General features: G+C 44.7%; 2 protein-coding genes across 2 annotated transcripts in view; both read left to right on the top strand.

Moving 5' to 3' along the window:
• Nucleotides 1-25,104: 25,104 nt before the first annotated feature.
• On the top strand, nucleotides 25,105-50,691 carry LOC119453510 (WW domain-binding protein 11). The gene is made up of 12 exons (XM_037715555.2): nucleotides 25,105-25,308; nucleotides 25,738-25,769; nucleotides 28,850-28,943; nucleotides 29,918-30,015; nucleotides 33,093-33,180; nucleotides 35,409-35,483; nucleotides 35,901-35,961; nucleotides 37,442-37,524; nucleotides 41,494-41,544; nucleotides 44,595-44,689; nucleotides 46,730-47,117; nucleotides 50,553-50,691. The coding sequence occupies exons 1-12, from the start codon at nucleotides 25,245-25,247 to the stop codon at nucleotides 50,645-50,647; spliced, it is 1,224 nt and encodes a 407-aa protein (XP_037571483.1). The 5' UTR covers nucleotides 25,105-25,244; the 3' UTR covers nucleotides 50,648-50,691.
• Nucleotides 50,692-57,055: 6,364 nt separating this feature from the next.
• LOC119453509 (serine/threonine-protein kinase SMG1-like) overlaps nucleotides 57,056-72,089 on the top strand; it is a 143,147-nt gene continuing 128,113 nt past the window's right edge. Inside the window, 5 exon segments of the mRNA XM_049668204.1 lie at nucleotides 57,056-57,581; nucleotides 64,416-64,647; nucleotides 66,113-66,194; nucleotides 69,445-69,486; nucleotides 70,625-70,933. Of these exon segments, the coding sequence (XP_049524161.1) occupies nucleotides 57,194-57,581; nucleotides 64,416-64,647; nucleotides 66,113-66,194; nucleotides 69,445-69,486; nucleotides 70,625-70,933 (1,053 nt within the window). The 5' untranslated portion in view covers nucleotides 57,056-57,193.

Below are 72,089 nucleotides of genomic sequence, written 5' to 3'. Positions count from 1 at the left end.
AAGAAGCGCCTGTCCGTGTAGAAACCATGCAGTTCGTCGTGAGACAGGTTGCAGTTCCAGCATCACGTCCAACAAAGCTACTGACAAGCCACCGGCAGTTGCAGCAGCCATATTTTTCCTTGCATGCGTGTGGTCAGGCGCATCGGGGGGTCACGTGTGTTTTAATGTATGTAGCTTTCTTGGGGGGGGGGGGGGGGGGGAACTGCCCGGATGTTGCGTACCCCGGCGCACGAATCACTCCAGGAATGGTTTGAGAATGTTTCTATTTCCAAAAGTTCCTAAACGAAGAATTATCTCAATTGAAAGAGAGACAAGTGGCAACCTACGCATTGTTAGTACATAAGTGTTGAATTCGGCATGCCTTTCCAGGCACGTGTTAAGTTTTTCCGGAAACTTAAATGTACTTTTTTCTTGATTGCTGCATCTTGCTTCTAGTAATCTTTATTGGAACTCGCGCACGCGCAGCCGATGGTTTCCTAGCTAAGCTTTTTTTTTTTTTTCATTGCTATCCCGTTTGGGCCTGTTCAGAGCCTGCAGTGCGTAATAAAAGAATAGCATATGTTTTAACGGCCAATTATAGTTAGGGCTGAATCCTACTGCCTGGACGGCATTGTCTGTTTTAGTTGCACTTGCAACTAAATTATGTCCCTGTGTAAAACGTGAGAAGCGTGTGCGTGCGGCTCGCTAGTTTCAGGTACATCTTTTAGTGCACTCCGATACTTATTATTTCCGTTAGAAATAACACCGCATTTTCGTCTGTAAAGCAAGTAAGCTGAAATATCCGAGTTAACCGTTGATTTAGACCCCCGAAATTTTCTTTGTTTTGTTTTACCCTACACAGTCTAAACTCTTTGGTCGCAGAAGTTTATTTTTGATTGGTATAGCCCTTTGGTGGCCGTAATCTCATCATTTATTTCTTTAAGAGCCGGATGACGCGTCGAATTTCTAGAAGTGTTTATTTGCCATGGATTGAATTAAATGTACTAGCAATTAAAATACACGCTGCTTCAAGAAGTGCACAAGGACTTGAAAAAGAAAGTTCAGAATCTCGAAAACAGCTCGACAACTTTTGGGAATACAGCCAAGTATCTAAACGAAGACCAAATACAAGCCCTGTCAAGAAATAGCAACCACGGCTTTGTAAAAATATGTCAAATTACGGTTCAAATTGAATTTCTTTGTACATGATCGTGTACTGACCAGTTGCATTTCAAGAAATGGTGCAATGTGACAGGTCCGTCACCAAATCACTTGCGCTGTGACTGCCGTATTTCTTTTCTCAAATGTTTGATAAGCATTTCTGTATTCCTGATACAAACCCGTCATCTTAGCCCAGTGCCTACGCGCTGCGCTGCTCACGCCGCGGGTTTGATCCCGTCCACTACGGGCGGTATTTAATTGGTGCGAAATGCAAAAACGCTCGTGCACTGAGATTAAGGTGCGCGATGAGGAACCCTACGAGGTGGTAATCAATTCCGAGTCGCCTAACACGGCGTACTTTATAATCAGTTCGTGGTTTTGGTAAGTAAACCCGATACTTTTTTTCGTGACACTAAGTAGCGCAGTAAGATCATTTGCGGCATCAAAGTGTCATTATTTAAGCGAAGTGTTCTCTTAAAAAGGCTCCAACCCTTAATGTATAACAATACAAAACCAAAAAGTTCCACCACGGCAAAAGGCAGTAAAATGATTATGCAGTGTGAAAAACACTATCGAGTGCAAAAGAAAAAAAAACGTTACAGCTGTTTCTTTTCAATTATATGAAATAGTAAAATGGCCAGCAATGGAATCACCTTAACAGCCAACGCTTGATGTGCATTTCGTTCGCGTTACTTCATGCGCCAAATGTTTTTATTTCCCTCAAAAATATTTTTATAACCGCGCGCCGCCGGGGAGTGGGCACTGACGTGGCGGACGCCGTAGCAGACGACGGGGTTGTCGTCACCCTGCAAGGAGCGTCCGGTGAGGACATCGAGGCACCCTAGACTTGAAAAATAGCGAGCGCCCTCTACCGCGCAGCGGCCGAACTACAATATGTGTGGTGCTATTCTCTAAATCGGTGATTTTCCGCCATATTGTCAAATTCGTCATCTGGACAGCTCTGATTATCCCAGAGGGCTGGTACTGCCTCTCTGGTTAGCTCAAAATGTCGCGATTACGGAATTCGACAAATTGCCAAAATTTGCCGTCGTCCAGAAAAGCACCCCTGGTAAGAAAACAAATCATATCTACGCTTCTCGCGATATTTGACTGTTTTTTGCCCAGCTGAGTTCGGCTGAGTCACTTCCGTTCTCACGAAATAATAATTACGCGGCCTAGAATGCGCTTTCTTCACTAGTGGACTGTCACTTAAGGAAAAAAAGAAACGCTGGCGCCATGCTATGACGACGCATTCCGTTTATTACACAACGGTAGAGCGTCCACAAAAGCACCTTTGATTGGACAATGCTTTATTTTGTGCGCGTACTGAATACGTTTTGCAAATCGTTTATTGTCACATCTGCCAATGTCGCTCAAGGAGCACTGTCGCTCAAGTGACGGCTTCTGGCAGAATAGATGATGAGCGCAGCCGGGCCGCCCTCCCCCATCTTTCAGTATCGTAGAGATGTTTTCGCGCAGATTGGGGGAGAGGAAATAGGGCGACGAAGTCCTACTGAGCGGCCGAAATTAAAAGGAAGCAAAACTGAGTTGATTATCTCTTTTCGTGGCACATACATCGCTTGCGTCTAAATTCTTCAGCCACGCTCGCACTCCTAACAATATCAAACCTTTTACTCTCGGACTAAATAAGATCCCTTACATTGTAGGGTTCTACGTGTCTAAACCATCTAAACCATAGTGACTGAGGCGAACCGTAGTGGGGCTCTCCGGATTAATTTTCACCACTTAGGATTCTTCAAGTTGCACCTAACTCCAAGTACACGAAAGTTTTTGCAATTTTCTCCCATCTAAATTGGCTACCACGACCGGGGTCAAATCTGTGACTTTGAGCTCAGCAGCTCGACGCCATAGCCATTAAGCTACCGCGGCGGGAGACTGACTGCAAGTCATATTTTCGACTGAATTCCCATTCCCATTCCAGGTTGTCTGCCAAAAAGATAAAGAAAATTTAAAATGTCGTTATGGAACGGTAATTCCGCTAAATTAGAGAATGCTTATAGCCCGGATGCCTTGTTTCCGACGTACATAGGTATTTTGAAGTGTCGATGTCCAATCGACTATACATTAATTGGTGCACAATTCTGAAACAGACAAGCTTGGCTCTATTTTGCCGAAAAGAACTCTACGTCGTCCAATAATTTCGTGGGAGAATCTACTCGTGTGTGTTCGATATACTATTTGTCTTAGTGACTTTATATCCTTGATGTGTAACTTAGTGTACAGAAACCAAACTGCCTTAGCCTACCACAGAGACCTGACGAGTGGTTTATGTTGCAAGTATTTTGTTTGATTCGGCGCCTAAGCTTAAGGCGCGTGTTTAATAATAAAGAAAAAGTTGGTAGTTTCGACCGACAGGCCAGCCACCCATAGCGATAACAATCTTCGGCAAGTTACTCCAAGTATGGTCCGCACATTTGCATGCCTACGCAGCCCCTTCCTCCGCAGAATCTCCGGAGGCGCCGTCGTTGAGGCAGGGCCTAGCCTCCTACGCCCGGGTGGCACCGAGATTACCGAGATGGATAGCAGGCTCACCCTCCCGCTCAGACCATGTCGGCGAAAGGGACGCTTAGTGTTTGTTTTTGCTGCTGTTGTGGCGGGTTGTTGCTGTTGCTGCGCAGATCCATTGTTTCGGACGTGGTGGATTGGTGGTGTAAACTCTTGGGATAACTCGATGCTATGGCTGCGATTGTTGTTGCTGTGCGTGTAACAGCTGCAGCAGCTGTTGCGTTTGTTGGAAGAGCAGCGCCAATTGTGGCGCTTGCTGTGTTAGCTGCGCTGGGCGAGCTTAGAACCATGTGGGCGGTGACTAGGGGCTCGATGGTTTTCGTTGCTGAGGGTCAAGCTGTGTGTGCGTGTCTACAGGTCAAGTATTACTTCTACTTTAGCGTCCCTTCGATTCTGGCAAGTAATAAGTAATCATCAACGTAAAAGTGCTGATTCTCTCTCTCTCTCTCTCTCACCTGTAAGTTTATCTGGTTTTTGATGCTGCCAATCTTATTGAATTTAGAGTCTCGCGGCATTTCCTAATTTATCAGCGGAAAGTACATGTATTTCGCGCGTTTATTCATCAAACTTACATCGACATCTTTCTTTTTTTTTTTACGCAGGTTTACTGCTGGAACAGACAATATGGATGTGAAGTCGTCTTGGCTGTCTCTGAAGTCTGCAAGCATTTTCGAAGTGAATGCGTACACCACTCTACATTTTGTCCAAAATGTTCCGAGACTGTTCTGTGCAGCTCACTGTGCGCACACATCAGGTCGGACTGCAGTACTCTAGTGGTAGCGAGTACTTCCGTGAGCCCACAAGAGTTGAGCGCGAGAGACGAAATGATCACGACAAGAGCAACCAAAGTACTTCTGGAAAAACCTGTGGTCGAAATCAAAGCCACGTTGCACAGCATTCTGAGCGAAAACAACGCGCAAAGCAATGCACTAAACGACCTCTGTCAGAAAATGAACATCGTGATGGAGGCCCTTACGCGAGAGTCGCGAGCGTCTGCTAGACAAACCAGCCAATGTTTCGCAGGAAGTGCTGCTCAGTGCAGTGGCATTGACGAATCAGTGGGACGGCGCCTTCGGGACGTCGAGCAGTAGTTTAGCAGAAATTTGTGAAAATCTTAGTGGGATAAGAGAGGCGATAACAAAAGTGGAACTCGCAACAAACCGCCAGCGTGATACGGTGGCAGAAGCAGCCGCGGACGTTGGCGCAACAAAATTCGAAGTGACTGAAAGTAGTAGAAAACTATTGCACGAAACAGAGAAAGTGCTTGCTCAACACTCACTCCTGCTTGGGTCTTGCGATTTCCTTGTGCAAGGTATCAACTCGCTAAAGCGCGCTGCAACCTTTGAGGGCAAGGCTCAGTTTTACTGCAGTAAGATTTATTTGCGCGGCTATTGCATGTCGCCAGGAGTGTGCTTACTGAAACAGGGACAGTCAGTCTCGCTGCATGTCCTGATCTTTCTTCACAAGGGCGCAATCGATGACTTCATAGAGTGGCCGTTTCAGAGAGCAATAAAGCTCAGCGTAATACATCCGATTTCCAGTCTGCAGCGCGATATTCGCTGTGAATTCCCTAAGAATAGCTCAATATTTCGGCAGAAACCGGTGGAATCCAGTAACGAAGAAGGATTTTCCCAAAAACCCTCGCTCTGCTTGAACGATCTGGAGCGTGAAGGATACATGCTGAACAACCAGCTACAATGCAGATGGGAACTTCCTGTGAAATTCAGCGCAGTGGTAAGAAGGGTCTCAAAACTGTTGCGCACAAGGTGCATGCTGATGAGAACGTGCTCCTTCCGAAATTCGAACGATTTCGAATGCTGTTTTATAGAGTTGAAAATGCGCGATTGTCGCATCTGTTTTGTGTGTCGACGTCATGTGCCTGACTTGTATAAAATTGTTTAATCTGCGATTACCTTTATCGTCAGTGTACTGTACAACCTGTATACGCATGCGTGGCAGTAAGAGATATTGCAAATGCATGGTTACCTGGCAACACTAGCCACGTCCGCCATCTTTTCTACGACGCGGTTTCGACGCGGCCTTACGTTGGGAGGCTCGGCGATCGTCAGCGTGCGGCTCTTCTGTACTAAAAGGGCAACAATCGCCTTCATCGTAACATCATAAACGGCAACGTCAATGCGCTGCCACGAAGCAACCAAACTACGCCAGCGGGTTCCTTGTACCCTTGAATATCCGCCCTGACCAGGGCGGATATTCAAGGGTATACAAGGGTACCTGACCAGGGCGGATATTCAGCGCGAACATTGTGGCGCAAACATTTCGGCGCGAACATTGCGAACTCGGGCTGAAGTTCGCGGCAACGCCCATGCACCTGGAGTCACATAGAACGCAAGGAAGCCCCATTGGAGATTGTTGTGGAAAGGGGTGAAAAGTTGGGTTAAGTGCAACGCGATAACTGTCTCTCAATAGCAAGGAGCCCCATCTGAGCACAGTTTAAAGGGCGTTTCGATGGCGAGCGCGCTCGTCGCGGCTTCTCGCGGCGGCCGCGGAATCGGCGGAGCGCATGGATTTCAATTCCGAAACTTTATGGGTATAAAGTTCCCATAAACTTTTGACGCGAAAGGTGCACTGACAGTTCCAAAGTCGTGCTGTGGATTTTCAATTCCGGAACTTTATGGGTTTAATGTTCTTAAACTTTTGACGCCAAAGTTGCGTAGACTTTAGAACTAAAGTTGTACATCGGACCATGCAACGAGACAAGCCAAATCAACACACTATCAGACAAGTTGACAAACCGCACAGTTAGGTCCGATGATACGAAGCGTTGCGGTGATTCATTTGTGCCGTAATGTCACAGAAAAGAATATCACCATTTTTTCACCTACGCCAAGGTGTCCATGTCAAGACACTAAAGCCAGCAAAGGTAACTACGTTCTTTATTTTTTATACTTGCACTTCTATTCGCGAGGACACATTGAGCCTCTTCAATTTTCTTGTTCTCGCTACCCGCGGGCTGCCAGAGCCAACCAGAGCGCATGCATTTTTCTCTGGGCGAGTGGATTTTGGCCTGGCAGCGTTTTGTACGCTTTCTGGTAGGCAGACGAGAAAAATAAACAATAGTCGCGCACCGCCATCACTGTGGGGATTCGACGGATTGCAACGCGTTAGATTCAGGGCATCACCTTCACTTCAATGGTATCGCAATCTCTCCGGAAAGTCTTTTGTCTCGCCGGTGTAGAATACCGAGCAGTATGCGTATCGTTCTCTGTGGACGAAGAACCATTTAGAAGGTTAAACCCAGTAATGCCTCGTATTTAAGCCTATATTTACAAAACCAAATTATACAAATTTGTAGTGAAATTATCAAAGAAAGCCTAGTTGCAAAAGTAAACGCTGCAGGCTGCTTCTCCGTACTTGCTGATGAAACGACGGATATTGCTGGAGTCGAACAGCTTACCGTTTTTGTAAGGTACCTAAACAAGGATGCCCACGACATCGAAAAAGTGTTTTTAGGTTTTCCGCCAATTCAGGATCAAACTAGCAGGGCCCTCGCCGACACCATTATAAAATTTCTGCAATACTTTGGAATTAACATGCATAATCTTCTCGGCCAAGGTTATGATGGTGCCACCTCGATGGCTAGTAAAACGAATGGTGTGCAAGCAGCCGTTCGCGAGAAATATCCAGCCGCACTATGCACACATTGCGCCAGCCACTCCCTCAACCTAGTTCGCTGTGTGGTGTGCTCCATCACAGATATCCTAAATTGTCTTGGAACGCTAAAGGCAACGTCGAACTTTTTCCGCAAATCTCCTAACCGCTCACACGTTTTGAGCGTTGCATCAGAAATGCTAGGAATATTTCCAGAGAACTGTCTTCACTCCATTCATGGATCACGCATTAACACAGTTACACCAATGGTTCGAAAATCACAGCGCAATCTTAGACTCTGCTGTAATTGTACCATCCCTGACGGCATTCCCAAGGAGACATACTATGGTTTGAAACTAAATTGTAGGCGGAGACTCTTTTCGCGGTGATGTTCGCTTTGAACTAAGTTCCTTGGAAATTGTTCATCCGCTCTCCAATATTTCCCTCAAGCCTGCAATACTATGCACTAGATTTGGTGCGTCAGCAAGGAAGTGCGCGGCATGTCAGTCACGAAATTGCATCTTTGGCGCGGCTTTTCGTTCCTTAATGAAGCACTACTTTCACTGAGAAAAAAAAATTCGGCGCACATGCAGAAAACGGGAACTGAGGCAAAGACGACACCACAGCGCTGAGCATTTCCGAGAATAACTTCCAGCAAAATCGTATCTCGCAATTTTTGCAAACGAATATGAACCGGCTTCCCTACAATGATTACCTTTACTGAACAGTTCAATGAAGTCGCAGAATGTTTAGAGTTCATTCTTCTGGCGAACTCAGTGCTATTTATGTAGGTGCAAAAGACATTTACTAGTCGCTGCCACCGGACAGCTTGTTCAGTAGCGTAGAAAAAATGTCTAGAATGAAATGTTAGCAGTTTCTTAGAGCTTTTAGCGTTTTATCTAAGGTCGACGTTTATAAAATAAACCGAGAAGCCTTTCTGCAAAATCGGGGCGCCTGTGTAGACTGTTTCTGCTTCGGTTTTAAGCGACATGTTTAACGAATCTAGACAATGTACTTTGTAGCCGCCTTGTGAAGACTTCTCTTTTCAAAGTTATTTAGGTTCATTGAAGAATACGTGGTTGTTTTTAATCCCGGTCACCAGTAGATTCTAATGTTGCTAACATACTAATGACGGTACGTTACTGCTTCTACCCGCTAGAAATAACACACGAGCTTCCGGTTTCTCCAAACCTTACTTCCTTGACATCGATCATGTGTGATTTTAATAGTGACAACTGCCGCTGACGGTAGGCGTCCTAGAGGTAATAATTTACTGCTGCCGTATCATTCGACGCATTCTATGTTAGTCAAATAGTGTGGCGAACCTGTGTTTTAAGATCCCTCTGTCAAATTCGTTTCCGCATTGAATGAGTGAATACATTCCGTACCAATGAAACGACTATGAAATACAGAGAGAGAGAGAGAAAATGATAAATTAGAGGCAATGAGGCTAACCAGGACTGAGCCCGGCTTGCTACCCTACACTGGGGGAAGGGAAAAGATGAGGGAAAGATTAGGAGAAGAGGAAGTCCACTGTGGATATCGTTGACGTGGTAACAGTTTTCTGTCAATCAATGTTCTATCCTGCGTTAGTCAAACGGCTGTTACACTGTACAATTCGGAAATGAGATTGCTAAGCGTATAATGGGACTACACTGCCTTCGGCTGACTGGTGCCCTTTGTGTGTTTTATGCATTTGCGCATGCGTATGTTTGTGTATATATAGGATGCCCTGCTTTCAGAATAAACAGTTGTGCGTGTAGCTCTCGTCTTTCCTTTCCTCTCGCCCCTCACTGTTGTCTTTTATTTCAAGTTTTGCGCTACTAAGTATCATGTTCATAAGGTGTATCACTACTCTGCTTCAATGCTAATTGCATTAAAGTCGACATTTGTCGTGAGATGGCTACTGCCGGATTATTTTTTAATACAGGCATATTTAAGAATGTGAGTTAAATTTCGCGATAATAAGGGAACAATGAAGTGGCAAGAAAGTCGACTTGCTGCCGGTACAAGCCGTGCCCACAACCCGGTCACGTAGACAACGACGCCATACGAAATGAGCTCTGGCTACAGCTGTCCGTCCGTCCACTTCCTTTGGTGTTTCTGTGACCGCGATAAACCTAACGCTCAGCACGGTAAACACAGGTGTCGAAACACTGCACTTTCTGTCGACTAAATTCTAAAGAAGTCTTACAAGATGCAGATTAACCCGTGCGGCAGAAACATTTGTTATATAGCTGCTGGATGAAGCTGTTGTATACGTGAACAATATACAACGAAGGTTTATTGGAAATTGATGTGGAGTCCATCTTATAAAGAATGTGCCGATTTTGTGGCATGTATTTCCTGTATTTCCTACAAAATTTATTTCCTGTGGTTGCTTAGAGGCTATGGTGTTGGGCTGCTATGCACGAGGTCGCGGGATCGAATCCCGGCCATGGCGGCCGCATTTCGATGGGGGCGAAATGCGAAAACACCCGTGTACTTAGATTTACGTGCACGTTAAAGAACCCCAGGTGGTCCAAATTTTCGGAGTCCCCCCACTACGGCGTGCGTCATAATCAGATCGTGGTTTTGGCACGTAAAACCCCATAATTTACTTTTTTTTTAATTTTCGGTGGTACTTCGTCCGCCGAGTACACTGGCCAATGTGTCTACGAGTACATTCGTTAACACAACCGTATGCGTAAATAGCTATAGACAGTCTCCCCGATACCTTGCTACGCATTGCGTTAGATGCGATTGTACATTGTCGATTTTCTGAACAGGCTTTTGTTCTAGGAGGGCGAGATTAACCACTATGACTTATATAGGGTGCATATGGTCACACTTGTCAGCGCGCCTCGTCTAGCGCTCAACGACCATAAAAAAAACGTTTCTTTGTCATGCTCCATGTCTTCAGTGAACTTAATTGCTTCTTATTCTTTTTGTTAGATAAGCATAAAAGGGTTCTTAAATTGCGCATCATGCTGTCTGTCTGATATCTCACAGCTTAGTAACTTTGCTACTTGTGTGACGCGTTCAGAGGCTCTTTCATATTCCACATGAGGCGGCGTTTCGGTATCATTGCTATTTTGTAAATTTCCTTGCAGGTGAACGGGTACACATCTTTGTGACAATCACAAATGCGGGATTGGCCAAGCACACCGTAAACATTTGTATATGTGTCGACTCCGACGCTGCTTGGCAAGCGATCATCTTCCTCAACGTTCATAATTTCCACACTCACCGCAAGTAGCAGCTGGAGTGGAACAAATAAGGCAGTTCCATCAATATATCTCGTGCCACGAAGAGTTCCAACCCATTCTCCCGCCCTTCCTGGAAGAACAGCGCAGACAATTGGCAGACTCAACCATGGTAGACGTCTGCGTAATGCGAAACATTCATTTTTTATACACAACGGTTGTATGAATAATGTAACTTGTTTAGTGAACGTTTATGTAGCAATTATAGGCTGTAGTGTGTATAATTATAAAAAGTCCCAGCAGCACGTGCCCAGCAGAACATACCACGTGGCCCCGGCGAACATACCCAGTGCATTTATCCAGACGCACCCCTGTGGCACATAATTTTAGACTGCACTATCACTAGGATCGGCCCATGAAAACGGCGTAGTAGGCTCTCCCGGAAACAAGCGGCTGGACTCGGAGAAAAATAATGCTTAGCATTAAAATCATGTGCATCTGTGCGTGCGCAAGGTGTGCGATAGAGGAGAGCTGCACGTTTTGACCAACGCTATTCATCGCTTCATTTACCGAGGCAATCATACTGTGCAGCCGCTGCAGCGCTATCCTTGTCACCAACGCCGTTGTGCCGTCTGACACCCTTAACGAAACGCATGTCGACCAACGCGTTCGGCAACTGTTGAAAAACGTGTTCTCCAGTGTAATAGGCAAGATGGTTTTATACTGAGATAATAAACGGTCGGTGTTGGAAGACGAGCTTGTTGAAGGCCTCTTCTGCTATGCGCGCACCCGTCACGCACTCTGACGTCTGCGCGTTGACTTAAAGGAGGGCTGACAGGAGTCACAAGACAGTTTCGACTTTTCGTTTTTTTGCTTTAAATTGAGGTCATCGACGTCGTAATTCTAGAAAAAAATAATGGCAGACCTCAGAGTGCCATAAACAACAGCAGTTATAAAAACCAGTTTAGGCGTCGCTTCCCATAAGTCTATCTTTCGTGACGTTATCAAACAGACGGTGGTCATGGAGTAGCATGAATAGCGACCTTTTTGCACTCGCTTTGTCTGTCTGCGTCGTCTGTTACGCTGCTTCATCAAATCGCGCAATTACTTACAATGCATAGTGCAGAGGGCTGATTACTTCAGCGTATGGTAAGTACGACTCGCTCGAGACCTGCGTCCACTGGCACATTTCCTTTTCGATAGGAATTCGGTGACCAAATTAGTTGCCAGTCGAGATTCCTGTCATCAGTGTATCAGTTCGAATTTTGTCCTGACGCGTATGGAACCAAATGCATGGTGTTCCTCCAAGGTAAAGAATGTCATTGGCAAGTACTTTGAAAGAGTGTCTTCCGTTAGTAGTTCTCACGCACTCGTACATGGCCAGCTGGTCCTCGTCATCAAGACCATACACACCAGAGAACGTGCCAGGATAACGGGAATGGGTCACCATGGCGAACGAGGTAGACGATGCTACGTGGTCGCCGACGGGTTGTCTCCACCATCAGGTATGATCTAAAGAGCGGAGTTGCTGCTCAAGACCTCCGTGATGATGACCGAGGTCGGAGCGCTCCACAATCAATGTTATTTAGGTATAAAGGTGCACACAAGTGGCTAAACACGCTTCATAAATGCTCGAATATGTGGTGGCTGGGAAAAAGTGACAGCCTATTGTTGTTGTCGCCTCAATGGCAACATAATTTAAGTCCTTGCTTTTCGTTAACTTAGTGATGCGTACTACACTATATTTAAATAATGATTATAAATTCTACAAAATATTGCATCAGCCTTTGGTTCTTCGTCCTTCTTCATTCACAGAAACAACGTTCTTTTTGACATTAGGGACACCAAGTGTCTTAATAGCAATATTCAAGAAACAGCCCCCCCCCCCCCCAATAGTCGCAGTTTCGACCGAAAGGCGAAGCATAACTTGCGATAGCAAATTAGTAGAGAGCTATGTGGGGTAAGGATAGTAGTTCTATCAGCTGTATAAACTTGGACACAGTTGGTTTACTAATTGAATACCAAGCATGGTGTCAGCGCACACAATCAAACATGAATAGATGAAACTTGATGACCGCATACAAGCGCTGTCAAAACGCTGGCGTGAGCAAGCGCGGTGGCAGCAGCGAGCGAAGGATAGTGCGGTCTATCGCTTCAACGGAAACTGTGCGGCGAAAGCACAGCACATAGAAAGGTAGGAGCCGTGGGCTAATCGCTTTCAAGATACGGTGCGCGCAACCGCCCGAAGCCGTGCAAAGTACAAGTACGCAGTTGCTGTCGGAGCAGAAGCCTGCACCCCCTCCCTCCCGCGCTGACTTCACGCTTTCCTCCTTTCGCGTGCGAGAGTGAGTCGCCAGTTCCCTTGCGCCCTGGTCGCAAGATACGCATTTGGTGCCGCAGCACAACGTCGCCCCCCCCTCCCTCCCTCCTATCCCCCAAGGCCTTTTGCGCGACGGAATAGGTCGCGTTTGCGCTCCGCCGTGCTTTCGCTATCCGTGAAAACCACCCATTTTTGGCCGATCCCTCACGGTGGGTATGTACCATTTGTGCCGAGGAACAACAACAACAGCAGCCATTGGTGCTGGAATGTATCTTTTTAGTGCACAACATCAACGATTAGTGCAACAGCTGTCCGAGTTCACCATGAATGACACCTACGTCAAGGTACGTATGTGCTATGCAGAACCGTTTGAGCAAGCTACATGTAACGCCTAACTTCCATTGTTCTTTAGGTTATCAAGTATTCTTTTATAAGGTTAAAATCGCCGCGGTAACCCAATATCTAGGCCGTGGCGCTGCGGAGCCTGAAATCGCGGTGAAAAGTACCGAGGAAAGTACTGAGGAAAGCACTGAAGAAAGTGTGCCGGATCTGGAGATAGTGCAGTCTAACAAAGCGCCTCAGAGCGCGAGCTGTCGCAAGAAAAAAAAAGGGCCAGAAAGTGGCACGGGGCACGCGCGCCAGTCTTTTCAAATAACTGGCTGGAATGAGAGAAGTACCAGTGCGATCTCTACGCTCGCTTCTCCTCTGCGGCGAAAAGTTGCTTGACCATTTCGTCATTAACCGTCCAAGTCCGGCCTAAAACAGCCTGCTGTAAACTGAGCTTTAAACAGTAAGTATGCTCTTTTAGAAAGAAAAAACACGTTTGATTCATGAATGTACGCCTGCCGTAACAGTTTCTTTTTATCTTTGAAGTAACAATAATGCACAAGATACCGACATCAGCGATTGCGCTCGCTGACCCCGTCGTCTATCTACAAGATCGCTTTGCTAACACCTGCACGACCATGCTATATCATCTCAAAAGCTGTCGTACGATTTCATTTTGGCAGTTCATTGCACAGCCAACTTGTAAGAATTAGGTGTGCAAAGTGTCATTGAAAAATCTTTATTAGAAATATAACTATGCTTGTTGACGAACGAAAGAAACACGAAAAGGGGGTTCTGAGAAAGTCAGCAAAAAAGAATTGAAACACCTGTAGCGCCCACAAAAAGACATTAAAGCAGCTAAAGTTTAGCAAATTCGTAGCTTGTCTCCGGATTCTTGTTTCTGTCTAATCTTCCCCATATAGCATCTCACTTATTTTTCTAGGTTATTTTGAAGCATGAACACCGCATCGAGAGGCCTTCACATTGAGCGGCATTGAGTGTATTGCTAGAAAAGCTTTCTATGGGTAACGGCCGTGTTCTATTCTAACTGGTTTCAACATGTCAAATCTGTTGTTCTCGACAATAATGAAATTACATACCGTCAGATACTACAAATTTAAGAATCGGAGGGTTCTAATAGGTGTCATGCGTTGCCATCTGCCAAGTAGTACTATTGACACCCTTATTCAAATGCATGGGCGCAGCACCTTTGCATAATATATATATATATATATATATATATATATATATATATATATATATAACATGTTGTTTCCACAATTCATACACTTGAAGTCACTGCACAAAAAATAGGAAGTACCAGTTTGTTTATTGTTGTCAGCCTACTATGATGTTTTGATTGAGAAATACATTCAAATTGTTCTGTGAGGCTCGTAATAATTGTTGTGCCATATTATTTTATTGCACAACACTGGGCATGGTAGCCAATCATTATTGAACCTCAGAAGAAATTATTAGCACAGTGCACATGATCAGGCAAATAGGGTTTATGGCACTTAATTGATGCCTTAAGAATTGTCACACAGTGTGACAAATTGTGACGAAGTTAGCAAAAAGCAGCTCGGCCGTGTGGCGCAGTTAGTTTCGCGTGTACTGAATCTTACTAGGACAAGTTCGTGACGCTTTCTCTGACCCCCGACATTATTGTAATTATTTCGTTAGCTTTTGGGACACTTTTGAGGCACGCTCGCCGCGCCTGGCGTTGTGATGCAGTTAGCGAAAAGCAGCTCGGCCGAGATGACAAATTAGCTCGGCGTGTACTGAATTGTAGTGGGACAAGTTTGCGACGCTTTTTATGGCCCCGCAACACCTTATATCTTCTTTCGGCGCTCACGCGCTTGTCAAAAACGCGCCGAGCGATTGCCAGGAATGGTAACACGAGAGTGTGTTGCTTGCGCCGTCAGAACGAGCTAAAGATAACGCCCAGGAGGCTCAAAAACCAGGAACTCGTAACTCAAAAATTCCGTATTCTGAACGACTGAAAAGAGGCTTGGCACCCACGCATTTGTCTTGAGTGCGAGTCTGTTGTGGCCATCTCTGTACGCAGCGTACCATCGCGTCGGCTGAGGCCAAGTTGTTTTAGAAACGCGCAGTCGCCTGTGTATTTGTGCTGTTAAAGTGCAGGAAATAAGGCCGGGGAATGCTAGGGAATCAGATGGTCTCTTCGTAATTTATGTTATTGTTTGGGATGAGTCGGTATTTTTTGTACGCTATGTATGTAAAAGCGAAGTACTTTTGTTCGTAATGCAGCGCATTCGCCACTTGTCTAAATACCAAAATGACATGCTTGTAATTTACTTCTTTCAGCTGATGCCGTCCGGTGGAGCTTCGTACGGAAACTACTGCTGCTTACCTGGTGCCACAACGTTGTATGAATGCAGAAGAAGTCCGGAACGAGCATTATATATAGCAAAATAAACATTTCTTCCTTTCACAAGGCGCCTTGCGACTACTTTATCAAATTGCTCGTGGCACATATTCGATGGATGCTTGTAAAGATCGTTCGCAATTATTTTTATTAAATAATAAAACAATTCCGCACCAAGACCGTGTGCGGTTGAGCTGTAGAAGCAAGAAAATGCCGCGCCGATCGACGCAGCCGGCATAACGCGTGCCATTTAGCGTTCAAAACGTGCGCGCCCAAAACCGGAAGTGTGGTTCAGGTAATAATGCCGACGCCTTGGTGCGCTGCAGTCACCGCAGTCACTTCGGCCACTGGGCTCTATGAGAGTGTCCGCTCTTGTTGAATTTCTTTATGACAACACTGTCTTTCAGGAACACTGACGCGCGCGTCATGCCTCCAAAGAACTCGGACGATCGTTGGTGTCTGCGCCTTCGCATCGGAGGCCACTTTCAGGCGTAGCAGCCAAACGCTTCGCGGCCTCTGATTGGTGAAACGCCGATCTTCTATATAGCATCGAGTGTCAGCCAAATCTCTTCGCGTGAGGACGCGTGCAGGCTGTTCGACGCTTTTGACGCATTTGGCTGCGTACCGAAGCGTGCCGAAGCGTGCCAATGGTTGGGCCTTCAACTCTGCTAAATTCTTCCTCGCTTAGTGCAGTATATGATACTTCTGATACGATAGAAGCTTTTGGCCATTAAATGGATTTGTTTCTTTCTGTTTGATATACGTAACTCACATACAACCGTTTTTCTTGCGATTTTAACACACAAACAGTATTTTTAAGGTTGGATGATATACAACTTTATTTAAATTGCATTTTAGAAAATATTGACCTACCCTTTGATACCGCAAGTCTGATGGGGACCCACAATGTGGTTATTTAGTAGTGTTCTCTGTAAGATAAACTGCGTATGTGCCATGCAAATACACTGCAGATTTTCAGTTTTAGGAGTTATTTATGGATTTGTTTGAAAGGATTTATTGAAGTCACTGTGCTTAAGCTGAAGTGATGTCACAGTGCAAGTTGCAATGCTTGCAACAGCATTTATTCGCACACAGCCTCAACAATGTCAAACGTAGGAGCAAAATTGCTTCCTATCGACGCGTTTTGGTTACCATCAGACAAGCGGTAATAATAATAATAATAATAATAATAATAATAATAATAATAATAATAATAATAATAATAATAATAATAATAATAATAATTGTATGGTAAAGCTTTATTGAGATAGGAATGGCTCATCGGTCTATTAAGGGTAACGGAGTTGGGGAATTGGGAGATGAGGACAGGGCCAGCCAACGAGGAATGCGTCCTCGCATTGTTACCCCATGAATATAATAATAAAGTATTACTTTTGAGCACGCTTGCAGAAACTAAGGAAAGCAGAAAATTTGCCACGTTCTACTGCTATGGAGGAGTAAGAGAACGCACATTAGCCAGAAGTAGAGAAAGCTGCACGTGCGCGACTGACTTGACCGTGCAGCTTCTCTGCTGCGGACAAAAACAAAAAAAAGATGATCGCATATCCACGAAGTGAATGATGATGAGTGGGCGAAGCACCGGGGGATCATTCGGGTAACCGTGAATCCCCCGTACATTGCCCACTTGAACATGCAAATGAGTGACAACACATGTGTACAGTATATGCAATGTTGTTTTATTGGTCGTATATGGTATTGAGGTGCGGACTTCGTTTTTTCTCCATTAAGACTGCGTTGTGATCAGTGCAGCAGCACGGCGACGCCGGCAAGCGGACCCAGAGGCGGCGAGAGCGCGGGAAGCGGCGGCAAAACGCTGGAAGCGTTCTCTACCTGAGGTTGGTGGCGCCGATGCTCGGTTCAAGCGCGAGCTTCGCCAGCCCTCAGCTCTGGATCCGCTTGCCGGCGTTGCCGTACTGCTGCAGCTTCCCGTGCCCTAGACTGCGGGTCCGCGTGTTGTCTGCGTCGCAGTGCAGCAGCAGCTTTGCGAGCCCTCAGCTCCGGGTCCGCATGCCGGCGTTGCCGTGCTGCTGCAGCTTCGCGAGCCCTCAGCTCCGGGTCCGCTTGCCGGCGTTGCCGTTTTGCTGCAGCTTCCCGTGCCCTAGACTCCGGGTCCGCTTGCTGTCTGCGTCGCAGTGCTGCAGCAGCTTTGCGAGCCCTCGACTCCACTTGCAGTGGAGCCGCCACTCTCGCCTTTTCGTCCATAGCGGGCGCGCCGTTATCAGAAGCGATCGTTATCATCCATGTCTGAAGCGAGAAAGAGAGCGCGCGTCGGGAACGAGCGCTTATATAGCCCTTGTGCACCGCAGCGCCCCTGGCGGACTTCATGCAAACCAGAGCTACGGACGACGAGGGAGGGACAAGGCTCGGCCCTAAGGTGCTTCGCCCATAAAAACACAAGGAGCACGTGTGTTCTGTACAAGAAAGCAGGTATAAGTTGCTGTCATTTACCGGCCTCATCAGCTCCACTCATTCGCATCGGCTAACTGGTACTTTGTACTAAATTTCTTAAAGGATGACTTCGGTTCTGCACTCAGCATACCGACAGTTTGTTTGGTCAGCTACAGATAAATATTTTATTTAAAATATGCAGAAATTGACAGCAACACTGCCGCCCCACGGTCAATTGAGCCAATGTATGAAGGAGCTGTTAACATATGAAAAAGCCTCCATGCTTTCTCTAGTTCATCTGCAAATTTTACTCCTATATCTCATTCGAATTTCAGGCTACCACGTAATAAGGAAATATTGAAAAATATGTTTTGGTTTCCTTTGTGCCTTTTAAACTAATATATCCAAAGTCTAGCTAGAAACATGGCTGAAACTGTTTTTGCTCCTGTTGAACAGCGACAAAATGTGGCCTTATGACGAGAAGCGATTCCATTATTGCAGAGTGAGTGAATAAACTTTATTGCAGAGACCAAGCTGATAATGCCCGAAGGTGGGCGGCCACCGTATTCCAGGTAGCCGTGGCCCTGTGCTGATAGCCTGGGCATGTTCACCAGCTGTAGCTGCTCCTCGGGTATTGGGCTTGTCAGTTGGGCCTCCCAGTGGGCTTCTGTTGGTGCGTGGATGGGCGTTGTCCGCGGGTTGTTTTTAACACGAAAGTGTTTTATGCCGGGGTCCACCAAGACTTCACTGACGTATTTCCGTCACGGAAATACGTCATAGAACATAATACAAAGAAAGAAACCAGAAGAAAAAGTTCCACAAACATGCAAAATTTGGAAATCGAACCCACGACCTCTCGGTCCGCGACGATAGATCGCCGAGCGTTTAACCCATTGCGCCACAAACGCATTTGCAGAGAGCTACACAGACGCGCCTTATATATCTAACACTCCTCCGTGTACCCGCGCTCTTGCTCGGGGCGGTGCCGCCGCCTACGAGCAGAAAAGAGAAGTACTGCATTATGACACTAACGCGCACCGACAGTGAACGCTTCGGTGGTCTCAGCACTACGACGCCTCGATGCCAGCATTCGAAGGGACGCTGGCATCAAGAAGCACTACCAACGCCACCTAGGTGGCGTTCACCGTACTCAGCACAGCGGAGCGTGGCCTCCGCAATTAGCTCTGAAAATGTTTCTGAAGTTGATCGCGGAGGCTGCAATTACGACGCGCTGTACGCGCTCATTTGACTCGGTGACGATTCAGTTACGTGCTTGTCTTGCGCGTTGTATTAGTGTGTCAGTTACGTGCTTCGTCTTTCGCGTTGTGCTAGCGTGTGCAGCGTAGTGCAGCTTCCATATGCACGACGGTTGCTCATGGTCATCGACGTTGGTAGTCGTGATGGAGGAGACGTGCCACCAGGCGTCAGCGTGGGTGCATCAACGCCTAAGGGCGCTTTAGCCACAAAACACCAATAGACATTATATATCAATGTGCAATAAACATTACACTACTTCTGTGAAGACACGTTTCACTTTCGTGTTCTATACCGATTCCTATATAAGAGGGATCAACCACATTTTTACATTCCCAGACCATGTGGTAAAGGTTGTTTGGTGTATTGCAGAATTGGCCGTCCATTGTATATGTTGAGGGTTCCATCGCATGTAGTAGAGTGCCGTGGAGGTAACTGCCCATCTGAAGTCCGCATAGTATGACGGCTTCTTCTCTTAAGTTTGCAGTGTGGTGGCGGATATTATCGCCTGTTCTTGTTGTAATGTTCCAGAATGTTGTAATATTTGCTTTGTATAATTTAGTCTTGTTCTATCGGTAGACGATGTCCTGGTGGGGTTGCCCGGCGTACATGTTTTCGGGCGGCGGCGTGACACGCTTGGTTTCCCACCAAGAATTCGTGACTTGGAGTCCAGACAATGTACGTTTCAGGGATGTCTTGGTTCCTGATGATGTTGAGTGCGGTCTTTGCTAATTCTTCCTGCCCGAAAATGGTGACAGACTGCCTGCGAGTCTGTGACGACGATGACCGGCACGTCCCACCGGCAGGTCCGTATGACCATTGCTATGGTGACCTGTTCGCCTACATCATGTCCCTAGCAACTTCTGATGCAGCTGCTATCTCTGCGTTCTACTTGAGTGCTGCGCAGGTAACATATATCCCTGCCTGGTATCTGGCGGCGTCCGTGTACCTTATTTCCGTCTTATTGCTTTCATTGTTTAGCATTTTTTGTAGCGCCGTGGCTCTCGATTGTGTTCTATCTTTGTGGTATTCTGGTGCATGTTTCTTGGTATGGGTGCTACGTGTTTCCTTGCTCTCAGTGTCGGGGGTACACGTTGTGGCTGTTGTGTTCTTCGAGAGGGTATCCAAGTCTTCTGATCTGAGGAGAGTTCTACCGGCGGTGGTAACTTTTTGTCTTTCGATTTGGTTCATCTTGTGAGCCTCCGCCAATTCTTCCCAGGTATTATGTACTCCTAGTTTCAGCAGATTTCTGTTGACGTCGTGGGTGGTAGTCCAATTGCCAATTTGTACGTCTTTCTTATCAACATGTTCAACTTGTCTGTTTCCCCTACTCTTCGTATCTAAGTACGTTGTACCGTAAGTGGTTCTGTTGATGACCAATACTTGTACGAGTTTTAGGGTGTCTTGTTCCTTTAATCTATGTCTTCTATCTATGACCCTCTTCACCAGCTGTGTAATCTGCGTAATCCTTTCTTGAAGTCGGTGTACTGTGGCAAGCCCTGCTGCATCCTTCTGGAATACTAATCCAGGGATACGGGTTTATTAACCTTTCGGCCCCGCAAAAGACACCTGATCCTCATGTAACACTGAATGTAATCCATTAGGGCAGAGCAAAATATAATTTCGGATCGAATTCAGGATCGCCAGTCAGCTTCTAGAGTCTGTAAAGGAGTACGTTTATTTAGGTCAATTACTCACAGGGGACCCTGATTGTGAGACAGAAATTTACAGAAGAATAAAATTAGGTTGTAGTACATACGTCAGGCATTGCCAAATCCTGACTGCATGGGCGCTTACCACTGTCGTTGAAAAGAAAAGTGTACAATCATTGCATTCTACCGGTACTAACATATGGGACAGAAACTTGGAGATTAACACAGAAGCTCGAGAATAAGTTAAGGACCACAGAAAGAACGATGGAACGAAAAATGTTAGGCCTAACATTAAGAGACAGGAAGAGAGCGGTGTACGTGGATCAGAGAACAAACGGTGATAACCGATATTCTAGTTGACATTAAATGGAAAAAATGGAGCTGGGCAGGCCATGTAATGCGTAGGATGGATAACCGGTGGACCATTAGAGTTACAGAATGGATACCAAGAGAAGGGAAGCGCAGTCGAGGACGGCAGAAAACTAGGTGGGGTGATGAAGTTACGGAAATTTGCAGGCGCAAGCTGGAATCAGCTAGCGCAAGACAGGGGTAATTGGAGATCACATGGGAGAGGCCTTCGTCCTGCAGTGGACATAAATATAGGCTGATGATGACATATAGTACTGACTGCCTACAGTTATTAAGTTTTGTAAGGCTTAGCGAAACCAAGTAGTAGTAGAAGTAAACTATGTACACTGGTGCTGAGAAACTGGGAATGACAGTGGTGGCTTGTTATGGATGAGTGCAAACAAATGCCCGTTTGCTAAATGCTAGATATTTTACCGCGAGGGGCTCCCTGGTCTTAACCCATACACAAAGCACTGAGGACCAGAGAGGGTACAGTAGATTGCCTTACACTGATCAGAATGATGAGGTCCCGCCATCCAGCTAGCGCCAAGAGACAATAAGTATCTCCATCCACGCGTCTATACAGTGAAAAGAACAAAATAAGAGAGCATCAAGTCAGTTGAAAGAGAGATCTGCAATTACAAATGAGGTGAACCACAGTCATCCATTAATAAACGACAAGCAGTCGTCATTGCACCCCCAAATGAAGCACCTACTAGGCTACGTACGAGTTTTGCAGCTTATTTAAAACAAAGCACCAGTGCAATTTTTACATCAGTAGCCGATTGCATTTCACATTGTCTAAAACAAGTAAGCATTGAAGTGATCTTTTTGTTTTGATATCAAGTGGGAACGCTACAAGCTGTATAGTCACACGCGCGTGCCCAAGCACGCAATGCTGCATGTAACCCATGCAAGGACAAAAGAACACAAAGTAGGACGAGTACAGTGTGGTTCATGATTACGACCAGCGTGTCCTCTTCGAATGCACTCCCTTCGGTATACTGTCGTGCTACGTTGACCATAACCAAGCAGAACCCCAGCATAAAAATAAAGGTGACATGGTAAACATGTTAACATGTTGACAGAAAACTAAGTGCAAGGTATTTCACTTACCTGGAAAAGTATTATCCGAACGTGCGACGTACAAAGGCGCATCGAGAACGAATTAAGGCGGCGAACACAGAACCTGCCAATGTGGTAGTAAGCCGTCGGCGAAACACACAATACAGCCGATGGCACAAAGCACTGATGCAAAACACACGGCAAACAGCGGCAGCACAGCTAAATGAGTCCAGTTGATAGATTAGAAATTCACCGTTTTTTCAAACTCCGGCTGCGCGACCATGGAATAATGGTTTCCAGGCTGAAATCTCCTGCCTTTTTCCAGGGGCTTTATTCCAGGCATCGTGTGCGTGCCCTCGGTGGCATCGTGTGAACGCCCTCGGTTGAAAACGATAATACAGAATTGATTTTTGAAGTTCGGGTGTGAAATTATTCAAAAATGAAGCCAGGTTATGTTACTTCTTATGAGTTCGTTTGTCTGAGGCGTCTTTTGTTCGCTAACGCCTACGATCACCATACGTTTAACATGCCGTTTGGAATTTTATGCACTTTTGCACAAAAACATCTAAAAAAAAGTTCTTGAGCTAGACCTTCTGAATGCATTGGCCAAAATAGGCTCTTGGTGACATCAGTAGTGGGATGTTACCGCAGATAGGATATATACTAGTATATTTCAGGCACTTAGGGTATTTTTAGAAGAAATCCTATTTTCAATCTTGTCGTAGACCAAGACGTCCATAGCCGTTTGTAGCCGTCTTGAAGAGGTTCTGTGTTTCGTGGGGCAGCTCGGTGCCTGGTACGTGGTGAATTTTCTGACGCAATTTGATAACTTGATAACTTTGATAACTTTAGTTCAATGTGCACCCATGCCTGGATGGTTTATAAGTGAGGAGTCATCCCTACGATATATGTTCACACAGTGGACATCCATAGGATATTCACTGGTAGTCATTGCAGTCGCTGCGGGTAGATAGGCGGCCCCGAAGAAAAGGCACACGAAATAGATGACGATTATTGTTTGGGTGACAAGATAAGCCCTAAATGGTGCGATCTTTCCTGAGTGTAAAGTTTCTACAACATCGAAAATATGTTAGTGCCCCTTTGATAAGTGAATGCATCGTTTATCGCCACATAAAGTACTCAAAGTGGAGTCAAAGGAGCGTCTCGTTTTCTGTTATGCTCGTTCATAGGCTTCCGTTACACTCTAAAAAAACATCACATCCTTTGGCACTTATCTTGTCCCACAGCAATAATCGTCATCTATCTTAATTGTGGCCTTTTCTTTCTTTAACGCTGTGCGCCCGGTATCACGAATGTCATGCGCGTTGTGAACGTGACATAGCATTCTGGACGGGAAGGTAGCGAGCGCAGAGTTTTCAAGAAAGGAAACGCAAGTAATGCAGATGACTATCGTTTGGGACAAGATAGGCCCCAAAGGGTGCAAACATTATTTAAGGGGTATGTTACATGCGTTCTCAACTATTCATTTCTGAACTATTCATTTTTTTTTTTCAAATGAAAATACTAGACGTCAAACCTTAGAAAAAATATTGACCTGCCTCAGAGCGCCGTTAATAATTTGGTATTACAGCTTTTCTACAGCCACTCTAGGTTTCGTTTCCAGAAGGATACTAGTTTTGTCATGACGTCACGACACAGTATGTGGGAGCAGGGCATGTTTTGATACTCACTCCGGGTCACTCAGTCGCCGTGTGTACTGCCACGGCCGTGGTACTGCTACTTATTGTGAGGGCCGATGTATCAGCATAGTGGGCGGACGAGCTATAGCCGGGGCGAGTGTCAAAACGTCGCAATGTCCTGCTCCCACGTGACCACATTCTGTGTAGCGACGTCAAGGCAGTATCTTTCTGGAAAATGAAACCGAAACTGGCTCTAGGAAAGCTATTATATAAAATTATTTACGGGGCTCTGAGGCTTGTCATTTTGTTTTCTAGGGTTCAAAGCTCTGGGACCTTCATTTACCTTAAATAAAATGGAATAGCCAAAAATATCATGTCAGTGCCCCTTTAGAGTGTAAGCTGGGGAATCGAGGCGCAATCGGTGGTCTTAGATATCTCTCTTCTCGGCGTCACGTTGAATCTTTGACGTTTCTTTATACTCTAATTTACTCCCCACGATTCGCCCTACTTAGCAAATACATCGCACCCGCTAGACCTTCAACCAGCAGGCATCACCATGAGTTGAATATGTCCACTTTTCACCATCGTACCGATGCGTTTAAATACAGTTTTTTTGTCCGGTTATAGAATTGTGGAATGCTCTGCCTGGTTACGCAAGATCTTTACCACTCGATGAATTTTTATTGTATATTACGAATCATTGACGTTCAGTGCTCTTTGTTATGCTTTTCTAGGTATTGTATTTCCCCACTCCTGCGATAGTCCTTCGGGACTGCAGTATGTTGAAATCTATCGTTACACTGTATCATCGTAGAATTTCGCAACCTCCAACGATATCTGTCTCCTAGTAATATTGCAAGCGCTACGGGTACACCCATACAATTTGGAACCAGAGTACAACTGGCACAGCCACTCTACAGTACAGTTATTCTGACCACCATAGTGCAGTTGTTCTAGTACATTCTAGTGCAGTTGTGTAGTAAACCAAGGCGGTTTAAAAAAAGAACTCCGGTAGTAAACGTGACTGCGAGGAAAAAAATTTTTTGATGACGTCATAGCCGCCATTCTTATGTTTATTATGGAGCATAAATAGGCGCGTCCATTCAGTTGAACGTCAATATATTTATTAATATATTTGGTTATTTTGCTTTATACAAAATACATTTAAACTCAGTTATGCCGAGTTATGTAAGGCATGAATTAGGAGCATGGTTGGACCTAAGCTGCAGTGGTTGTTGTCGGTCAACGGTGCATTTTACGAATGGTGTGCCGCTCGCTTTACTGCCGGTGTATGTGTGCATATGCGTGTGTGTATCGTGTTTTATAAGCAGTGGTTCTTGCTGAAGTTTCACCAAGGTCCCACATAAACCGAACAAGATGGGGCGAAGATCCATCAACACCACGAAAAGTGGGAAATATATGAACCCCACGGATCAAGCAAGTACGTGCTAAACCACATTCTCGCGCCGTGGCGCCCGGGCGGCAATTTATCGTTCATGCCCGTTCGCGATGTGCGCTCAGGGCTGTTTAGTGGTTGAGCTTCCGTAAAATGAGTTGTTAAGAAGCAGATGTCGTTATTTAGTCAAAGGGGATCTTGCTTGCCGCGCGATCAGCGGTTTGTGGCTGTGCGTCAACGTTTGACTGCTCCATCGACGATGTTTGTCGCATCTTCACCCTTTACTGTTATCGTCCGAAAAAAAATAATAAAGATACAGCGAGGGTATTGTAAGAAACATCAATCTAAATAGTTACCCGATAGTGTTCTAGTCCGGTCGCTATCAACTTCGCGCACTGGATTCACTTTCTGATTGATAATTCGTGCAAGCAGCAACGTCGAGCTAAATGGTTGCTGTGGTTTCGTCTTTTTCAGGAAAAGAAGCCAGAAAGCGAGAACTCAAAAAGGTAAACTGTTTTGCTTTAGAACGTCTTCCCAGTGTTGTGCTCGCGCCTTGTGTGCGAGTAGAGATATGCGCATGGTGAACGTTGTGGTTTCGCCGTTCGTCCCTCCAAGACCACCCGCTTTGAACTAATTATACGGCATTAAGTGTAATGGGACTCATTACATATAGGAGTAAAGCTGGTGTCACATGGCCACTTTCGATCGTGATCGAGCCCAATCCGGATCGAAATTCTCGACCGCAATTGGCTCCCTCCTGCATCTTGTGCAAAGGGATCAATCGCGACACAGAAGACAGATCCGGATCGGGCTCGATCGCCATCGAAAGTGCACCGTGTGGCACGACATCCGTATAGCAAAGGCCGTGTACAAGCGCTAAAATTAACTGTCTTAACAGTCGTACTCGAGTGCCTGCAAAGTTCTGTTCGTTTTCCAGCCTTAGCTTCAATTAGAAGTGGATTCTGTTATCACCAGCTGAGGGATTAATATAATGCTACCCATAATAATAAGAAAGTTATAGAAAGTATACCCAACATGTAGAAAGATCTATTTCGCCTGCAGCACTCCAGCACTTGTGTTCAGTGTTCTTGTGCCATTTGTTGTGTTCAAAGAGAACATATTTGACTCCCAGCTGCATTCTGATAAGGGTAGAAAGCAAAAACACGTTTGTACCGAGCTTTGGGTGCACTTTAAAGAACTCCAAGTGTTTAACATTAATCCGAAGCTTTCCACTGTGCCATCTCTCACAGCCCCATGTTTTGCTTTGTGATGTTAAGCAACATGAATCACTCGAGCCGTAATACTTTAATGAAAGCATTGCACTTGCATCAGCTTGTATCCAAAACATTTTGACTGGAGCAACACTGGCAAACGAAGCCGTTCGCTCCACATCATGGTGTTGATTCCTGGCTGCATTTTTACAGGTATGGAAGGCAAAAGCACTCACAACCATGCCTTTAGTGAACATTAAAAAACCATAGATAGTCAATATTGATTCAGAGCCCTCACTTCAGTATATAAAACTTTTATGAATGAGTGTTGCCTACTTGATCCTGAGTGTATCTTTTTCTTGCTGAGTTTCGGTTTCGAGTATGGAGTTTCTGACTAAATGTTTTTCACCAACACTGAATGACAGACAGCAAACGTCATATGTTGGCTTAGGGCAGGAACAGAGAACGATGAAAAAGTTTGCCACATTGCTCACTTTCTTTTGCAAGCACACACAGTGGAGAAAGAGCAATGCAAGATCCCCAGCTGCAGTGCTACCACACAGTTGATGTAGATGCAATGCAATATACACCTCTGCTTCACATTCAGCAGGAACAGCCTGTTCAGGTTCCACACATTGCCATGGGTGGCTTGGGGTGAAGCTCACCTTCAGTGTTCTGCCTGGTGTTGCTCACAGGCACCAAACCTATTGCCGAAAAAGTTTCTGGAAAATATTTATTTTTCATTGAATATCTAAATTCTCGATGTATTTTGCCCATTTCACTAAAGAAATAGATACTTCCTTGAAGGGGTCCCTCGAACACTTTTGAAGCCAGCGCCTTTCTGTTGCAGGTTGCGTAGACTGATGGTTGGATATGGCCTCTAGCGTAGATCAAAGCACTGGTATCAAAATATTTTATAGTTTGATCACACAAACAACTCACATCGCTGCTGACCGCAGCATCGCCCAGTGGCACTCACCTGAAGCATCATCGGCGTCACCACTCGCTCATCTATGGTTGGTTAGAAACAAAGTTGCAGATAACCATTGCACTCCATCAAAAACTTTATAAATTAAAATTTGGTTTTATGTTTGTGTGCCATACTTTTTATATTAACACAAATAGACATAGTCATTAAAAAAAAATCAATACAACTACAAATAGGAGCACTAGCTGTTATTTCGCCTCTGGCCTCTGAGAATTGCTCTATGCGCCTTGGTGCGGACACGAAAAGTTCACACAGAAGCTTCTCTTCTCACTTATGTACGCTCTTCAGCAGTCTTGTCACCTGGTTTTGCATGTGCAATACACTGGCGAGTGCTGTTCACACGTTGCAAATTTCGCTCCTCATTGCATTATTGTTGCCGCACCCTCTTTGTTGTTCACGGTGCTGTACTGAACTGCCCGCACAGGCCATGAAAGAAGAAAAGAGACGTTGCGCAGTCCCAGGATACTCGACCAGTAGTGACAACCATGAAATGTGCTAGAAGTTCGCAAAGGTAGTTTGCTACCATGGCAACGGCTCCTTCAACACACTGGAATCCATGAACATAGAACATGTAGGCAACTATGGAGCGCAAAGTTCCACTACGTGTGTAGTTCAAACTCTTGTCATTGGCAGCAAGCGTCAGTGGGTGAGAGAGATGGGAATAAGAGACCACACAAAATTTGAATTGAAGGCATGCATGTCTTCTTTGTATTTTGAACATTCTCCATGGAATAACTTTCGACTGTGTAACGCTATCACTGCCATTCTTGTTGCATTTATCTCTCGGACCATCAAACTATGCAACCTGCAACCAATACAACGGTTGCTTGAAAAATGTTCGAGGGCCCTTTTAAAAGGCCCCCCCCCCCCCCCTTCTAGCCTTCATGCAATCCGAGGCGTTTTCTGCAAAAGTGGTGGGTCCTGTGGCAATCTGTAGCAGGCTCCGAGAGAGCAAGTTTTGCATGCTGTTGGCACATAGAAATTCTTAGAGCTTACTTCCAGTCTTGCTGTGCTTCGTTATGAGTATGGAAGTTGGACCTAGCAGAAGCACTTGATACTCTATATAGACACATACAGTTAGAATGGCAGGGTTTGGAGACAGCAACAAAGGAAAGAAGCAAAAGTAATGCAACAAGTCCAAAGATGGAGTGACTAATAACTCTGTAACAGAGATTGGATGCTAATCAGTATATGAGGAACGAATACCATGCTTTCTATAAAAGAGATAAATTTACCGGAGAAGCGGATGGGGAGGGGGGGGGGGGGGCGGAGTTGGGGCAGGACAGGAGCAGCCTACATTGCTTGAGAGTCCCTTTGCAAGAACCCTACCTTGCCATCATAGGTTCTCTCACCACAACAAATTATCTTCTTTTGTTCATTCATGTAGAACAAGAAACAGCGTCAGATGGTCAGAGCAGCTGTGCTGAAAGGAAAAGACCCACAGCAGCTGATTGCAGACCTCCAAAGGATTGACGAAATGGGTGAGTCATCAAGCTGGAATGTTTTTTTTGTTTTTTTTTTGCTAGAACGAAGTGAGTTCAGGGACAAGTACTATTTGCAAGTGTTGCTTTGTCATGCAAGGCAGTCACCATCTGTGGTGCATCAGTCACATTGAATGTTGTGTATTGCATCCAGTCACTGCAGGCGCACAGAATGGCAGTTACTGGACTACACAGAATTGCTCTAACTTGCGAAGCATGCCTATAAGCATGTCCATGATGTCTAAAGCCAACAAAATTTGATCTAAAATATTTTCTCACTTCATTTTGTGTGACGGCGTCATTCCTTTAGGAACATCATTTTCATAATCCAGGATTCATTCTACCTAATGTGCAATAGTAATTTTAATGTCATACACTGTAGCCCACTTGTAACATTAATTGCTGATTTAATGATGGGTCACCATGTTGTCATGGTGTAGTGGCAGTGGAGTGGCAGGAAGCAGTATTACTTGAAAACAAGCAAACTGTTTCTTTGGGTGGCCTTTAGCCCTCAAAACATAGCAGTGAGCGCATTCATCAGTCATGAAATTGACTGATGCGGCTGCCATTTGTGTAAGTCTAATCAGACAGTCTAGATAATGTCCAGATATCTGCTCAAGTTTGATCATGTTTCACAGCAATCCATTTGGTACTCTGGTAGGATAGGCCCGTTTTTTGACGTGTCTTCAAAATTAACAGGCGCAAACGCCCTGATATTATCAGCACATCTCACACAACAGAATTATGACAATCCATATCCTATTTCACCTGACAAAACGTATGCTTCAGTATATTGAACGTGCACTAGATAAGCCAGAATACAATGACATATGATTCTAACAATCTAATTTTCCAAGATTCCATCATCATTTGAGTGGAATCACTGAAGTCTGCCATTACATTTATCTTTCTTTCCACAAAGTTTGGCCTTGAGTGCCCCAAAATGTAGCAAGGTGTTGTTCTCATCTCTGCAGAGTACAATGTGTCCAACCCGCCAGTGCTGAGTGAGAAAGTTCTCCGGGACAAGCGCAAGAAACTCAGAGAGACTTGGGACCGTGTCCTTCGCCTCTATGTAAGTGGCATTGTTGACACTGTGAATCTCTTTAACCTGCCTTGTAAGACATTAAGGTAATGCATTGCATTCAGACCATTTAATCACTAAGTATTGTGTTCTGTAAGTTGGGATTGGCTCGACAGGGGTTTCATCTTTTTTATAGCATTACTGTAGAGCCTCATTGATACTTTCTGTTATATTTTTCCACTTCTTACGTTCTGAAGCACCAGTCCTGTTTAATTTCCATAGGGTCATGTTTATTTATTTATTTATTTATTTATTTATTTATTTATTTATTTATTTATTTATTTAAGTTACCTCACAGGCTCCCGAAGGAGTATTGCGTGAGGGGAGGGTACAGGAAATTAGCAAAAAGAAAGGAGTACAAATAAATTATGCATTGTTAGCGGGTGAACATGTATTAGCTTCCTAGCTCTTACATTCAAAGCTGCTACAGCACACCACCAACATGGCATTGTTGGTCAGTAACACCAATGTTGACTGCCACGCACCACCATTGGAATTGATCACTTTGCAGAAACTGTCATGGGATGCAGAAAGATCACCATCACTGTATTCAGAATCTTTCTGGTCGCCGATCGCAACATAGCTCCCGAATTTGAAAGCCTATAGACCCTTTTCACTGCAATCCCATGGGCGCTGCCATGTTTGATCGCATGGTGATGCGTCCATTGCTTGCCTCAGCTGCCTCCGTTGCCTCCATGTTTACAATGGATGTACATGACGCCGGTGCGGCTCAGAAAAGCTCTGTTTCGGCAGACATAGTAGATGGTGACTGGGTGGACGACACGAAGCTTTGGTCACAACTTCAGAGGACATGCATGCGCTTTTGGACTCATTACGACTTGTCCTAACGGCACAAGCAGTGTATACGGTGCTTGTACTAGAAGCAGCGCTAGAAATGTATTCGAAGCTGTCCAAACTTTTTCGCTTACGAAATAAATCAGGGTCGATGTGTTTTGCTCTTCGTTCATTATTTGGCGAACACTTCGAAGCAGTGGCTTGTCATGTTTCTGACTCGATAAAGTTACTCGGTTAGGTCACGATCTGATTTATTGTTTACTTTCTGCCTAATCGCTCACGGGTGTACTCAATTGTGATAGATTTGTTCTTGCTGCGCACAAGGGCTTGGAATGTAGATGTCCTGTACTTTGTAGTAGCTTGTATCAAAGGCATATTATCGTTAGTCACTTGCTTACTCTTTGGACTGTCACGAAACGTTCAGCTTCGAACATTTGTGTGCTGTCGGTGTAGTAGCCGTCACCCATGCTTCGGCGCATTGATTCACTTATTCTTGATACGTTGGTGATAGAGTGGCCGTAAGTTTGCGTGTGAGTCGGGGTAGGCACGTGCTGCCTTGAAGCCACACTATAAGACGAAATTTGCGCTCCTGTGAAGCCACACCTCGAGGCAAAATGCGCATATTAACTGCACTGTGCCATTACTATGCCTCGCAAATAAGGTGGGAGGTGACTTCGAGGCTAAGGATACTGGGGGAAAAAAAAAAAACTTGCCTTATGTTTGAATAAATACAGTATTTATGGACTGTTGTGGGAAAAATAACAGCAATGCAAAAAGAAGCGCGAATTTTTTTTTAGCGTGCAAGCGTAGCTGGCCAGCTAGCGCAATTGGCAAATGTCTGTTCGAAGCCACGAAGGAAGTGGAGGAGGCAGGCACCTAGAAGTGAAGAGAATAGCGCGCCGAGGAAAGTACGAAGGAGTCCGCTGAGTGCGCGGCAGTGCAACGTCACCTAGAGGAAAGTCTAGGTGACGTTGACAAAGGAAGGATGGAGAAACGAGGCGAAGCATCGCGGAGGAGGAAGGTAAGCAGAGGCAGCTCGGTTTGACCTCCTCTGGCAGTTGCTACAGGTTTTGTTTGCAACACGGGTGTACCGGGTTCATCTTGTCGATAACATTGTCCTCGCGTGCCGTACGCTGTGTGTGCAAGTGAAAGCATGCGACGGTGAGCCGATAATGGCGGCCCAATCTCGGAAAGTAGGAAAGCGGGGAGGAAGCGCGCCGTCTTCCATCACGCGCACGACACCGAGGGGGAGTGTACTTCAGTCGCACGGGCTTTATCTTGAAAGGGATCTACATCGGAGCTGAGTCCAGCAGTCGGCGGCTGCTTATACCTTTGTGCGTGCTCCGTTCTAGCCGCTCAGTTTGTGTTGAAGCGATAGACAGCACCAAAGTCACTGTGCTCGCTGCGGCTGCCACAATTCCTCATGCCAGCGTTTTGACGGCGAGTGTCCACGGTCATCGAGTGTGATGTGTTCAGGTTTGCGTGTGTGCGCTGGCGCCATGCTTATTAATGTAGTTAGTAAGTGAATGTTTACAAGGGGGCATCCTTCTCCGGCGACTGCTGCGTATGGCACGACCACGCGAGCCCTGTCTTGAATGCGATCTGCAATGCAGACAGTGTAGGCGCGCCTAGGCGCATCGAGGGCCGATAGCCTCGTGTGCGCCATAGCACCCATATGTTCGCGCGTCCCCCACGTTCACAAAGTGAAACGTCGCGAACTTTGTCGTCAGTGCCATGAGCGACATTGCAGTGACAGAAAAAGTAGTAGTACTATAGGAGAAGGCCTCAGCCACATCACTTTTGTGGTGGCCACAAATTTTGGACACTTCTGCCGCATCTACCACTGCTTTAGCCAGTTGGCACGAGATAAAATTGATATATCCATGTTTACTCACTCCACAATGCAGCCCTATTTCGCACCTTTATGCACTATCAGCATAAATTCCAACTCAAGCTACTCTGATACTACTCCAATTCACCTGCATTTGTAACAGTGACGGAACTCAGACTCCAAGACGTTGGCTTGGGACTACGCCATGCTTGAAAATCGGCTACGAAGTGATTACACGTTGCACTTCCATGTAATTATGTGTGACAGACATTCTGATCAGTGATTTCCTGTTCTCATTTTAATTTACAGTGATGGTACATACCTGTAGCATAGATGTGGTGTAGCACAGCACTGCACAGCACACTTGCCTTGTGGAAAGAGTGCACGCCACCACCCACACGTTTACTTCACCTCATTTGCATATTTGACTCCCCTAAAACAGCAAAAGGAAGACCCGGAGCACTTTTCGGACCTGAAGAAGATGGAGCTGGAGTATGAGGACAAGCGCAACACACTCATCAAGTACTACGGTGAGTTAGTGAGGCCAGGCTTCTATATGCGATTCGGGTTTTGGAGGAATTAGGGTGGCTAAAAAACTGGGGTTGAATGGAGGCAAACAGGGTGTTGCTTGAGCTGAAATGTGCCAGGTGGGCTGTATATATATATATATTCAGTACCTTGTTTTGAAGTCACTTCGGAACAGTATGTATAGTGGGCCAGTCCAGCAATTTCTAATTTTAATGCATATACATAGTGCATATCTCGCTTTGCCTGAAACTAGGGGTGTGCGAATATCAAAATTTTCAACCACGAATTGGATAGCTTCGAATATCGAATAATGATATGCACATGCATTTATTAGCAAGTTGGTTAATTTGTTATGTCAGAGCATTTGAACATTGCAATTACATTGTCAAGGTTAAAAACTAGACTAGTAAGCCGTTTGACTAAAACATTGTGCATTTGGCTCATGTTAACTCGGAAAATTTAGTAATTCACACTAGCTGTCCTCGCCAGCCTATCTGTGTCTTATTGTACTGCATCAAATGCTCGTTAACTTGGAGTCATTTCACCGAGTGCAAGTCGTCACTCAGTGCACTTGCTATCAAGTAATAAGCTCAGAATTGGTGGTGGCGCTGCGATAACGCACCCTCGCTGTGCGCAAACCCGTGCCCCTTGCTACTGAGAGGCTGGCTTTCCCGCATAGTTTAGACGTTTAGTGGCTAAGTGAGCTTTATAGGCGAAATTTCGATAGCAGCACGAAATCGTCGCAAATTTCATCACAAAGTATTCTTAGATTAGGTTAGAAACAAATTATAAGAACTGTTCGCTCCCGCACAGCAAACAATATATTCGATTTGATTCGAATACTCCTATCGAACCGAATATTCAAACATTTTTAATATATATTTTTTTAATCGAATGCGAGTATTAAAAATATATTATTCGATAACATTAGGACTTTCCGAATATTCGCACATCCCTGCTCGAAACATATAATGAAAATTGCATGCTGATCCATTGTAGTCATAGAAACAGATGTGTTTGATTGCGTCCATTCCAATCATCTTTTTTTCTATTATACATTTTATTTCTTTGCCTAAATGCTGTTAGCTCACAGCATTCTTTACCGGGACAACTTGCACATGTTCTGGCTGAAACATTCAGCCGCAAAGCACTCGGCTGGACCCTGAGGTTGAATGTTGGTGAAAACACGCAAGCTGCACCCTGTGCCGAATGTTGGTGAGCTGCACCCTTTGTGAATGCTGGTGAAACATGGCTGGCACCCATTTGTGTCAGCCGCCACAAATTGTGGTGGCTGGTACAAATGCCTGCTGCATACCTGGCAACTCCTAAAATTTCATGAAGTTTGCAAATTCCAGCTTGTTTCACAATCTTACAAATGTTGCATCAAGTTTTACTAAATATAAAAAGTCTTCCTGAAAAGTTTTGCTCGTTTGTCTCTGAACCTTCCATTGGACTTCTTACTTTAAGAGAACATCAAACGGGTGTTTGCTTCTAGCAAGCCTATTCTGACAAGTTACGCTGGTGAAATAGGCAACAGCATTGTCACTGAAAAGTTCAGGGTTCTGAAAACAATGAGTTCTTTGTTAGTCTCAGCTGTTCTGAGTTTTCCGAGTCAGTTGCCGCTTGGTGTGCTGCATATAAAATGCAAATTATCATTTAATATTAAAGTGCTTATGTATGCTACAAAGGGTGTGTGCTTTTATAAAATGTGTGCGTTTCTTGCGTGCTATGCAAGAAAATCACCTTCAGAGTAGCTGTAATGATGCTGCTTCTTTCACCAAAGCCTTCTATGTCTTTTCAAATGCGTGCTTTCTTGTGGGAAAAAAAAAAAGTATGTTAGAAGAGACTTGTGTGTGCAGCTAAGCACACTTACTGTTACATACATCATATTTTTAATAAACTATACCTTTTTCAGTGCAAATTTAATGCATGGATTTGCTTTGAAACCTTATCTAGGTCATTTTCACAGGAATATTAAGTACTACCATACCATTCATGAGTGTTTGATTTTTAATCCATGTTAAAAGTGTTAAAAGTGGCACGTCAGTGAACTTGTTTTTAATTTATTTTCCTATTTTGCTTTGAAATGTTTTCATACTGACCTAGATGGTCGTTTGAGACCAATATGAGAAAGAAATGAAGCCAATTAAAGAATCACTTCTTTATCTTGAGAGTAAAATATTCCTAGCCTGCTGAAATACTGCTCACCTCTCCCGTTCTTGATTCACAGAGTCAGTCAAGTTTGCCCAGCAAGTGGAGATTGACCAGATTCCCCTGCCAAGCGCACCAAGTACACCGCAAGTTGGTACTGTTAAACGCCTTGTGTCCAACTTTCCACCCAGCTTTGCTTTCTCAAAGTTAGCCAGTGGTACCTAGCGGAGCATCGTCATTCACCTGGAAGGAAAGAAAAAAATAACTAGGTGTCATGTGCCAATTTTGAAGCTTAGCCATAAAAAATATAAAGGAAAGGCTCATGGGAAATAGGCCCTTGCCACATTTAGGCAAGCGGTAGTTTATAGCCACTGAGCTGTCGTTTATTGTCGAATAGAAGAATTCTGGTTTCACCCAAGGTAGCCTGCATTGCACACTGTCTCTTCTGCAGAGCCAAAAGCTTGCAGCATAAAAGGTGAAATGCACAGGCGCAGATGTTGCAAAAAAGAAACAAAAGAAATAGTGAGGAAGTTCTACAGAGAAATTCTTTCATTTCATCTCTTCCTCGCAGCCCCTTCACTAATCCCGCTGCCTGTCGACATACCGGCATCTATCCTGAAGAAGCCCACCCTGTGAGTAACTTTGTCTTCTTCATCTGGCTACCCTCGTTCTGTTTACGGTGTCCTGGTTTTTGATGCCACGTTCGTGTGGTACTTCGTTCTCGTGATTGCTTCCTCGGTCGAAAGCAGGTATCCGAGTAGTGTGCGCTCTATGAAGTCTTTCAGCATGTTCACCTAAGGTTGAAAATTGTCATGTCTGAAGAGACACTTTCCAACACTGACACCTTTCCTGTCAATGTAGAATCGTCGTGAGATGCTGTGAAGATGAATGTTGTGCAGGGTAGACAAATGTAAGGGGATGTGTGAGAGTGTAGCATCCCCTCACCTTCTACTTTTATTGTGTTAATTTGATATGGGATGGTAGTCTCATGCGGTAGTTTCATGACCATGAGACGCGGAGCGAGAGAATGAAAAAAAAGGGGGGGGGGTGTGGAGATAGAGAGAAATGGCGCTAGTGCGATGCGGGCGACGGAGAAGCCTTCTGCTCGGCTGCTTATCAGCGGTGCACTTTGCACTGAACGCGGTTTTAGTTTCTGTGCACCCGTCGCGATGCGCGACGTGGAGTGCAGATATCGCGCGTGCGACGCTGTCAGTTTAAGCAGTGTTCTGGAAATTTAGTTTGGAGCTTTTAGGCTTTATGTGCACTTGTGAGCTTCCGCCATTTGTACCTGTTTTTTACAAACTTAGTAGGCATTCGTAGTAGTTGTCGCGGATGACTGCCCAAGGAACCAAACGCCACTTCGTACGCGTTGCGGTCAGTTCAGCCCATGCGTTTGATCGCATGTGTAGTCTCTATGTAATCATTTGCGGGTACGAACATATTAAGGGTGAGCTTCCCGCAACGACATGCCGCCAGACACCCCTACCGGCTAGGCCTAACCAGTGCTTCTCGTCGGCGACCAAAGTTGTGGGTTGGTGCCGAGTCAACGAAATGCATTGCAATGGCTGTACAGCACATGGAAAGCGTAGAAACCATCTTGATAATGAAAGTAATGGCACGGGCAACACTCGAAGGGCGGCAACTTGGTCTGCGGTCGCCATGTTTTCGACACCGTGCATATGCCGATCGATCCGAGAAATCGGACGAGACACTGTACTGCACCAGAAATTTCGGTCTCCGTCGTTTTCTTTTTTAATTATTATTAACTTTGTCTGCTTCATGCAAAGACCGAGAGTACTTGGACATTAACCTTTCAACATGCGTAAATTTAAATGAATGCAAAACTCCGGTCGCACGCTTCGATTCTTGGATACACATGGCTGCTTGGTCTACAAGATTTGCATATGTGCAGGCCTTGAAAATCTTTGTTTTGGTTGTAGTGCGGTACCGCTTTTAGTGCGGATATTCTTGACTCCAGCGACTTACATTATAAGCTGTCTACAATCTATTTGCTGTATGGGCCAACTATCCCATTCATCGCTAAACTCACGATAAATGTCGGGCCCATTTGTAATTTCGGGTTACAGCAGTAGCACTTGGCAACACATGCAGTGACCCCTCGGCCAAGGCGCCCGGTGTGCCGCCCGGTCCGCCTCCGGAGCTGTCTGATGATGACGACGACGACGAGGAGAATGGTGGGTCATTTCGTGTCTCTAGTGAAACCATGGACTGGAGTAAGTAATGATGGCACAACACCCAATGCTGCGGGAGGGAGAGAGAGAGTTGCCATAAGAGCCTTTGTATCCATGCAAACCCAAGTACTATAATATAGTGAGGGCCAATTTTGGGATCAGAGAAAGGGTGGGGGGTTATTTTATTTATGTTCAGTGCAAGGAAAGACCGCACATAGCACCCCTGTGGCACACTCTACAAGGAACAGCTGTCTTTGCTGCGCTTGGCACCAGGAGGCGATGTGCAAAATCAATCTGCACATATGTTATTGGACCTAAAGTCCCCAGTCTAGAATGATAGATAAGATGTCAGCGTGTGGAGCAGTAGCAACCCTACCATCATCTGTTCTTTGTGCCATCCAAACTTTTCAAAGAGTGTCGGTAACTTAGCGAGAAAGTCACTAAATTTAGTAATCTTAGTCACCTCAATGATAAATTTCTTAGTTCTAGCAGCTTTTCTAGTGACATTTTCAGTGATGTAATTGATAGTAAATTGCCCTGGTAACATTCCTCAAGGAATCTTGTCTAAGTTCAGTGCCCTGCCCCCATTTTATTTATCCGAAGGAGGTAAATATGCACTTTCGTTTGTCACTGCTTCTAAGCACATGGTGAAGAACTAATTGTTGAGCCATGTTAGTACATGAAAGCTGTTTTTCTATGCAAAGCACAATCTTAAGGGCTGATATGGTTTTATAGAATTGAGGGTCATTTTCTCATTTCACATTCTGACAGTTCACTTCGCCACCATGGCAGCCATAGTCTAAATAAAACATAATAAAAAAAGACAAATTTCCGAGCAAGGCATCATTACCATTGCAACTTTTTGATAAAAATGAAGTGCTTCGGGCCACGATCTGGTGGCTTTGTCCTGAAAAATGTGGCCAACACTGTTTTCAAATCCTGTGTCTTAGCTTCAACAGTGTTGGTAGTGGAAGCTCGACCATGCTGTTTAGGAAGAGTTAGACACATTGGAAAGCCTGCTTATGGAATTTATGCATTGTCTATTCTGTCCATGCCTTGGAGTCCCTCATGCCTCACATTGCGACTCACAAGAGCCTCACATGGGGTGTTCACATTCGTTGTAAGGAAGAAGTGCAGTACAGTCTTCGCCAAAGCAGGGGGTGCATAAGGCCAGAAATGCTTTTAAACCAGAAACAATGTAAAAGATAAGTGTTTCCGGCAGCTCTACACTATGGCTGTGTTCTGTAGCTGCTTAAGTTGCCTATTCCTGTTAACACTTAGCAGTGCTCCATTTTTCAAAGCACTGTCAATTGTTAGGTGGAACATCAATGCATTTAACCTCACATTTCAAGGACATTTAACAGAAATCCTGTGCCGAGCACAGGATTTATGCCAAATGAATGTGACTTTATTACTTGTCTTGAATTCCGAACTCGGGACACGCACTCCAGAGTTGTTGACCACAGTCAGAGAGTGAAATTTTGCTAATGAGCTAACAGTACTCTGCAATTTGCCTTGAAAGCAGGGTCTGCCTCTTTGAGTAATTCACTTATGTGACAGAATTGCGGTACCTGCAACAGGATATCTTTAATAAGTACGTTTCAATTAAATATATAAACCGATATATCTTCAGATTGCAAAAGTATATTTATTCTTCACTGGGAAACAGGATAGTGTCAGGGACTTTAGTTAAATAAGGATTGGATTGAAGTACAACCTGGAGCAAGCCTAAGTGCTATAGCACTTGGACATAGTGCCAGTGAGTACTCGGTGTCGTCACTTCACTGGTGTACTTGTGCGCTCTCTTCATTTTCTTCCTTGCAGACTATCAAGCTCTAGCAATGTTCCTGCCCATGCCAAGCTGTAGTCCACTGCCTTATCAAAGATACTTTTATGGCTTCAGGTTGCCCTGGTTTCGTAAGCTTCCAAAGAAGTGAAACAAAAAGCCATCGCAAGTCGTGATTCTAGAACACAGGAGTGTTTGCAAAACTCTCTTCAGTCGGTCAAAGGGATGGCAGACCTATCATGCATAGCAGGCAATGCTACAAGGCGTATAGAGATTTCCCTTACTGCTCGCATTCGCAACCAAAAAATAGTGCGTCACAGGTCAATTAAGAGACCTTAATTAAATGTAGCATTAGGTATCATACTTTTACGCCACAAAATATGACTGCAGTTATTGCATGGAAGCCGTCTCAGACCGGAACCCATTTACCGTAGTTATCCCAATCTAACATGCACTTTTTTTTTTTTTTTTTTTGAGAAAACGAGTCTGAAAATTGCCTGCCCTTTACCATCGGATATGAAACCGAAACCCCGTTCGTGGCGTTGGCAACAGCATAATCGTCAGAGCCATGAGGTGCAGGATGGCAACAGAGCTCGTTTTCGTGAAGGTTGCTGTGGGTTCATTTTGCGCTCGACTATGAACTGGAGCGATATTCTCGGTCTATCACTTATGCGAAATTTCGCTCGACCCGGCAGTGGATGTGTCAGTAGTCGCCAGCGTTTTTGGTACTGTGCGAAGCTCACCACCTCCGCACAGTGCCAGGAATGCTGTTGGCCGCACACGTCGACAAGTCTAATGCAGAGTCATGTAAAATGTTTCGAAAGTGATGGTACAGTATCCCTAAATGTGATCGCTCAAGAATACCGCCCCTGTGTGCTTGGGGTCTATGGCCAGTAAAGTGCAAATTGCAACTGTGACATGCCACTTTCATTACGAAAGCTCATTTTTTTAAACAGATATTTCCTTTTGTGAAGGTAAATTTCGCACATCTCGTTTTTTCTTATTGCTAACGGAGAGGGGTGCAGGCTACATTTTTGTTTTATAAATTGGGGACTGATTACATTCCGGTGCATTTTTATTTTCTTACTTTAAACCCGCAAAAATTAGGTGCAGGTTAGGTTTGGGGGTGTGTTAGAATGGGTAAATACAGTACCTCAAAACAAGCAGAGTGACCCGTTCCTGCGACAAGGGGGCTTCAGTGCACCCCTTACCCTTATGACCAAAACTTAGTGTGCTACGTCACGTACCATAAGTGCAAAGGTGCACAAATATAAACATAATTTCATGTAACCTTATGTTTGCAAGTTATATAAGTGCACTGTACGAAGTAGTTGTTCTGTAGAAAGTGTCGCAGATTAAACGTAACTGTGCATTGAGACTTCTATGACCGCACTAGTACTTACATAGTTTCCACAGCATTGCCTGCTAAGTATTAAATGGAGCAGAGAGACATTAAGAGATCAAGAAAATGTGTGCTACTTTAAATGAAGGCTCGGTGCACACCATGTGTGCAGCTTGAGCCATTGCTCAAAGTGAGGCAATCCCACAGACTGTGGAAGCACCCAAAACACATATTTTTTGCACATTGGTGGATGGCTCAGATGTGCAGGAAAGGGCATTTACGAACCACTTTTTTTTTTATGTTCAGCCTTTGTTGCACCTAACGTGTGTGTTTTGAGCCACGTACAAGTGCTAATTGGCGTTGCCATTATCGATGCAATGTGGAACCATGAATTCTGCATTTCATCCCTAACAGCGGAACACTAGCATTTGAAATAACGCTTGGCCAACGAAATTTTATATTGCTCACTGTATGCAGTAATTCTTTGTGTCACTACTCTTGTATCGAGGTTACACTGTACTGTCACCGTTCTGCCTTGTGATGCAATGGACTGAGTATACGCAGCGCTAAAGCAGCAACTTCATCCAAGTGCGTAAGGGTACTTGAGCTCACAACAGGGGGGCTCATATGCATGAATCTTTTGATGTTTGCATGTTAAGGCAGTCACACATTGGGCAGCGCAATTGAAATGTTTCGTAGTAACAGCCCGAGGTTGTACCCCACCAGCAGTAATGTTAAATTGATTGTAATATTGTGAAGTCTGTTTCCATACCTTTCGGGCATTAGGATGACGTACAGTTCTTATATGAGTCTGTGGTGATATTGTCCTCATTCCATTTTTCAGAGCCCCCTGTTACAAATGTGGAGAAAGTGGCTGAAGAACAGGATCTATCAGGTGACTACTGCGCTACTGCTACTATTTTTTTTCTTTCTTACTTTCTATCTTTTATTTGAAAAGTAGAGTTTTAGCTTGTCCACAAACTTTTTACCGTTTGCGGAATATAATGCGTTACCAGAGAGGTATAGCAGCAACATCTTGAGACGCAGAGTTTAACCAGAGAGCAGCGCAAAGCTAAGACTGCAGTGACCTATCGCATTCTACTTAACTACGGCGTAATATTTAGCAGTGACATAATCGTTAATGTGCAGTAATTGTATAATTTTCCTTCGATAAAAACACTCGCACAGCGCAAAAATGTTTCAAACGCATTGTAGTTCGAAAAAGGGTCATAATATGTCGCTACCGGCGTTGCTACTGCCATCCACAACTCTGGTAACCTGGCGTTCTGTAAACGATGAGAAGTTCATAGATTCACTAAAACTCTCAAATACCTGGCTATTTTTTTTAAACAACCTGCAAATTGACAGTGCTTATGTCTTCATGGAGAATATGTCTTCTGTGCTGGTGTTTTAATGATGTGGGGTCATTTGCACGCTATTTTTTCTACCTGCCACCATGACTGGTGGCTGAGTGGCCGCAACGTTTTGCTGCAGAGCACGTAGTCATGGCTTTGATTGCCTTTCACTAACACCTGCACACTCACTGACGTAGTTGAAATGCACAAAAAATTGTCTGTCAAGCTTTGGTGCACATTAAAGAGCATCATGTGGAGAAAACTAGGCCTCTGCTGCAGTTTTTCTGCTAGCCCCTGTCTTGCTTTTGAGTGCTAAGCCCCATCAGTGAATCTATTGTTCATTCTTTTTGTTCCAGTTCTCATTCCTCGTAGCCTTTGCGCAGCTTTAGTTTAGTGTGTGTGGAATTTGGGCATGTAACGTAAAATTAATTAAAAACATTGCATAAAGGTATGCAGTGCTGCAACATTGTCTGGCCAAAGGAACAATGATGTGCAACACCTTTGTGTAAGCATGTAAAGGTGTGGGTAAACGGACTATAGCTTAATATACTTGCACAATCCTTGTCATGTAGCATTTCGTGAAGGCGCGCTAAAGGAAGAAATTCCATGGGAATTCAGTGGTAAATGTGAAAGAAATCCGTCAGCATTACGTCACGGATCCATCATTTAAACCGCATTCACCATGTTGCAAAGTGTTGAGGAGCTGACTCGACACATGTCCGGCCCCTTCGAGGAGCCAAGTGCAACTGACGGTGGTCCGGAGCAGGCCATCCTCAGTTTCACTATATAGACCAGAATTTCAAGGTGTGAAATACAAGGAATGGAAGATTGCCCTCGATTTTCTCTTCTGGTAATCTACGTCTTACCATAATATTAACAAAACACGGAGTTCTGAAAGAATTCTTTATCAACATGAACTGATTTATTGTTTCCCTTCAATGTCCCTTTAAGCCAGTTTTTCAGTGCCATAGTTCTCCACTTTGCACTGTGAGTGTTGTCTGCAAAGTTCTAGCGTGATCTGTTTTAGTGTAGTTCAGTGTGGGGCTTTTTCAATTTCTTTTATTTATTTATTTTTGGGGGGTGGGGGGAGGAGGGCTCTTCGGTCTTTGCTTGGTGCAATATGCGCTACTTTCACCTTATCTTCAGTAGCTTTTCTGAGTTTTCAGTAGCTGCCATTTCTGAGTTCATCTATGTAAACAAGTTATTTGTAGTTGCCATGCATCGTTCTCCTTTACTATTTGCCTTTGACTAGAGGTCATACTGGCACCAGATAAGAAACTGCTGATAGCATGCAAAGAGTGGTTGTTTTCATCAGCACGACTAAGCCATTGTCATGCACCTATCTCCTTTATCAATTATTTCCGTTTCCCAAAGTTTTTCCGAGACCATAGAAGTGCGAGATAAACAGCTGGTAAGACACGCTGGCTGAGTAGTTAAAACAAGTTAAATCATCAAGTTATTAAGTTTCTCCAGACTATGAACGATGGCTTATGAACAGTGCATTTTATAAGTCACTTTGGCAGTCAGTATCTACACTAAACGGGCCTACATGCTTATACATATTTAATTTCATTCTGATGTTATGCCGCGTGGCAACCCAAGAGGATGAAAAAAAGAAAGTCTCTTCAACTCGCTCGGTTGTTTGGTATGCTGCCACCTCTTTGCAATCTGATGTAGCAGCAAAGCAGATGACTAAGGGAGCCAAGAGAGGTGCCAGAACGTCACTATGTTCCGTTTTATCATGACCACCATCTTCATGACCGCACATACATACCCGGGGTCACCTGTGAAATGAAACCAAAAATGGTACGATACATTGCACTATATTCAAAGGGGCTCTTTTAGTACTAACTCCATTTTATTTGAATAAATTTTTAGTATCCTCGGAGCTCAAATTAATGAGCTTCCACTCTATTATTATTAGCATAGCATTGCTATTTTGTGACAGCAGTTAAATGCTTGAAATGGACTTTGCTTTGTTCATGCATCCATCTGGCCATGCTCTCCGTTACAGTGACGATGATGCCTGTCATCACATTACATATTGTGTCGTCATCGTTAGGCCACCTGAACATCAACCACACCATCGGGCAAGGAAGAACAAAAATCTGTTCACGGCTGCCACTGTGTTTTGAACCCGTGTACCCTTTGGCCACGTGCAGTCGAGAGCCGGACGGGCTACAACCATTACACTTTCACACAGCTTTAGCATCTGGCAGTTTGCGTGGCATTTTGCACCCCACCCAGGCTTTTGGGAGGGATGTGGTCTGTGTGTGTAGTATTTTGCAGACGATGACAGGGCAATACTGTAGCAGATGAAGGCAACACTGTGTGCGTTGGAAAGAACAAATTGTTTTTGAGAAAGTTGCGATGTCCTCTGTGAAATCCTGGTGCTGTAGCAATAAATGGGTTCAACACCAGAGGAATCAGTGAAGTCCGCTAATCTTTCTTTTTTGTTGTGCTATTGGACCTACAAATGTTGCAGAACGACAAAATAGCATTACCTTACCAAACACTAATGATATGTGCATTCATCCGTAATGTTCTCTTTGTCATTGACTGTGCCGTGCTTTTCGTACGTCCCTTGCAGCTTCCACAAAGCCACGGAAGATTCGTTTTGCCGATGAACCTGAACGTCCTCCCGGTGTTGACGACGATTCGGATGTCACCGAGTTCCTTAAAGAGGTCAGTATCTTTGCAGACATTTCTTTCATACATTGGCACTCTTGCATTCACAAATTATAGGTCTCTCCGATTTGTCATCCTGCACTGCCCAGGACTACCTGAAACGCTGCTGTGCATTTAGTTTGCCAGAGCAGCTGCGTCCGGCAGTCCGAGGACGGCTGCACCATTTTTTTTTTTCTATTTATGCTCAGTCCGAGGCTAGTCCGAGGGACTCTCCAACCTGCTCTGGCTTTTTCAGCTGGACAGAAAAGTGAGGATAGAGTACAATGCATCACACGTAGCCATCTTGATGAGGACTGTAGTGCACCTCCTAGCCCACTATAATAACATTTGGCATGCCTACTTCTCTCATATTTTTTTCCTCCCCCTGTGGGCTTTCTTTTATAACTCCTGTGTGCACGAAGTACACTTGAAGTTTCGATTTATCTGCTGATCAATGCATTGGTACAGTGAAAGTTCGTTAATTCGACCTCCATTAATTCGGAAAGTCGCGTGGTTCCTACAATTCTATACAGGAGTCTGTTTAACGGAAGTCTCGTTAATTTGGCAAAATTTTAGCGTGCATTGGTTAATTAGACCTAGCATCGCAGCCTGCGAGCTTGCCCAGTCGATGCAAAGAGAGCAATAAAAAGAAGAAAAAAAGCACTGCCAAGAGCAACACTGAAAAAAAAAAATAAATGCTGCATAGGGGGGCCAACTTCATGGTCATCGGCATCATCGATGACCATGCGGTCCATTGTTGATGGTGTCGCCGTTGCCGGGCAGCTGACCGAGGAAGAAATAATTCATGACGTAATAGGCGACGACAGTGACGGTTTGTCGGAAGGTGACGATTGTGACCAACTGCCCAAACCACCGAAACGCACGGTAAAAGAAGCCACAAAAGCCTTGTCCGTGCTGGAGGACTTCTGTGAGCAAATTCCGCATGGTGCGTGTGCCATGAAGCACCTGACAGCTATTAGAGCTATTGTCGCCGCTCAAATTCGCCCGATGAGATCGAAAAAACAGACAAAGGTTACAAACTTCTTTGGCAAATAAAGGTACGTCATGCTGGGGAAAATTTTGCATTTTTGTTGTTCATTCAATATTTCGACAAAAGGATAATTCGACAAATTTTTCGCGATCCTACCAGTGTCGAATTAACAAACCTTTACTGTTTAACATGTTAACACAATGGACAGTGTTGAAATGAAGAGGCTGCAGTTGATTGGAATGCTTCCTTGCCATTTTACGATGTAAAGCAAGCTCACCTTTCCCAAGTAACTTGGTTGCTGCATGTTCAGTGATGTCGATTAGACCCGTCAGAATCCAAGCGCTGGCCTTGTAGGTTTCAAGTGATTGGAGCCAGTAGGTAACTAGGGCAGGCTACTTCTTTGATTTGCAAGTGTCATAGTGATCCAGGATAATTCAGAGCAGCTTGGTCACGTGGCACATAGGTAATTCATTTTCGGGTATGGAATGTGCTCATTAGCTATCCGTTGTGAACCTGGAAAACCAAAAGGACCAACCGTTTCAGCAGATTAGCAGATTTCAGCAGACATTGTTGGTGATTATATGATCTGACTGCTGTGAACTTGTGTGGTATGTTTTACAAAGCCTCAGGACTGTACTTTTTTTTATGGATTCTTGAATCTAATGGTACATTCAAGTGGTTGCTTTCAACTGCTTGCTCGCAGTGCGCTTAACATTCAGCCTCTTGAAATTCACCACTCGCAACACAGTCGCCTGGTTTATTCAAAGTACTGCACTCCAGCTCGGACTGCTCGGAGCTGCACTCTTCTTTGAGCTGGGAGCAGGACTAAAATCCGATGGAATTTCAGTCACGTGACTCTTTTAATTACTCTGGGGCCAGCTTTATGTTCAGCTCAGGCAGGCTTTCTCTGGCTTGGAGAGTTCGCCTTGCTGCAGTGAGAGTGTGGTAGGAACCAGTCGAACGTACCGTACAGCTCCCCAAGTCTGAGCACTCACGATTGAACGGGCCATATTTGGGCAATCAACCTACAATAGGAGTACAACCTTTTCTCTTCTCTCATCGTGCAGGTGGAAAAGACGCACAGAGAAGCCATGCCGCCTCCGATGCCCCCTCCGATGATGTTCCGGCACCCTCCTCCGGGCATGCCACCTCCGTCGCTGCCTCCACTGGGTGGTCCCCCAATGGCCCCGCCCCCTATGCGGATGGGCCCTCCTCCGCCACGCCCACCACCACTCATGCGGCCGCCGGCCCCCTCGGTGCTGTCTGCACCACCCAGCCTCATTACACGGCCCATCCACGGGCCCGGCTCGGCGTCTGCAGATGGGGAGCAGCGGCAGGGTAGTGGCGCCACCATCGAGGCCAAGCCGCAGCTGCGCAACCTCAGCGCCGACATCATGCGCTTCACGCCCACCTCGCTGCGGGTGAAGAGGGATCCAGCCAAGAGAACCACCAAAGGCAAGGAGGGGTTCATTGTTTGTTTAGTTCATTCATCCATCAGTCACACCACACGTCGTGCATTTCCATGCATCCAACAGTCAATCTGTGGTGTCGTCCGGTTAACTGCGTAAGACTCGAACAGCTGACTCGGAACAGCTGGGCGTCTGGTGCAGACGTGATGCACAGAGTATAGATTACAGACAAGGGAAAACCAACTCTATTAAGGTGCAGCTGCTTGTACTTGTGGAGACGGGTTTGCATAAGGCTCACCCTTATGCAAACGGTCAGGAAAAGGCACGACGCTCCTCTACTCCGCAACGCACAAAGGCACTAAGGCAGGGTTCGTCGACTCTCCGACACGGCACTGAGAAGGCTCCGGAGTCAGTTCGCCAGCAGACATGGGTTTATTCACCCAAGATACAGCACTGTCAACAGTCACGGATCTTACGGGCAAATGCTCACCGCAAGACCGATCGAGTATGCGCGCCCGCTATGCTAGGGCTAATCGGGTATAGGTCCACCAAGCTCAAGAACGAGGAGTCGTTAGAGCAAAGGTCCCACGTATCCGACTTGTTGCGGGCCTGTCAGCATCTGCTGTTGCGATAAGGCGCTCAGCGGAAGAGAGCTCAGGTGGAGAGGGTGCCCGGGGGGCTGTTACTTGGGAGGCCAATTAGGGTGCGTCCCGGTGACGCTTGCTCGCTTGGTGGGTCGAACCTGGGATAGAGAAGCACGGTGTGCGCAGGAAAATTAGCTCCGGCGCGCTAGCTGTGTTGCCGTTTACCTGTGCCGTTTAGCTGTGCCGTTTAGCTGTGCCGTTTAGCGCTAGCTGTGTTGCCGTCCGGCGCGCTAGCTGTGTTGCCGCTATAAAGTCCAAGGGCGACAGCGTTATCGCCCTTGGACTTTATACGGAACATCTATGAGCCAAAACCAATTTTAGGGCCGCAACGCGTCATAGACATCATCTTTATATAGCAAAAGCGGATATCAAAGGCCATACTTTTGCTGGCGGAAACCGAAAATACGTAATAAATGTCGCCCCCAGCACTTTGGGCGGCCAATGCCATCGTCAAGCAACCAAGCCAAGCGACATCAAAAGTCAAAATGGCCGCTCAGGCCGGCGCGGTGTGGCAGTTCGCAACGTATGATGCGGGAACGGTCCCACAGTTGCGACGTAACAGGGGGGTTACCAATGCATTGGGTTCTATGGGAGCTGTGCCGGGACCGGCCGAAAACGATGTAACAGCCGGGAAAACGCAGCACCCGGGAACGTAACAGCGGGGTTCTACTGTACCACTTCTTTTACGGTCAACCTTTCACTTCAGCAGGTGTGGATCAGTCAGTAAATCAGTCAGTTCATATTCACGGGCAACAGAGTTGGAGATCCACAAGGCTGGGCTTCAAGCCTGCTGAGAAATATGTGTATGAAGAAATTTTTTTCTTTCTTTCTGGTAAAAGAACTACACAGAGGGAAAAGGATTTCTGGTTATTTGATATATGCGTACAATACCTGTTTCTTACTCTTAATCTAAACTGAAGTACAGTATAGACCGCTTATAACGAAGTCGCTGGAGTCGCGAATATCTGCACTATAAGCGGTACCGCACTATAACCAAAACAATGATTTTCAAGCCCTGCACGTATGCAAAACATGTAGACTAAGAATGTAGACACGTTTGTACTATCGCACGCACATCGCGATTACGTTTTGGCCATTGAGCTGGCGAAAACATAATCGCGATATAGCCGGTGCTCTTCAATTTCGACAGCTTTGCACCGAGTCAAATCGAAACAACAGTTTGCCGCAACCGCTGCGGAAAAAAACGTGACCACTATCGACGCAATTATGAACGGCGACTTTGCAGTGCTGAAGGCACGCGCCCGACACACGCACCAAGTCTGTACGAATAAACTACCATTCGCTGCAACAACTGCAGTCGAAACCGCGGCCGCTGGCCGCTATCTATGCGATCATCGATGGCGACTACGCAGTTTTGTAGGCACGCGGCCGACGCGCGTACCGAGTAAAGACAAAACTACTGTTCACCGCAACCGCTGCGGAGAAAACCGCAGCCACTATCGACGCTATCGTGGATGACGACTACGCAGTTACGAAAGCCCGCAGCCAACGCGGTGTTATGCACAGCGGTAAACACAAGAATGCAGGCTTTAAAGACACAAATAGGCTCGAGGTGTTCCGGCGTTGCTGTCATTCACGTACGATTTGAACTGATGGCTGTGGCGATGCGGATTCCGCCACTTCGTTTCGGTTGGATGCTAGCGCCGTTCTTGCTCTTTTGCATCGCCCATTTGCGGCGCTCCTCGCTCACCGAGCTCCGAAAGTAGTCCGAATTAACCGATGTGCGCCAAATAAGTCCGAATGAACAAGAGTTTGATTACATTGAATAATGCATACGCCGGCCGGGAGCACGCACCTTGTTGAGAAACGTGCTTGCTGCCGCCCTTGTCGGCGAGATTTTCACGCGGCTGCACTGTAAGCGGTATGCATATACATGGAGTTCTGTGGGAGGGTAAACGGGAGTCAGAAAAGGCCGTGTTGTAGCCAGTTCTGCACTATAAACGGTTACGTTATAAGTGGTCTATACTGTATAAACTATACTTGCATTTGCTTTTTAATCAATGCTGCCATCTTCATGTATTTTAACATTACACCTACAATTTTCTGCTCCATCACTCATTCGTTTACTGGTGCTTAAGTTTCCGTATTATCGTCCAAGTTCCGCTCCCATGTACTAATATCGGCGTAATGCGCCGATCACATACTTACACGCTTAGCACACAATCTGTAACAATAAGAGGGTGCCAGCGGCACTGTATCTCAGCAGTCCGCACACCGCTGTTGGTACACACCTGCTTGCCAACCGCAGTCCAGTTCTAGGTTGAGGAAGCAATAGACGACAACCATGTCTACACTTGCAAAGCATTACATACACAACTAATACTTTGAGCAGGCCAGCTAGCCGTAGTTAACATAACTAAGGGAATGTGCTAGGAAAGCAGGGTTTTCCGACTTACTGGATGGGGTATGGGCAGACACAATGTCTGCTGTGGCAGAAACATAGCGGGCTAACCATGTGTGAAAAAATTGGGAGCAGCAAATAAACTATGACGCTCACCGCTTTCTGGGGACCAGAGAGACTCGGATGATGTCAACAAGATACTGTATTATGTGACTAACCAAGTGGCGCTGATAGCGTTTGTGCTTCCTGTGAGCAGCCCACATGAGCACGGTTTTGCCCTCCCCAACCTGCTTCCTGGCAAGTGTCTGCCCCCCCCCCCCCCCCATAGCAAAGCTTTCCACCAAACAACTTCCTTGGAGACACTAGAATTTCCACAAACCTTACTTTGCTAGTTACCTACATCATCAATGCTTTGAAGTAAAGTATATGCCGTTGGCGTGTGTTTCACTGTTCTCGCACTCTTCTCGAATTTCAGAGCTTCCTGCGGCGCCTCCCGTGTCGTCTGTGACAGCGCCCACGAAGGACGACGCCTACGAGGTCTTCATGAAGGAAATGGAGAACCTCCTCTGAGTTCCGCCACGCACATTGTAAATAAACTTTGCTTCATCACAGTCTCGGAGTCTACTTGTATGGACTACCCAGATCGTATTTTCCATTGCTGTTCACCCACTGCGATGGCTCAGTGGTTGTGGCCTTCTGCTGCTCGGCACAAGGTTGCGGGTACGATTCTCCACAGTGGCAGTCGCATTCCGGGTGAGGCAGAATGCGGAAACGCTTCTGCGCTTACGTTTAGGTATGTGCTTAAGGGACACTAAAGAGAAAAACAATTTGCGCTGCTTTAGTGGAGTGGCTTACTGCAATGCCAGAAAGGTCACTCTTACCGTGGAAAAGACACAAAAATGAAACGCAAGTGGCGGGGCCACGTTGAAGTTCCGACACCGCCTAGCCGCGATGTCATGGATTCTTCGGCACGTACTCGGGCCGAGTTTTATCACTGGAGATGAACTGCACTGTATTCTAAATCAGCCAAAGACTGAGCTAGGCAAGATTCAAGAACTTTTACTGAGCCAAAACAGCCGAAATATGAGAAAATAATTTTCAACTCGGTGACGTCACGCTGACGTGCCGGCACTGGGGTTCTGGCTCAAAACTTGAAAAAAAAAGGCCACTGTGGCCTTAATTTTTTCTCCTAATAAATCAAGCTGTTGCCACGAAATTGACAAGAATGTAGTTTCGGAAGAATAATGAACACCCTTATTACTGCCCGTTTGAAGTACCCAAAGTCGTACAAATTAATGTGGAGCCGCCCACTACGGTGTCCCCTGTTGCCCTGTTATCGTTGCTTAACTATATTCTTTGTGACCTGCAATCTCATTCTTTCTTTCCTCCTTGCTTTTCATCTCCTTATTATTAAACTTCTCTTTCCATCCCATCCTTCATAATCTAGCCGGCTAAGGTGTCTGGTCGCCGTCCTTGAGGAACCCTTGTGATAGTGGGCTCAATTCTGCTCAGCATTGGAGAAATTTAAATGATTCTTTCTTTCCTCCTTACGTCCCTTCTCCCTATAATTCAACTTCTGTTTCTATCTCATCTATAGTGATCTCATGTCGGCGTGAAAGAAGTTTGTTGAAGAGCGACGCATATACGTACACATTGCCACACATGCAGCCACCCAATGAGTTTCAAACCATGTTCTCTCAGCATGGCAGTCAGATCTGCTCTACCCATTCAACCATGGACTACCTATAGTAACCCAGGTAGGCGGGAAAGCGGTTGGATGCAAACAAACTTGCAAACTTAGCTTAATTAGGCCCCGGAAATTGCTTGAATTACCCTATGAATGCTAACGCATTAGTAATGACAGCAGGTGCACCACACTACATGTAAGCAAAAAACCTGTGTGGTGCTGGGAGGGGGGAGAAAAAAGAAAAAGGATAAAACGAAAGGCAGGGGAGCGATCGCCTAACAACAAAATGCCTCGTTCTCCTAACTCCAAAACAAAAAAGTGTGTGAAAGAATCACTTACGAGGACTGACTTTCTAAAAGACAGTATCCTGGACCAAGCAGTTGCGGCTGCTTGTATACCGTCAACATAGGGTGCCTAAGGATACTGCAGTGGAACTGCCGATCTATACTTTCTGCAACTACAGATTTGTTATATTTAATCTCCCAACAATCACCAGATGTTATACTATTACAAGAAACTTGTTTGTCCGCTGACCAAGACTTTCATTTAAACAATTACAAGTGTTTTCGATTGGATAGGCCTTCACGAGGTGGCAGATTAGCTTTTTTCATTTCGTCTAAATTCTGTCATAAAGCAAAAATTTCGCATCATACCCTATCATCCGAATGTGAAATCTTAATATTAGAAATAACTATTCCGGGTTGCGCCCCGCTCTCTATAATTAACTCCTACTTTCCCGCTGGAGTGCAAAGCGTTCGCCCACTTGATGTCGCAGTAACATACTGCAAAAAGAACATATTGCTTGCGGGTGACTTCAACTCACATCATGTGTCATGGGGCTTCCGCACAGACTCATCTGGAAAACGATTATGGGATTGGGCTAATGTTAAAAATTTAACATGTTTAAATGCTAAAGTTGCCACTTTCGTGCGTTCGCAGTCGCGATCTGTCCTAGATTTGACATTTTCTAGCTCAGGCATTTCCATTTCTTCTTGGACTGTGGTGGATGCCGCCACTAGTAGTGACCACCGCCCGATTGTCATTGAAATTAACAACGCCCTCATTTCTTTAAATACACATACGCATACTTTCGTGGACTATTCAAAATTTAAAAACAATTTACAGTCAACCTTGTCTTCTAGAACAGATATGGAAACAGATATTAAAGCGATGAGTCTTAGTGCAATTTTGAAGGGTACTATTAAAAAATCAGAATTTGTAGTATCATCAACAAAAGAGCGCATTGATTGTCCATGGTGGAATAGTGATTGCGCACGAGATTATCGACGCAGAAAAGCTGCATGGAAGAAACTTATTTCCAATCAGTGCCCTACTAATTGGAGTAATTATAAATATGCTGCTGCTACGTTTAAAAGAACAGTTTCCTTAGCGAAAGATAATTATGATGAAAAACGGTACAACTTTTTATCGAAAAGTGATAATAAAAAAGCATTATTTAGGTTTCTTCGCTCTCATAAGGCCTTTCCAGTGCCCATAAATATTGATTCAGTGGTTTTGCCACCAGAAGAATTATTAGAATCATTAAATAAGATCGCAAAAGCCTTAGAAGAGCGTTTTACAACTCAGCTGCAAGTAAACTTCGTAGGGGTTCTATCAGGGGATGACTTTATAGAGGTATCAATGGAAGAACTTCAGCACGTTATTCGGCTGCTCCCTGGCACAGCTCCAGGTCCAGATCGCATTACATCAGGCATGTTAAAAATATTGTTTGACCTCTCCCCACGAGACCTCTCCAATATCGTTAACTACTCCCTCATGAACGCATGGATTCCTCCTGACTGGAAACTCGCAAAAATAATCCCCCTGCTCAAAAACCAAGGAGCAGGATTGGACCCAGATAATATCAGACCAATCGCATTAACCTCAAATGTTGTGAAATTAATAGAAAGGGTATTACACATTCGTATTATGAAATTTTTAACGGATAATACATTATTGAGCCGATGTCAGATTGGATTTAGACCCGGATGTTCGATATGGTGCGCCCATGTCGATTTAGAGGAACGCATTAAGCTTGCACGGCACAGGCGGCAGTATGCAGCTTTAGTGACCCTTGATTTAGCTAAAGCCTACGATAGTGTAGAACATGTTATACTCCTAAACGTTTTAAATAGCATGGATTTCCCTAGATATATTATCAATTGGATACATAAATTTTTAAAGGATAGAAAATTTTATTGTTCTCAGCGTGGCTTGGTGACACAAAAATATAGTCAAACAAGAGGAGTTCCCCAGGGATCTGTCCTTTCTCCTATTTTGTTTAACATTTTACTAAGTTCAATCCCATTGTGCGGTAGTGTACAAGTATATGTCTATGCAGATGACATAGCATTCTTTGCGTCTGCGAGTGATATTCACTCATTACAGAGTACACTACAGTCATACTTGGGAACACTTGAAACCTGGTTTGCGAATATTCGAATGTCGCTCAATGTTAACAAGAGCGCTTTGATTGTGTTTCCATTGAATGTACCAATTAATATCTCTCTCCAATATCATCAGGAAATTATTCCGCAAGTTGACTTTATCAAATATCTCGGTGTAATATACGACACAAACCTGAGCTGGCGAAATCACATCGATCATGTTAAATCTAGGGTGACACGCGCGATTGGCATGATAAGCAAACTTGGCCGACATCGCTCTGGGCTACGCAGAGACACTTTAATGATGATTTATCGTATGTATGTTCGTCTGATATTGGAATTTGGATGCGTGCTATTCTCTGGTGGGCCAGCGTACAAAATTAACCCCCTGGTTCTTCTAGAGCGGGAGGCAATTCGGAATTGTCTCGGTTTGCCAAAATTTGTAGCCAACAATGTTTTATATCAAGAAGCACGACTGCCTACACTTCCCTGCAGATTCCGCATTCTAACGGTAAAAACATATTTAAACATTTATGCATCTTCTTTGAGAAGATCACAATTTGTATTTATTAGGGAAATGAGGGCATTTTTCGAAGAGCATTGGTCCCGCATACTTCGACCTCAAGTTTTGTTTGTACAAGCTGAGCTCGATCCATTAAATGTTAATATACGTGAGATTGCTTGCTCAGACAAACCCTTACCTAATATAATGATTGAATTTGACAATATATTTCCATCGAATGCCAAACTCCTGCCCACTACATACTTAAACGGCATGTTACAAGATCATTTAACGCAACTAGGAATAGATCACGTGATCGCGACTGACGCGTCAATGAATGAAGAGAAAGCGGGTGTGGGTATTTTCTCCGAATCACTATCCTGGTCTTATGCAGTACGCCTTCCGGATTTCACACCCATATTTTTGGCTGAACTAGCAGCGATTATCTTAGCTCTACGGAAACTTCCTTCAAATTACTCAACAGTGGTTATAGTGACTGATTCACTGTCCGTATGTACATCTCTCACTTCATCTGCAGACACTACTGTAACCAATACATTTAAATTGTTAACCCCTCCTAACTTAAGTCTGGTACGATTGGTATGGGTTCCAGGCCATCGTGGTATATTCTTAAATGAAATGGCTGACACACTTGCGCGGATATCTCTTGATGGACCAGTTATGCCTGTCATGCCTAGTTCGGCTTATGTCACTGCGGCTAGGTTTCGAAAATTTTCCCTATTACAAGATTCTACAAAACTGAAAATCCAAATGTCGGAATTTAATCATTTGTCCTTTTCGTGGGACAACAAATGGTGCCCCACACGTAAATTAGAGATCTCCGTAACAAAATTACGCTGCCGAATTCCACCATTAAATTTTTACCTACACAGGTCCGGTCTGGCACCGTCCCCTCTGTGTCCTACCTGCCAAGAACCCGAAAACATTGACCACTTTCTATTATTTTGTCATCGCTTTAGGAATGAGAGGAAGAAATTCGAATTTTCATTCCGTAAATTGGGTATTTCACTAACTACTGAAAATATCCTCTCCTTCGGGGCTTCTTCATTGGGCTTTAGCCACAGGAACATCTGCGTGGCCCTCTGTGACTATATCTGTGACACAAAAAGACTACCCAGTTAATTCTCGAAATAAATAATTGGATAACTCATTAAATCGCTAATTGGTGTTTCAAAATTATTCTAATACCACCAAAATTTTTGTGCTGTTTTTATACAATTACAATGATTTTAATTCTGTCTCTGCCCTGTAAATCTCTTTCCAAATTATCATAAACACTATACTCCACCCTGATTTAGTTTTCCGTCTCGTTTTTTTTTTTTTTTCTCCATCTCCCCCTTCCGTTTAACCTTTAACCGCCGGCTTCTTGGCCAATCCCCCGTAGTGGGTAAGCGCCATGGATGAGGATCAAGCAAGCAAGCCACTCCTGAAGGCAAGCAAGCAAGCGAAGGCAGGGAGGTTAACCAGGACTGAGCCTGGTTGGCTACCCTGCAGTGGGGGAAGGAACAAGGGGAGGGAAAGAGGTGTGTGTTGCTATATGTGGTACATTCAAAGCATATTTTGTTGTTGTAAATCGATACCCACATACTACATGGGGGATTATCCACTAAATGGGCATTATTCGAATGAAGTTATATGCAAAAATATATTAAGTGCTGTTTAAAGGTGAAATTTAACAGTTCAAAATAAGCACAAAAATAGCAAGAATATTTAATAATCATTAATATGTTATTTCTTTACCTTTCTTCTTTTTCGTCTTCCTATTTCTTTTCTTTGCATGTGCACAAATGTGTGCGTGACAAACTGTTTTGTCAAAAAAGGACAAGAACCGCTAGCTCATTCTCGCAGTTAGCCCATGAAGATGTGCCTGATCGAGTTGCGTACGCATTTTCCCACCTCTTCTGGCTTTTGTGGTCTAGAGCACATAGAGGTTCAGAGGTGCCGCAGGAACTCACAATAAAGATATAATTTTAATATGAATTCGTTATAACGAGGTCTTTACAGCGTGTCGTTTGGGCAGTATTTACCACGTCTTTTTTTTTTTTTTTCAGCAGAACTAGGCATCGGTGAAATCGTGGAAGTGCTAGGGTCATGTCGCGCGCAACTGCATGAATTTCGCTCTTGTGGAAGGCACCGTACAGCCATGAACCCAAAATTTCGGTTTCGTTTGTTACCCTTGAGAATGAGGTTGCAATCAAGGCACTAAAATCCAATCCAAAAAGTCAGTTACGCATATTTTTTTTACTGAGAATGTAAGCTTTGGAGATCTAATTGAGGCATTAACAAATTTTGTTTGAAAATTAGACGTTCGCGTGTTGTAACTTGTGCTCTAATAAAATTACTTTAGGGTTTGGCTTTACTGCGTTCCTGGAATGATACACAGGCTAATGGCGTCCGCGCATTATCATCGCTGCGTACTTCGCTATCGTGGTGGCTGTACCCGGCTCAGCTGAGCAATGTGACACGCTGCTTGCGCGTGTGAGAGAAAAAAAAAAAACGCAGAGTGGTTTGCGAGTTCGATGAGCGGCAGCCGCTGGTTCGTCAGCAAGTCCAAGGAGTCCCGCCGGGAGCGGGCTCGGACCTCGCACAACCACGGCGACGAACGCCGCGATGACTACGTCTCGTCTCACCATCGCCGCGGCTCCGAGCGCGCGTCGGAACGTTCGCGCGCGTCTCACCACGGCGCCGCCGCCAGCAGCCCCGACCGCAAGGACAACCCCCGGCCGTCAGCGGCCAAGAACTCCGAAGGCGGCGGCGGCCACGGTCAGCTCGTGTTTCGGCGCCAGGACCGCGTCAAAGTCAAGCAACGTACGCCCGATGGTTCACCTCGGCGCGACGAACACAAACCCCCTTCATCCGCGCCTTCGAGCAAGTCGCGCGGCCGAGGAGATTCCAAGAAACCATCAGGTGACTGGCTCGCATATGTGGGTCCTGCGTTCGCGAAGTCGCAAGAGGCGGTGGTCGTTAAACTTTTGTTTCCTTTATTTATCGAGCCACCGCGTGACGTGTTCGTTGCAGCGGGCTACTTTTGTGGTTTGGCACCTCTTCGATGTCGACGAGACATCGGGAAAGCGCGAACTAGCGTTGCTCATCATGTGCGCGTTTCCTTGCCAGAATGTTCGGACGTTTGTCGCAGAAGCCCCGGACGAAGGGGACCCAAAAGCGACGACGCGACCGTTAGTTTGGCTTCCCTGTCGCGTCACGATGTTTTGCGGTTCGCCCTCTGAACTGCCTGTATCGCGCTATCTTTAACTGACGCTTGTCTCTGCGGTTCTCCGGCGATAGCCGCGAATACTGGTCTGCTGCTTGGGTGCCCCTGAAAAAAAAACGCTATGGCGCTTCGGCGCTCTCTATTTCTTTAGCAAGCAGCAAAGCGGAGCTGGACGGCCTTGATTGTTCGCCGTTGTTGTAAACACACGGCATGCGGTTGCCGTGGGATTGGCGCAGCGTCGGTTTGAAAGACCGTTAGCGTTTGTTGTTTCCGATGACCGACCGACCGACTGCCCGCCCCCACGTGGGCGCGTATTGGCACGCATGAGTAGTACTACCAACGACAGTGAAAAAAGCCACCGAACCGAAGCGCAATACAGCGTCTTCGCGCGTACCGTGCCCTAATACCTTCTTTGGCCGTCTCGCAAGATTGGAGGGCAAAGGGGCGTCCGTTGCTTCGCGAGTCGTTGGGAAACTGCGAATGAGCTTGGCGCGCGAAGCCTGTACAAAACTGTTTCCTGCAAGTGAAGGCCTGCGATAAAGCTTAACTAAGCTCTGGAGAGCGTGTTTCGGAAAGCGCGAGTCTGACAAAAAAAAAAAAAAAAAATACGGTGACGCTTACGTTTAACTACGCTCAGCGCAATCGGATTTGGCGCGCAGTCTCTGTACGTAAACGCGTACACTTTTGCAACTACTTCGGTATTGAAACGCGAGTTTGGCGACGCCAGACCCCAGACATACTCAAAATAAAAACAAAAATGCGACATGTTTTACGTTTGGTGCAACCTGCCGTCGTTGCGCCAATGTCGAACATAGTTGCATTAGCACCTGTGTTGTTGCTTTTAAAATGTCAGTGCGTCGGCTTTTTCACCTGGCTGCATTCTCTTAGCTAGAGAGATCTTGCGACATATGGCTGTTTGTTCACACTTAGTCTGGCTGTTTTCATTCAACTAACGCACACATTAGTTTCCATGGCTGTTGTGATACTGCAACATCTCCCTAGTAAGACAGCCTGTATCGGCAATGTGATTTGAGCATCCGCAGCGCCTTTCAGCGGAGTGAGTGATGCACTCATTGTCGCTCTTGACAAAGCACACACTGGGTTAACCTTAGCTGGGAGCTGACTCGATGCGTGGCATAAACAGAAGCCAGCCGGCAGCATGCATCGTCCGTTTCGTGCGAGGTGGCTGCGAGGTAATTTACCGTGCCTTTCTTTTTTGTGCGTTTCTGAGTTTTTTACTTGCTTAGCTATTGCAGCAGCTGCACCGGCATTTCAGGCAACTGAGTTCTTTTTTGATTGGTTTTAGTACAGAACTCGATGGTTCGACGATACTTCGTCTAGTCGGGAGGAGGCATAATGAAAAGAACAGAGAAACGCCGACCAAAAGTTAAAGTGTTCTGATATCTTTTGAGGCTTCATGCCTCCCAGTGGGAGATCAAATAAAAAAAAGGTTGGCTAGGAGGAAGAATTGCTAGTAGTTCAATTATAGCTGCCACTATAGGTAATAAGAAAGGCTTTTGTTGAAACTGTTTCAATTGCAGCAATGGAAAGGAGCAGGTGCACCTTTTTTGAAGTGAAACCTGAGTGCGTAAGTCTGGTTGTGTCAACAATATAAGTAGAAGTCGTGACGCCTGCATGGGCTAGCATTTTTGATCCAGCAGAATCTGTTGTTACGTGATCCTGCTGTTCCCCGTAGCACGTAAGACTAGCAAACAAGTTTGCACTGCTGTGTTAATAAACTTCTGAGTTATAAAAGCTATGCTGTGTTATTAAACTTCTCAGTTATGAAAGCTATGCCTTGACAGTTGGAATCGTGTCAGTGGCTTTCGCAGCTGAATAAAACAATGAATATTTATGCTGTTAAACCTACACACACTGCACTCAAAGCTTGCCACACAGATGCAGACTTTTGCTTTGTGCGAATATAATTTATACAGAACTCGGCAACATGCAATTTTAAAGTTGTCCAGGGAAGTTGCAAGTCATCTATCGGAAAGTGCTCATGATACTCCAATGTGAATGCCTGATTTGCATTCAAGACCATTAAGTGTTCTAGATTTCTTACAGTGAAATAAAAGTACTACGTGATACTGTATTGAATAGGTGTACTTTGTATGCATCAGCAAGTGATGCTCCAACTTGTGCTTCTCCTACAATCATTCTCTTGAATGTTAGTTGTTCCCTTTCATCTCGGTACCCCTTGTACATTGTGGTAATAGGGGCTATTCAGGACTTACACTTGAGTGCTTAGAATAGACAGCTCAGGGTAGAAATGAGGTGGAAAGGAGCAGGAATTATTAATCCACCAATGTCCATTTATTCCTGGTGTGTTCTTTATGTCCTCAACCTTAATTTAATTTGGGAGAAAGAGGCCGGTCACCGGTAGAGAAAATCTGAGGCAGTGTCTGGTTGTCATTGGTTAAACTGGATAAGTCAGTAAGCCTATTTTACTGCCCTACCACTGGGTCTTGGTGGTCGGGCTTTAATGAAGTAAATGGCAGCTGTGGTTCGAGTTGCTTCGTTTGGCAAGTGGTGCTTTACTTTTTGCGAGCTTGCCTGCTCGAGATTTTCTTTCGTGCTGTTTGATCGGTTTAGGGAAGTGCCACTGAAACACTGCTTGCTACGAGATGTGTGCGTCTTAGCAGTTTGCACTGTTGGGCGAGTCTATTCCATCTATTCGGATAACAGGCATCTATCTACTAGCACCTGTTCGGTGTCCTTTGTCGTCAATGTTATTTTTGCACTTGTTCGCGTCGTCCAAAGATGTTAGTGTCACCAAGGCAGTGTTGATTTAGTACATTCCTGTGCTGGAAACTACGCAATCAGCTGTGAAGGGGGCAGTGGTCAAAAACTTTCTCGGCCTCAGTTATCTATGTGGCCGGAGATAATCTGTTCAGGAAGTACGTGCCCTCATTTTCCTACCTGCAGTACTTGGTGTAAACATTTTCTTTTTTTGCTTATGACTTGTTTTGCCACACTACTGTGGGTTAGTCATTGCTGGGGTCCTCAGTGAGCATTTGACTATCTGTGCTAACCTTGCCCTCTTTTCCTTTTGCTTTGCATATGACAGACTCGAGGTGCAAATAGGGATAACTATTTGTACCTCGAGTATAAAACGGCACGAATAAGTGCAATGTAACCATAGAAATGATAGTAATAATTATGCATAACTGCTGATAATAAAAAGTATGCTGTTGCACAGCTGAGGTTCAGTTATTTTATTTTATATTGTAGGCTGGTTTAAGGCAAACTTGGTTTCAAAAGAATGCATACCATGTAGTTGCTGATTGATTTTTTGAATAACCTCATTTTTCGAAACCATTGATTATTCGTACCAACCTGCAGCAACAACTAATATGTGATGGCAACGGAAATTTCACCCACTGTTGTGTTAATATTTTGTGAACAATCTTCATAAACACTTCTGCTTGTAATACAGATCATTCTTGCTGCGATTATGGAGCAGAATGCCTGTTTGCAGCATCCCTACAGAACAGTCAAGAAATCATTAATAAACAATGAGCAATCAATTTTAGTATTTCACTACACGATAAAAGTAGGGTAATCCTTAATCTGGAACCAAAGGCAGGCCCCATCTCATGATAGGTCGTATATCACGAGCACACCCCTATTCACCCAGCATACTTTCGAAGCCATGAGCTGCTTTTTGGTTTTAATATAGTCTCAGAGTTTTTAGCAGATGTAAACACTGTACAAATCATCTGGCCAGGACAGCTCTTGAGGCGCTAGTGCTATTGCATGTTTTATTATATCATCTCTTCGTAACGGAACTTTTACAAGCGGAGCTTGTCGATGTCTGTACGCGGAAGCTATCATCATTAGCAATGGCTCGAGTGTTGTCGTCTTCTATAGCTGGCACGTTTGCACCCCTCGGCGCAAACGCGCTCGTGCCATTGCTCCTGTGTTCGTTGTCATCTTCTTCCACAGCTGGCTCTGTTGCCGCTCATCATTCTAGTGTAGGAATTTCACTTCTCTTCTGTCATCGTAATGGGGAGGCCACTTTGGGGGTATGAGCCATTCATTGCCTTACATGACGGACAGATCTAATTTTGAAGCAATTTAATTTTGAAGAATCGCAAGCGGCAATGGGGGCAGGCGGATGCTGCTAACCACGCCGCCGAGCAAACTTGAGACTTCAAACGCAGGCGTTAGTGGTTCGGCAACGTGTCCCTCATCAGTGTGATCCGCTCCAACAAACAAAGACACAAGTATGAATGAATGAAGAGATTCTAAGGCAGGATGAAGAACAAAGGCGCATTCCAGTAAACATAAAATTGATGGCAAAGGGGACGGTTAGGTATACAAAGGGATAAGCTTCGCTTATCATCCATCTTCATGGAGTGGAAGGGCCGACGATTTCTTCCGCGCATAGCTCACATCATCAGCCATTGTCATTATTTTAATGCTCATATATTTTACTTAATTTACAGCAACTTGCTTTTGGCCTATATACGACCACATTACATCTACCATTTGAAACTCTTTGTCCACTGCATTCACAATACATTGAGGATCCATCACCATATGTCATGGTGCTCTTTGGCCATATCCAGCCCTTGTCTCAGTAAAAGCCACATATTATTATCATAATAGGTCACAAAATGCAAATGAAAACATCACCAAACAAAGCATGCAACAGGTTACTAATGCAAAAACTAGACTGTCATAGATTGCCAGTTACAGTGGACTCTCGATAGACGAAACTCGCTTAAATGTAAATGCAGAATAAATAGAACAGTGGTATGAACGAGGTTGGCCATCCATGGGCACAATGTTAGCAAACTTGGGTTAAACGGAACCCGACTTTCGGGGAACTCTGATTAAATAGAACTACCAGCTACTTGATCAGCTTACGGAACAGGAAAAATCAGACAAACATGTCAAATGTGATGCTATAAATAATGAAAATACAATCCATCGGGCAGTTGTGGGAAGTCAATGCAAGTTAAGAATGTCAGTATGGCAGTGGTGTTTCCCACTGTCCTTGTGTTGTTTTGGCACTATGAATCCCAGTTGAAATTACAATGACCTACCAACGCGCCCAAACTTCTTCCCTGCTGAAGTGGTGTTTCCGCCATGAGGTCATGAGGACTTTACTATGCAAGTAATGATCCCTGATGAGGAAGAGAGTACTATGGAGTAGGTAGGATCTTCGTCCACACAGCCAGGAATAAGAAGGCTCAGATGGTGCCTTTGTTTGTTACCTGCTCTGTGGAGACGGTTGAAAATATTATTGGTAAAGTTGGTGGAGAAGACCATGATTATACTGACAAAGACAGATATTAATGATCCGGTATGCGTTACTGCACCGTTATCTTGAACACGTCAACAGCGCCAAATTATTGGGAATTCTTACTTGCATGAATACTAGCCTTGCACACAAAAAGGTTCAATATTAGAATGAGAATGCAGTAAAGTCTCTTCTTTAACCACAGTAAACACTTGGACACTTTGTAAATAAAATTATTCTTGCTGGTTTTTGCGTGCTTCGCTTAAATGAAACTTCAAGTAAACGGAACACATTATCCTGCCTCTTCGTGTTCCGTTTAAGCTACTGTCTAATTTCCGCTCAAGAGTCTAGTGTATATTGAATGTTTCAGCCATCATTGAAACTAATGCTGAATGGTTTGGTTTTGTATGCCTGCATCTATTATAAAATATAGTGTTCATCTGTATCAACAGAAATATTGGCGCTGTGTGGATCTTGGAAAGTGACACCAAAGCCTTTCCCTGTTACTTGCCGTAGTCGTATATCATAGACAATTCATAGTAAGAACACCTCCCTAACAAAGAAAAATTGCCACTAATATTCCAATTTTACCATCAGAAGGCTAACTTGGCATGTGTGAAGTTTGATATGTCTCTTTGTTCAAATAAAGAGCTCTCACGATGCAGTTACAGTGTGAAAAGATGTTTTGTTGCATAAAATCAATAAAAGTTGGATAGTAGATTTTTCTTTTGCCTTAATGGGCTAAGGACAGCGCACCTGCAATAAAGCTGCTTGTTTCGCAATAGCCTTTTGTGTTTGTGCAAGACGTAACTATGTACAGTCGAGTACAAAAACCTGGACATCGCAGAAAAAAAAATTAATTTTTTTCATAGCAGCCTAGGCATGAAGGTTGTATTCAAGTAGTATAGCCTACGTTTGTATGCCCGTTCGACAGAGGTTATGCATTAAGACAATTCCATGTTGTAAGATATCAACATTTTTTGCCGATTGTGTGATTTCTTGACTTTCGACTTTACATGCCATGCATTTTTGCAATAAGGGAGTTAGAAAAATGTACATGTGTGCACTGAAACTCGCTTAGTGTACATTGACATATTCTTCAAAAATGGAGTATACCTATCTTCATGCAAAATTAACATGTGGCTTTCCATATCAAACTTGTCCGCGTCTCTTGATAGAATATTACCATGTCTCTGATAGAATATTACCATGTTGTTGCGGTTTTTGTTACCCATCCTTGTAAATATACTGACTCGTTTTCCATCGCCATGTGCCCCAGGGGATGACGACCTGTGGGGTGCCCTGGGTCATGTGTACAGCGAGGTCCCTGCGTGGGCCCTGCGGGAGGCTCGCGAGCGCCTGACCCCGGCCTGGGTGGCCAAGCACCAGAGCTACCTGCGCCGTGTGCTCGAGGAGGCCCTGAAGCGTACTCGGCTGCCCCACGATGCCCGCAACGAGCTGGCCGCCTGCTTGTCTGCCTACGGCACCTTGCTCGGCGAGAGGGCCAAGGAGTGAGTTGACCTTGACACGTCTGTGTGTAACCATTGAAAATTGGATACAGGCGGGGTTCATGTCGCACTGCCCTAATCATTAACAGCTAAAATGACGCGGCGTTAGGCTGGCTAGTGATCTTCAGAATTGAACATGTTGGGTGTGGTAGAGACATCACAACGAAGACAGAACAATAGAACACTTCATTGTTGTCCATCATCTTGTTTGCGTGACCAGTCTCTTCTGTGCCCAACATGTTCATTAATAGCTATCTTGACTCTTAATTCTTTTATTTTAACAACTGGGTGATTGTTTCATTTATTTATTACTTATTTATTGTAATTAAGCTACCTTACAAGTCCCACATAGGGCAATGGTTAAGGGTGGGGCACAGCTGTGCAAGAAGTATGTGATATTTTCTTGTGTGAAAACGGGTTCAGAACTATTTACTCGTACAAAATAAAAGAAGCCACATTGGCAAAACAGTAGCCACGATGGCACATCAGAACTTTTACATAATTTTTGTTGGTGCAAGCTGACCAAATGCCTTAGTGTACAATACTTTGGGCAAGAGCATGAACAACAGGGCTAATAAGGGTCCAGAATCAGGGTTTCGGATGTGCAGCTTTAGCTGAATGATGTGAACAATGTGAATCTGTAGGTGAGTAGATGCCAGTGTAGGGTTCATCAAGGTTGAATGTCAGTGACCTGATGCAATATGCAGTAGGGATTGCATAAAGTTGGTGGAGCTTAACTGAGAGAAGCTCTTTGAGTCAACTAGAGGAGCGCTTGGGAGTTGGCAGAGTAGCAGATGTCGCTGTGGGTGTGGTTGTATGTATAGGTGGCAGTATTTCAAGATATCGAACAGTTAAGCATTAGCAAGAGACACCAGTAGAGGGAGGGATAAGTAATTCAATGTTTGCGGTTACACACTGTTGGGGAAAAGAAGTAGCACTGTCAATTGCTTGTTCCATCTACTCTGCACATGTCTCATGCATTAAAAAGTTCTGCAAGGAAGAAATATATGTTTTGTAATACGTGCCAGGATGACATTACTGTTTCTTGTGCAGTGCTCGTTGTTCTAACAGCTTGATGCAGTTGAATACAAAGGAAAGCAAGAACAGGGTCCAGCATTGTTGACATTAAAAGAAATGTTCGTGAATGTCTAGGTATGTTCTTGGTAATCTATTCAGCAACTAGAGATGTAAGTGCCCGTTCACAGCATTCCAGCATTCCTCACATGAAGAAAGGTAACGCATTCTTTAAATTTAATAAATGAAAGGTAACATATATTGTATTAAAACACATTTCTTGTATACTTCACCAAATCTTAGTGAATTCTGGCTTTAGTTGTAGTAATTTTTCATGTTCATAAGTTTGGTAGGAGGTCTGCATGTGAGATTGCTAAAGTATGCGATCGCAAGGTAGTACTGTGGCCTGCAGAAAATTGGGAGTGAGTGTTGTTGGCATTTTGCCCGCATGCAGGTTTGTGGACTGGCTACTGAACTTTTATGACGCAAGCATTCCGGATGAGTCCCGTATCTGCCTGCTGAAGGCACTGTTGGAGGTGAGGCTGCAGTTATATTTCAGTGAAGGCGTGGTTACTCTCTTGTTTCTATATTCCAGCTGCGCTTGCTTCTGTGTTGTTTTCTAGAGTCAATACAATGTAAATAGTTATGCAGATCCAGTGCACATGTTTGAAATCTCTATAAAACTAAATGCAATGCGTTCAACTGTCTTTATTTTCACCCTATGTGCGGCGTAATCTAATGTGATGTTTATGCACCGCACAGATCACAACTTGCAATGTTTGTGTTAATGCACTGCACTGCTCGCGAGCTGTGCCGAAATGCATGAAAATCACGCGGGTGCGCAGTGTCAGGACGCCTACCCAGTGATGTCACGAGTACGAATGTGATGTGTGAGGCTTCTAAAGAGGTGCATGCACTGAGAAATGAGATGTGAAAGAAAGTGATTAGGTTGACTATTATTTGCCTGTTTCATTCCTGCCGTCTCCTGCCTAATAGAAACCGATGTGTGCACACATGCTCCATTCAGCAAGGCAGCAGCCGCCACTATCAGCCAGCAAGGGAGTGTTTGCAAAGAATGCTTCGGTCTTAAAAAAAAAGCTTACCATATTTTGCGGTCTATAAGTCGCACCCCCCTCAAAATGGCAGTTTTCCTAAAAAAATTGTCACACCAGTGTATAAGGCACACCTGTTACTTCGGTAAGGGATTTAAAAAAAAAATTGCAGTGACGTTTCACTTTGTGAATGCGGGTAACCCGCAAGCATATGGGTACTATTCCTATATAATTGCGATAGGAATGATATGACTCTCCAGGCGCATTTCTGCTCTCATGGTTTCCGCGATGTTCCGTATTAAGTCCGAGGGCGATAACATCGTTCCTGCGTGCCGTATGCTGTATGTGCGAGTGAAAGCGTGTGACGGTGAGCCGAATCGCGCACTAGGGAGCAAAGCGGGAAGGCAGTGCAGGATGAAGGGGGGGGGGGGTGGCTTGTAATCTGGTAGCAACTGCATAGTTTGCGCAGTTGTGCGCACCGTATCTTGAACGCAACCTGCAGGTGCGACGACTTCTGGGTCGGTCGACTCGCGGTCGGCTTGCCGCCGCTTGCGTTGCTGCTCCATGGCGTTTTACTGCTCACAGCGTGGCGTTTCGCGCAAATTTTTTCCTCGCAGGTGCACCATGAAATTTCTATTATGAAAATAACAGAATTGAAAAATAGATTTTTGGGGGATTTTTTTCATCTGCAAGACCCGTTGCCCCTATTACAGGGCGAGAAGGGGTCTTTATGCCTAAAAAAAAAGTTTTGTAAAATTGCATTTTTTTTTTTTGCAATCTGCATCTATTATTCTCTTTATCTGCCAGGTTTTATGTTTCGAATGTCAATATTTCAGTCATAATGTAATAATTTTAAAACTATAGGGCACGTGATTTGTTTTTCATAATTTTCTCAAAATACAAATTTGGCACACCCAGCAAACCTTTTACTATGATACGGCAGAACTTATCACAGATAGAAGAAAAATGCTTTTTGCAGCATGCAGCTGCACATTTGGAGCTCACAGTGTAGAGAGCAGATTTTAAAAAATGTTTGTTTTGAAGATTTTAAAATTTGTCTTTTGTGTGACCACTGCATGGAGAAGTTCAAAACACTGGAGTTCAGTGTGCTATAAAATGGGAAATAATCACCCAATCATAGAAGTGCTTCCATCCTTGTGTGTCTTATGCTTTCTAGTATTGATCCATGTTCCATTTGTATATTTTTGTGCAGTGGTTATTTGTCTATTGTTCTAAAAACAAAAGGCAGTTTCTTTTTTAATTATCTCATGCAATAATGAACTTGCAGAAAGAAGTATTTGCATTTTTAGAATTAGAAGAACGAAATTAAACAAGCATATCAACTTTTATAAACCTTTGTTCGAAAATAAAAAATATATCTTCAGTACCCTGTCCCCCCTTAATGGCTTTCTCTTTTTGTACAGAAAAACCTGCAATGATGTTGATTGTCGTGCGTTCATAAATGTGTGGGTTCGTTTTCAGAACTCTCCTTATAGCACAAACAAAGACACTTAGAAGATTGCATTTTCCTAGAAAGGACGTACAACCTCCATAAAAATGTTGCATTATGCTTTTCAAGGCAGTTGGCATTAATAATTCGGGATGCCAGCAAACATGGATAATCTCGGTAAAGGTTCTAGCACTTATGTATCCTGTCCTCATCTATATAAAGCAAACGCCTGCATTGTTTTGAAAATTTCTGAAGGATGTATTACTGCAATGTAAAATACAAGCATCATTGCACATTGACACACAGAACACGGTACTGCAAGACTTGACCATGCGAGACAACTATGGCAGTAGCTGCTGAGAACATACATCTCCTCCTCTGATGGGGACAATTTATGCATGGCTAGGATGTGTCATCAGCGTTGATATGGTAGACTTCAGTGAAGTCACCTCCCATGTAGTGTGTGGTTTCCTTTCCTTTCGACCTCATATTTTGTGCCGCACTCATCGAAATGAGCGCTGTTAATAAGATAGTGAAACTTCGCACCTCATGGACATCAAGCCGTCTGCTAGTGCTTCCATCACCTTTTAGACTTGTCACTTATTGCGTTAAGTGAAGGTCCTGGACCTCGAGACCCTAGCGGGCGACTCGTCAAACTTTTTCTAGTGCATGCGTGTGCCTATTGGTACAGCGGTCTACCGAGTGAGAATGAGTACCATTTCATTGAAACACTGTACTCGCTGCGCTGTTGTAGTCATTCGGTATGTTTTAGTGCAGCGAGGCACCTACTAAGTGTATGCTGTCATTGTGCTAGGCCACTTGCTGTACGTGTGCGTGCTTGTTGGCAGACTGCAACCGCTTCTTGCGGGAGCGTCGTGCAGTGAGCTGGTCTTCGAGCTTGCCCCATTCCCGGCCGTGCACGAATTTGTTGCGCATCTTGTTGACCCAAAGCAGCGACCATTGGCAACTTTCATTTCTGCAAGTGATGTGCACTTTGACCGGCCCTTCTCAATGAGGTGGTATATAGAAAAGTGGCGCATTTGGGTTATCGCCTGTTAAAAGCATACAGTATGCTTCCATTGGTGCTACGCTGTACACAAGACGCACTGCTGAGCAGTGTGAAGATGCTCATCGTGATAGGGTTGGTGGTAATTTGATGCACAGTGGGCACATTTTTTTTTTTTTGTGTGTGTTAAGTGTGTGCTTAGATGTTTTCTTGTTTTTCTCTCTGTTTAATGCAAAAGGGTTTCACAAACTCGCACGGTTTTCATTTTTGAATTGCAGGTGCTGAAGGGGAATCCCCAAGTTGCTGCTGAAGTTTTGCAGGTGAGAAGGCTCTCCTTTTAATTTCATTGTTTCTGTCTTGGCTCTCAGGTCTCATAAAGTGTAAAACTAAGACGCTGTACTACTGATAAATTGTGAAGGAATGTTTGCTAGAAAGCGTTATGAAGGCAAGATGTCACTGAAGTTTAGAATGACTGAAAATTTTGCTGAAGCTGTTGCATGCACACATGTTGCTTGCTGAATTTTGAGCATTTTGTATTGGAGAGTGCTTTCAAGTGAGCATTTGACTGAAATTTAAATTCTTAACCTCACGAAAGGCCGAACATCGTTCCACTTGAAGAAAGAATTAAAGCAACTAGTTCGCCTTTAGTTGCCAACGTATTTACTCGCGTAATGCTTGCACCCCCCCTTATTTGGCACCTAAAATGAATTTTTTTGTAATTACGGGAGGAAAACGTTTCCTGCACAATTATCGCACTCTCCAATTTCTCATCAGTTTTCCATACAGAAAAGTGGGAGCATTATGCGATAACCATGGTAAGTTTGCAAAAAGAAAAGGAAATGTGTTTTAGTAAGAAAATAGTGATTATAGTAATTAATTCTTTGTAATTGGTTTCTGGAACTATCCACAAGTGGTTCCAGTGTTAAAAAAAAAGCTACTATTGGCTTTTCGTTAACTTTCCCACGCTTAAATCAGAGTTTGGCGATGTCAAATTAAGGATATGAAAAATGTGACATTGAGCTATGTGCGGTTAGAACCAAAGAACTGTAATCTGGTGCTGCCAGTAAATGACACCACTTTTATTTATATTTTTTTTAAGGCGGGAAGCCTTATATGTTTCATCGTTCAGTCGACCTTCAAAGTCCTTGAGCGAAAACGCATAGACTACACGAAAGGTACAAAAAGGAGTCAAACCCTCGACCTTTGATGGAAGTCAAACCCCCACGGCCTTTGGTGTTAATTAGTTTGGCGATGTTGTAGTTCTTTAAGGTATAGTTAATTAAGGCACTCGAACCCACCACCTTTGGCGGGGGAAAACCAGTAATAAGAAGTAACAACGCATTCGAATCGGAATGCCTAGTAATTTAATGAATGTCTCGTGAGCGTGCAGGCTTTTGCCTTCATCCTCTTTGGCGTATGCTAAAGTGACTGCCAATTTTCTTCTTTTTTCGCACGCAGATGGTGATGGGTCGTGCCCAGTCTATGCTCGAGTCGGCCGAGGACTGTGAGCTGCTGCTGTCGGCATGCGCGCTGTCCCTGTGGGCCGCGGAACAGGACCCCGAGGCCTTCGCTGCGTCTTATTTCCACGATGCCGTTGACATCCTTGTCGGGTGGCACATTGACGCCCCGTCGGAATCCCTGGCCCGGCGCACGGGCGAGGCTCTCGAGCAGCTTGGTCCCTTCTGGGCCGCCGACCCAAACTTCTGTGCCACTCTGCTCGGGCAGTTTGTCGAGGACCTGGAGGCCTATGCCGAGGATCTTGCGAACGTGAGCGAAGCACATTTGTTGCTGGAACTGCTTGCATGGGTTCATACGTCTAGCTGCTGCTGAATTTCTTTACCATTTCTTGTTTTTATGTTTTTTCTGGCTTTCTGAGAAAAAGTAAGCATAGCCTGCTTGCTGCCCGCAGAGCCTAACCCACAACGTCTGCATAACACAAGCAGGGCTCACATCAGGTGGAAATTGTGGCTTCAGTTCCCGCCGGTAGCGAATTCTTTCCGTTTCCCTTTTATTTTATTGAATATAATTTATGGTTATTACTGATTTAGACTTCCTCTTCAATTATTTGAACAGTACAATGAAAAAGTGCTCTGTAAGTATTTTCCTAATGCTTTTGCTTGCCTTATTATCTATTTGACTTCACGTGGTCGATAATTCGCTCTCCATGTTTCTTTTGCCAATTTGAGAATTGGAAAATTTTCGTTAATCAATATGATACTCGAAGCCTGCATTCTTAAAATGCTATCAGCCTTGAATAGTCTTTGGAACATCATTTCACGAAATGAGTGCTGGAAATGTTTTCTTTTTAAAAGTATTTTGTGGTCCCAAGTAGGTGCTTAATCAAACGAGCTTTGACTGAGCAAACCATTGTGCCTTTGTTTGCAGTACGGTGCCGATTATATTGAAAAGGGAATGTTGTTAGGCGGCTTGATGCCAGACCAGTTTTCAGTAGTTTATCACTAAACGTTTTTCTCGTGTAATGATTTCCCGTTTGTGCAATTGCATGCCTCGTGCATTTATGCGTGCTGTCATGGCTTGTGTTGCTTTTTTCTTATCTTTGTGAAATGTTAACTTTCTGCCATGCTTACGGTAGCTTTCAGCTCACCCTATGCGTGAATTCATGGCACACAGTCTGTTGGAATTTGTAAAGGTGTCAACATGGTAGCATCGCTTGGACACCAGTGTTATGTTTCAATTCTTGCTCAGGTGCAACATTCTTGCAACATTATTAAAAGCTCAGGTGCAGCATTGACAGTATGTGTCATCGTACACGCCCAACGTCAGTGAAGTTGCTCAGGGTTTACAAGCAAGCTGAATGTTTGTAAACAACCGAGCATAGTGTAGGCAAAAAGAACAGACAATTATGTTGACACTTACTCTTATACTTAAATGTTTGTGGTTTTTAACTACAACCTTTGCCAAC

Source organism: Dermacentor silvarum, chromosome 5 (assembly GCF_013339745.2).
Source record: "Dermacentor silvarum isolate Dsil-2018 chromosome 5, BIME_Dsil_1.4, whole genome shotgun sequence".
NCBI classification, from domain to species: Eukaryota; Metazoa; Arthropoda; class Arachnida; order Ixodida; family Ixodidae; genus Dermacentor; species Dermacentor silvarum.
This window is presented reverse-complemented; position numbering and strand designations above follow the sequence as displayed.

Bases quoted from the DNA above. Each gene is read 5' to 3' on its own strand.
- LOC119453510 (XM_037715555.2), top strand. From the start codon at position 25,245: ATGGGGCGAAGATCCATCAACACCACGAAAAGTGGGAAATATATGAAC. The intron at 37,525-41,493 runs GTGGGTCATTTC...TCCATTTTTCAG, and splicing joins CGACGACGACGAGGAGAATG to AGCCCCCTGTTACAAATGTG. The intron at 44,690-46,729 runs GTCAGTATCTTT...CTCATCGTGCAG, and splicing joins TCACCGAGTTCCTTAAAGAG to GTGGAAAAGACGCACAGAGA.